General features: G+C 37.0%; 3 protein-coding genes, 2 long non-coding RNA genes and 1 other non-coding gene across 8 annotated transcripts; 3 read left to right on the forward strand and 3 right to left on the reverse strand.

Annotated features, from left to right (window-relative positions):
- Positions 1–10,976: 10,976 nt before the first annotated feature.
- On the forward strand, positions 10,977–18,115 carry LOC130737719 (microtubule-associated protein 70-2-like). The gene is made up of 11 exons (XM_057589551.1): positions 10,977–11,518; positions 11,619–11,704; positions 14,352–14,417; positions 14,504–14,674; positions 14,793–14,963; positions 15,058–15,213; positions 15,325–15,471; positions 15,923–15,994; positions 16,077–16,604; positions 16,707–16,900; positions 17,609–18,115. The coding sequence occupies exons 1-11, from the start codon at positions 11,311–11,313 to the stop codon at positions 17,646–17,648; spliced, it is 1,839 nt and encodes a 612-aa protein (XP_057445534.1). The 5' UTR covers positions 10,977–11,310; the 3' UTR covers positions 17,649–18,115.
- Positions 18,116–20,032: 1,917 nt separating this feature from the next.
- LOC130741662 (small nucleolar RNA U30) lies at positions 20,033–20,132 on the reverse strand. Its single transcript, XR_009020548.1, has one exon. It is a non-coding gene; the product is annotated as a small nucleolar RNA U30 (small nucleolar RNA).
- A 946-nt stretch (positions 20,133–21,078) lies between these two features.
- Positions 21,079–26,720, reverse strand: LOC130736164 (uncharacterized). Its single transcript, XM_057588009.1, has 3 exons — positions 25,994–26,720; positions 25,751–25,887; positions 21,079–21,234 (listed from the first exon to the last, which is right to left on the reverse strand). Exons 1-3 carry the CDS (start codon positions 26,718–26,720, stop codon positions 21,079–21,081), a joined length of 1,020 nt encoding a protein of 339 aa, XP_057443992.1.
- Positions 26,721–38,014: 11,294 nt separating this feature from the next.
- LOC130737721 (uncharacterized) lies at positions 38,015–41,373 on the forward strand. 2 transcript variants are annotated; one of them, XR_009018891.1, is made up of 3 exons: positions 38,015–38,140; positions 38,409–38,459; positions 39,825–40,780. It is a non-coding gene; the product is annotated as an uncharacterized LOC130737721 (long non-coding RNA). The 2 variants fall into 2 exon arrangements; XR_009018890.1 differs by lacking the exon at positions 39,825–40,780 and adding an exon at positions 41,052–41,373 and having other exon boundaries at positions 38,017–38,140.
- Positions 41,374–43,182: 1,809 nt separating this feature from the next.
- On the reverse strand, positions 43,183–45,161 carry LOC130737722 (uncharacterized). 2 transcript variants are annotated; one of them, XR_009018892.1, is made up of 3 exons: positions 44,760–45,161; positions 43,871–44,436; positions 43,183–43,740 (listed from the first exon to the last, which is right to left on the reverse strand). XR_009018892.1 is itself a non-coding variant. In XM_057589552.1 (2 exons), exons 1-2 carry the CDS (start codon positions 45,078–45,080, stop codon positions 44,245–44,247), a joined length of 513 nt encoding a protein of 170 aa, XP_057445535.1. In that variant the 5' UTR covers positions 45,081–45,161; the 3' UTR covers positions 43,183–44,244. The 2 variants fall into 2 exon arrangements, 1 of the variants encoding a protein (XP_057445535.1); XM_057589552.1 differs by having other exon boundaries at positions 43,183–44,436.
- A 21,302-nt stretch (positions 45,162–66,463) lies between these two features.
- On the forward strand, positions 66,464–68,867 carry LOC130735280 (uncharacterized). The gene is made up of 2 exons (XR_009018369.1): positions 66,464–67,099; positions 68,618–68,867. It is a non-coding gene; the product is annotated as an uncharacterized LOC130735280 (long non-coding RNA).
- The last annotated feature ends 3,029 nt before the right edge of the window (positions 68,868–71,896 follow it).

Raw genomic sequence — 71,896 nt, forward strand, 5'->3', positions numbered from 1 at the left:
ACTCCACTGCTGCTGCAAAGCCTTTTACGGAATACATACCATTCGAATCACCAAGCCATAACAAACCATCTTCGCGCGCACTAGGTACAACAGCGCAAATACATCGAATAAAATCTGCGTATACTCCAAGCTCCCAATCCAACAAAGGATGGCGAAAACGAACCCTCCACTCCCAACGCAAATCCTTGTGCAAACCCCCCTCTACCACCACCAACTCACGGAAAGGCTTAGTCGATACCCACGGATCAAGCCAGAACTAAATACGCATACCCCTTCCAATCGCACAAAGAAAATTATCACGAAACAACCTTCCCAACACAGTGTCCTCTAAAAGAACTTGCAAAATATCGAAAACGTAACGGGAAGGTTCACGGACCATTTACTGATACGGTGCAGCAACAAACATGACTCATGCAATGAATATTTAGTACACAACGTCCTACGCCACAAAGAATGCAACTCTGAGCCAAACCTCCAAGACCATTTCAGCAACATTCCTCTGTTCCTAATATTGAAAAACCCCAAACCTAAACCACAAAGAATGCAACTCTAAGCCTAACCTCCAAGACCATTTCAGCAACAAAGCTTAGACCCTACATGAAACCCACACAAAGAATGGAACAAAGCCAAACCTCGAATTGCTAAATTATTCCACAGCAGCGACAACCTATGAACACACAAATTGAACAACAAAGGCGAAAGAGGATCACCTTATCTCAACCCCTTCTCAATTGCAAAAAACTCTGTCGGCGAACCATTAACCAGAACTGCTAAAGAAGTTGTCGGCACACAACAGCGAATCCATTTCCTCCACCACTCCCCAAACCCTAATTCCTCCAGCATGATTGGTAAAAAACCCCACTCAATATTATCATATGCCTTCGCAAAATCCAGTTTTAGCATAAACCCCCTCTTCCCCTCCTCAACATGGCATCAACAATTTCATTGCCAATAAAAATGCAATCCGCAATTTGTCGACCTTTTGTGAATGAAAATTGATTGTCTGTTAGAAGATATGGCATGACCCTTTGCAATCTTGCTGCTAGAACTTTTGCAATTAATTTGTAAAGACTTGCCTATCAAAAAAAATTTGTAAAGACTCCCAGTGAGACTAATGGGTATGAAATCCGACACCTCCACCGGCATATTCCGCTTAGGGATCAAAGCAATAAATCCGGCATTCAAACTTTTGACCAGCTTCCCATGCACATAAAACTCTTGAAACATTCTCATGATATCACTCCGACTCACTGACCAAAATTCACCAAAAAACTGGAAATTAAAGCCATACGGACCAGGCGCTTTGTTACCATCACAAGCTAAGATCGCATCCCAAATTTCCTCGTAGGAAAAATTTGCCTCAAGCATCAGCACATCATTCTGAGAAACCTTCGGCGCAGAGCCCATGTCTAACCACACCCTCCTCCTTGGTTGCGATTTGAAAAAGCCTTGAAATTGATCAAAGAGAGCTTGTTTAATAAGACTAGGTTCTGAGATCACCTCCTCGTTTACCTGCACTCGATCCATATTGCTTCGAGCACGTCTTGCTTTGCACACACGGTGAAAGAATTTGGTATTCCAATCCCCATCCTTAACCCATTTCATTAGTGATTTCTGAAGCCACATGCTCTCCTCCTTCCGATACTCCTTCCAAAGATCATTTAACGACATCACCCTCTCCTTCCGCAACTCATCCGTGACACCCTCACGCTCCATTCTCTCCATCAAATCATGCACTTTCCCCTCCAACTCCATTGTACGAACAGATCCCAAGCTCCTCGCGCCCTACACCATTCACGAATTCTCCCCCTTAATCCCCTCATCTTATGCATTAAGACAAACCCCGACCAACAAGTAACTACATTCGAATCCCACCACTCAGCCACCATGTCCTTAAAGCCATCCTCCATGAACCAATAATTAAAAAAAGTAAAAGGTTTTGGCCGAAATCCTTAGTTCCCCACGTCAACACCACTGCCCTGTGATCAGAAACACCCCAGTCTTAAGCTACCTGTTCCACCCCATCAAAGCCTAAAAGAGCCTCCTCATTTATAAGCAACCTGTCCAACCTACTCCATAAACCACTTCCACGAGTACTGCCCCACGTGAAATCACCATTCTGCATAGGCAAATCGATCTAGAAGGTTGAGGACACAAACTCCTTGAAAGCATACTCACCCACAACATCAACATTGGTTCCTTGTCGTTCACCGTCGTTTAATATTGCATTGAAATCCCCCCCAATCACCACCCTACCCTCCACGATCTCCAATTCAACACCTAGAGCTCGAAAAAAAGCCACCCTTGTTGCAACCTCATGTGGCCCATAAACATTCCCCAGCCATATCTCCTCCTGACTAGAGAGCACAGTTAATGACACCAGTACAAAATATTCACCTCGAATCACTTCATTACACTCGAACGTATCCTTACGCCAAAAAGTTGCTATCCCACCAGTTGCATGCACCCCAGGTATACAACAAACATCCATGCCCACATGCAGCCACCCCCGAAACACGTCTCCTTGTGCATCACTTAACTTCGTTTCTTGCATCAAAATCACCTCCGGCCGCACCCTTTCCAATGCTAGCCTTACAGACCTTCGCTTCTCTACTCTCCCTAATCCCCTCACATTCCAAGTCACCCACGCCCCCGACATGCTCTAATGGCGAATATTTGCTGAGAGTTCCTGCACCAGACCTTGTATCACTTCCTCCTCTGGACAATCAAAAAGCAAACCAGCACTTTGGATACGGATAAAGGCACGTCGAGCTCGTGTGATTATCCCATCTTTACTTCCCCCTCCAGGTTGTGAAAATTGCAAGTCTTTACAACCTTGATGAAAACGAGCAGACCCAACACCAGCTGATTGTTTCCTTGGTCGACCACGAGTTCTTTTTGGTGTTACAAACCCTGGAGCATCAGTTACAATTTTCCTTGGTTTGCCACGAGGCTTCTTGGCCATAATTGTCTCTTCAATGCGAGCTATTTGATCAAGTTGCTGATGATCAAACTCATTCTCTATTGTTTCATCCAGGGGTTGAATAACAGGAGACTTAATACAAAACTTTTTAATTGAATCAGTATTCAATTCAACAATTATTTTTTCGACCTGGTTTTCATGATACTGGCCCCACACCAAATTAACTATGCCATTTCTTTTACTTGTCTCACCGACCCACATAAGCCCCAAATTTCGTGTAACATTGTGAGATGTAGCAACTCCCTCCACAAATTTCGCCCACCCCATCAAAACAGGAAACAAATCTTCATGATCATCACAAGTCAAATTAACACAATTTAAACCTTTGAAACCACCATAATTAACCGCCAGTCCAATCCCATCCTTCTGCTCATAATTTGAATTTTGAAACTCCTTGATTTCAGCAAGAGTGTAGCCAGATTCAAGTAAATCATCTTTTTGTACTTCCTAATCCACATCACTCACATTCTCTGCCGTTGACATAGTTTCTCTCTTCCAGCATAATCCTCTGTAACCGCCAACAACACTTAATGCTCCCACACTAGACATTTGATTTTTGAACTTTTGCCCACGTGTTGCATGTGTTTGAGGTTGTCTAATCCACACATTTGAACGGTAGGGACCACCCATATGTAACAGCCAATTTCTGTGACACACCACCGTCCCCGTGCTTACCGGCGTCGCCAAGTTCTCTGGCAAGTCCCCGTTCTCCTCCACAAATTGTCCTTGTTGGCTACTCATATCGTCGGTACTCATCTCCACTGTGGATGTTGGGGATTGCATTACATTATCCATGGACATATCAAATTCAGCATCATTCTCATACAGTGCACCACCATCTTCCTATTCTTCAAAATCACTTTCCCATGACGATGACCTGTAAGATCGCACCGACGTAGAGGGCATTACCGCAACACACCCATAATCATATAGTGGCCTATCATTCTCAACCAGTAGCACTCTCCTTTGCCCATCAAAGTGTACCTCAATTGTATTCGTCTGCCAAACCGGATGACTGGTTTCAATTAACATTCTCGCCACATCTACCCTTCCTTTCTTGGACGTAACATCATCCAGACAAATAAACTTCCCCAGCCTGTTTCCCTACGCAACGAAGAATTCCTGACTCCACCACCCCATAGGCACATGCCAAACAAGAAGCCACATATAATGTGACACCCCATGTTGCCAGACATCGCAGGGCCTGATGTCTTGCAAACGATGTTCAAGGAAAACAAGACATTCATCAATGGTCTCTTCCATCTCAGACTTACTTTCAGATTCCAATAATACCTCTCTGGCACCAAGAGGGATAAACCTGAAATTGAAAAGACCAATTGAGTTGTAATACTCTTGTAGTGCCTCTACATTAATCTTCTCTCGGATAGTAGCAACTGCACATCGTTCTACCCAAGAACTCTCCGGTGGCTGCATATTCAACACAAGGCTAGTCCTCGCAAATTCCTCTTAAGCAGCGTCATCCATTACCATGGCTCCAATAAGCACCTCATCCTGTGTTTTTTTGCTGCCACACCTTGCGAGTCACCTTGTAACGCATCGTCGACACTTTGTCGGAACCGTTCCTCGACAACGGTCTCTAGCACAACGCTTTCTTGACCTGTAAATACCTCCCCTCTAGTCGTAAGCCATTCAATCTGCGAATCGCTACCCAAGCCTCTTCATCAGAAGAATAATGCACGAATGCCACTCTGTACCGTTGACCACCCTGATGTCGTTCCTGAATCTGCACCCCCCCGCAGACTCCAAACTCCTGCAAAAACGCCGGTGAGCTTCGCCTTACTCACTCGATCACCAATGCCCATCACGAAAATCGTGAACGAGAGCTACAATCGTGGGCGTTGTCCTCCCTGATCTCGATTGCTATTCCATCGTGGCCCTCCCTGATGCTTCCTGAAAGTTCCATCTCTAGGCCTGACAGGGGAGTCAACCTTCCCCGGCCACGACTAGCGACCTCCAAATCTCATGTTACGCCCTCCATTTCGTCCCGCACGATCCTCCTGCCACGGCCACCGCCGCATCAGAGCTCTCATTCCAGAGATCCACTCTCTATTGTTTCTCTCTCTAAACATCTCTCTTTGCAAGTTACCAAATATGTTTAATAATATATATCTTAGAGGTTAAAAATTTAACATGAAAGTATGAGATTTTTTTTAGTGAAAATATAGCTTACATTTATTTATGTTACAAGTTTCAGGATAAAAAAACCTTTTACCAGGAGGATCATTTTACATGAAAACTCAACTAATAAAAAACCTAAAATATATTTTTAGTATTATTTTTTAAAAAAAAAACTATAAATTTATTAGTAAAGTATTTATTTAGATATATATGGATGCTCTAAATGTTTAAATCACATGATAAATAGTTTTTGTATCGCTAATTATCCTTTCCCCTTTGTATTCATTTGAGCTTTGCTCTCAATCTTTTGATATATATATTAACCTTTTGCTTTCAAAAAAAAATAGTTTTCATGTGAGGTATTATTTGATATGAGAATTTAATTTTAATACTAATAGAAAATTAAATTCAAATAGTTTTCACTACTTTTAGTACTGAGATGCAAATAAGTAACACAAGAAAGGGGGTTTGAATTGTGTACTTGAAATTTACGTTTTAAAACTTTGGTTTATGAAAACAATATAAGTTATGTTAAGAAAACTTTAAGTATGACTTTTCATAAACTGTTTAGTGCAGCGGAAATAGTTAGTAGAGCAGAACGATCAGCACACAAAGATTTATATTGGTTCACCCTAAACGATTGGGCTACGTCCAGTACTTGGCCACCACCAAGATTTTCACTAGCAAGTATCAAGGACTTCTCCAATACAAGTATTCAACAGGACTTCTCACACAAGTATTATCACGGACTCCTCCAAGTATTCTACATGACTCCTCCTACAAGTATTGGTCAGGACTTCTCCAATAATCTTACAAAGATTAAATCACTCTACAGAATTTATCTTCGTTCAAGAGTAGTGGTAGAGAATTTATGGTACTGGAACTCTAAGTGTTTGGGTTCAGATCTGACTTTGGATCACTTAAGAGTTGTGAAACTAAGTGAGAAGAGAATAAAGAGATTTGACTCTTTTAAGGTACGAAGTTCTCTCTTTCACTTGCAGAAGTAAAAGCTTGTGTTTGACTCTTAGGAATTTCTGCTTGAGCTTTGAATGCTTTTGAGAAGTTTGGAATGAATGCTTGAGTTCTTGTTTTTCTCATAATTAATTCTCTTGTTCTTCAATTCTTCAAGAGTGCCTTAAATACTCGCTTGCTAGTGTTGTAGCCGTTGTGAGACATAATCCAACCGTTGCTCTAGCCGTTGTGAAGTGAAATCAGACCGTTGATTCAAATGGTTTTGGTTGGTGGCTTCATTTAATGCGGACTCAGAAGCAAGTCTATCCTTTAGCCATAAAGATGATGTTTGTCAGCTAGTAGGTGGTGATAGACTTGGGCTACTTTTCAGACATGAGACAATTTGGAAATATGATGTTGATGACTTGTACTTTTCCCTTGTTGGTCAGCGTGCCTTTAGCTGAAGTAAACTTGTCTTCACGTGATCTGATTTGAATATAAGTCAGCTGGTTGCCTTTTGATTTGAATGGTGGGCAAATCGTTACAATTGAACTTTAACTTTAGCGCTCAAAATTTGTCTTCAATAAATCTGATTGATGATGTGGCATTGGACGGTCAGAGACTTGAATCTTGAGTGAGACTCAGTTTGCTTGCCAAACTGTTCTGTGACTACTGAAGCTTTACTTTTTGAGATGATAAAACGTTGAAGCATATAATGTTGCTTGAGTTTCTCCTGAAATTCAAATGCTACAGTGAGTTCTTGTTTTCAGTGGGACTTTTATAAAATTGTTATAATCAAAATAAGATTTTGAAAACGTTATGATGCATTTGAACTTAACAAGTACTCTTTATAATGTTATGAATAACTTTTTAGAGTTCATATGCATAATCTGATAGTTTAAATTGATAGACAAAATATGACATTCCAGAGTAAACATCTTCCATGACAAGACAAATTTTATATGAAAATAAATCAATGTTAAGATTTATAGAAAAATAAATTTAATATAATTAATGCTAGTATTTTTTCATAATTTTAAGTGTCTATATTTATATATTTACTAGCTTATCAAATTTTTTATATATATATATTTACTATAAATTTATTTATGCTAACATATTAAGGTTATGAGCTCCCATAGGCAGGAACATTTTACATAAAAATTTGTTCAGGTTAAAAAAATTCATTTTATATCCCTTACATGTATAAAAAATTCATTTTATCGTTACATATCTAGACCACTAGAATGACACCCTCCATGCAACGCACGACTTTACATCTTAGCAAAAAAAAATTCAATTATACCTCACATGTGCAAAATTGAAGATTTTGCCCAATTAATTCATGTGTTTTTTAGAATCTTTATATTGGTTAATTCAGTGTACATTACAAAACACTAGAATATTTTTTTTTGAAAATGAAAGTCATGTTATTAATAGATCAACCAAGAGTAAAGATACTCAAGGCTGATAGAAAGTACAAATTACTACAACCCGCAAGCTAGCAAACATGTCAGAATTTATGTTTTTTAATTATCTACATTTTTATTATGATTCTTCTTTTAATTTTAGTATCTTAAATTTTTTATAATTAAAATGTTGATTAATGTATCAAATACAATACTAAATTTCCATGTGCAAACGCATGGGTAAAAACACTAGTAGTACTACAAAATTAAATAAATAAAAAATGATGAATAGAACCTAGAATACAAGAAATTAAACAATGAGAAATTTTACAACACTTTGATATCAAGGTAAGGTAGAAACAACGAAAACTTTCTTTTTTGAAAGAAGAAACAATGAGTGAAGAGAAAACTCATACTATAGATATATTAGTTAAAAGGCTTAAATGCACTTTTGGACCCTCATGTTTTAACTATTTGCGATTGTCAACCCTTATCTTTTTTTTTACGAATGGGAACCCTATTCTTTCAAAACGCGACACCGTTTACCCTTCCATCCAAATCCGTCAAAAACTTGACGGAACACGCTGATATGGCCTTCCACGTGGATAAAAGGGGGATTTAAAAAAATGGCTTAAATGCACTTTTTGACCCTCAAGTTTACATTTTTTTGCGATTGTTGACCCTGATCTTATTTTTAGTTTGAATAGAGACCCTAATCTTTCAAAATGTTGCAGCGTTTACCCTTCCGTCGGAAGGCCAGGTAAGTGGGTTTCGTCAAGTTTTTGACGGATTTGGACGGAAAGGTAAATAGTGCAACATTTTGAAAGATTAGGGTCTCCATTCGTAGAAAAATAAGATCAGGGTCAACAATCGCAAAAAATATAAACTTGAGGGTCCAAAAGTACATTTAAGCCTAGTTAAAAAAAACAAAAATTACGAGTAAACACAAATTATTTTTCAATTTTAAGAGTGTAAAAATAAGAGATATTTTATTTATTGGTGTTTTAAAAAATGTAAATTTGTTAATATACAAACAAAACACTACAACTACTAATTTTTTGGGAGCCTCAGGTAATTAGGTAATTGAGGGCCTAAGGCTATATACGGCCCTGTATAAAAGATATATAATATGAAAATCACATACAATACAATAATTTTCATAAAAAGCAAACCACAACTTGAAATATCAAATAAAATGAGAGGGAAATACTAAGAATAAAGTTATCTTAATACCTATTATTTTACTTTTACTTACAAAACTCAATCAAATTTTTCAGAAGAAGCATCCATTATTGACATTGCACATAATGCAAGCACTACAACCACTAATAAAGACAAGTGTCATTACAAGTATTTTATGGAGCATTACAAAATTCAAACTTAAACATTTTTTTGACTAAACAAACTTAAAGCTTTACTTGAAAGAAACTAGGCTTAATCCTCAAATTAGTCCTTGTTTTTGTCTCGCCATCTGATCTAAGTCCCTCACCGGAAAAATTTGTGGAAAACATCCTCACCTTTGCAAAACGTCTGGAGCAGGTCCTCGTCGGAGCCCGGAGCTCCGACGAGTGATGATTTGGCATGCTGATTATGTTAATGAAGCCTACGTGGAATTTAAAAATATAAACAAAAATTACACATAAGATACTTAAATTAAATTAAGAAAATTAAATTAAATTAAAAATCCAAACTACATTAAATTAAATTGCACATCATAAAATTTTTTCTATTTCCAGAAAATCAAAACATCTTCATCTCCTTCTTCATCATCTTTATCATCTCACAAACATCTTCATCTTCTCCATCCAATCATCTTCATCCTCTTTTCTCAATACTCAAATTAAAAAACCAGTATTACTTAATCTTTTTTCATATATGATGGGATCTATACATTGTCATTTGTCCAGAGAATCTCGACCTATTTACAAATTAAAATCAAAGGATATGGCAACATAAACTTTCACAAATCAACTAAACCCATTGTTACCAAAAAATCAACTAAACCCATTCATCATCAGTCACTGCAATTAACCACAATCAATTCCTTTCCTCTGCAACCCATCTTCAATTTCTTTCATGGTGTCACATACCACCATTGTTGGCCAAAAATCTAAATCATCATCAACAGAACCCATGGAGCCCTCAACCTCAACCCCACCATCATCATCATCACTTTTCTACCCTCTTCATTATCATTATCTTCTACCATCTTCATAGATTCTTTTCTGAGAAACAAATTTTTTCCGTCTTCTCATCTTCCTTCCTCTCCCACCATACCCACCCACTCCCCACCGCCACCCTTAACCACAAACCCCTAAATCTCAGTTTATGAGAGAAGGAGAAGGAAAAAAGGGTGAGAGAGTGGATCTGTGATTGGATCTGCGAACACCGTTTTCGCACCACAGAACCCCAACCCCACCACCACCTGCAACCGATCGCAAGAAAGGCACCGCCGTTTGCAAAGGATATGGGTTCTTTTCGCGATTTGGGTTCTCCAGCGATCTGGGTTCTTGTGTAAGATCTGGGTTATGATTATCTTTCTCTCAAATCTCTATTTCTTTCTCTAGATTTTCGTTCTTTTGCTTGGGTTCCTCCGTGGTTTTTTTGTTTAGAAAGATAAAGAAGAAGATGGTGGGAGGGTGAGGTTGGGGTTGCTGGGTTTATTGAAGATGGATGTTGGTCCTATGTTGGAAGCTATTTGGTTGCAGTGTTGAATTTTTCAAATCATGTACTCATAAGTTTGGATGTTACAAAGTATTAGTTCTTTGTTTCTGGGCTGGGATACAGAAGATGAAGATGATTGTGGAAAGAGAAGAAATCTTTTGGGATTTCAATTAATTTTATTTTATTATATTTTTTAATTAAATTAAAATATCTGATGTGTAATTTATTTATAATTTTTTATTTATTTTTAAAATCCACGTAAGCATCATTAACACAGTTAGCCATCCAAATCATCACTCGCCAGAGTTCGGGGCTCCGGCGAGGACCTGCTCCAGACATTTTACAAAGGTGAGGACGTTTTCCACAAATTTTTCCGGTGAAGGACTTAGATCAGACGGCGAGACAAAGACAAGGACTAATTTGAGGATTAAGCCAAGAAACTATACGCTGTTTATAAGTTGAACAAATAAGTCCAACAAAGTTAACATGGAAGTTTACGCTATTAAACCATTACTCATACACGTTTGTAGCAGCTGGTCCAATCACGTTAAAACCAGCAAAGTCCACTAACCTACGCTGTCACGTGCACTACGCACCCGCAAAACACTAGGCGCATTTTCATCCCACGGGGTGCGCACTGCGCTACTCGCTCATGTTAAACCCAAGCCCTTAAACACGAGATTAGTCAATTCCTAATAACGGATTAGTTTACTGATTAGTCTTGCTTACAGTCTCACTCTCACTGTTAACTCAAAACAGCAACACAAAACCCTCTTCACAAAGCGCTAAAAACTTCACTAATTATTTTTAACTCTTTCGTTTAAATCACAAAATCTAGAGAGAGAAAGCAACAAGACAGAAAAGAGAAGAAGAGAGAAAGGAACCAAACAAAAACGAAGAAGAAAGAAAGAGCCAAAAGCATCTTATTCTCTTCTCTTTCATCTTTCTTTCTTTTTCCCACACACACACACACTCTCTCTCTCTCTCTAAATCCACCATTTTCTAGGTCGCATTTTCTCGCTCTATAATATGATGATGATGATGCAATCTTTGTTTTTTGTGTGCGCGTGCGTGATTTGAAATCTGGTGGTGTGCGAGTGTGAGTGAGTGAGTGAGAGAGAGAGGAGGAGCGGAGGTTTCGGTTCGGCTCCGGCTAGATCGGCGATGGCGGAGGTTTCCGGCGACGGCGGAGGAGTGCCGACGCCGGCGCCGCTTTCGGTGTCGGGATCGTTCAGGGAAGGGAGAAGCGGCTCGTCGCGTAGGCGCGGCGGAGCGAGGCCGCCCAGTATGGATGCCGACGAGTTCATGAACCTGCTGCACGGTTCGGATCCGGTGAAGGTGGAGCTCAATCGCCTCGAGAATGAAGTTCGAGGTGCGAAAATGCTGCTCGATCCGCAGAGTTTTTGAGCTGATTTTATTTTATTATATTTGGCTGTGTTTGTTGATTGTGCTTGTGTTTTTGTTTTGTGTAGATAAGGACAGGGAATTATCAGAAGCACAGGCTGAGATCAAAGCCCTGAGACACTCTGAACGACTCAGAGAAAAGGCCGTTGAAGAGGTAACCTCTAATTTCTCTATTATTTTTGTTATTTTTCTCTGTCATTGAAGTTGTTATTAGTTATGATATTTTTGGGATTATGTATGTTATTACATTGATTACTAATTTACTTGTTGGTCGCATACTTGAAGAGGTCAACTTAATTTCTCAATTGTTGTTATTGCTTTGCTGTCATTGTTTGTGTTATTCGGTTAGAGATTGATGTAAATTACCGACTTTTCGCGGTCATGTTATTACATTATATACTATTTTACATGTTGGTCTTGGTGCTGGGATTAAATAAGGTCTGGTTTTATTTCCTTGTGAGATCATGTTGTTGGCATATTTGAAAGTATCCGTGTATGGTTACTATGTTTGAAGTTGCAGCGGGAAACCGAATAGAAACTTTTTCATTTATTTGCCTAATTGCATTGGGGAGTGCATAGAAGAAGAAGCCCCTTTTAGCATTTGCATTGAACTCATTGATGCTACCTTTTTTTTTTTTGCCATGCGTGTTTAGTAATTTTGTCCAGCAGTTTCTTTTTCTGATTTTCTAAAGAAACATCTCTGTTAAATTTGGCACTCACTCTGAAGTCACTGTCATAAACTCTTTCTTGTGTTGAATTGACCATATGTTTAACCGGTAAGTTTTTAGTTAAAGCCATTATCCAATAGGGGATGAGTATATGACTAAAGCTTGGTATGTTGTAATCCATTCAATTTTGGCCCTTGGAATTTTCTGCTTCTTCATAACTTCAATCAGTGTTGTAGTGCTTACTTTGGAGTTTGGGCAGAGAATGCTTCAGATTTATTTTATTGGTTTTGATCTGCCACTCATGCCCTAGCACTTATTTAGGAATCCAAATAGAAAGTATTTTATGAAAAGTTATGCGTACAATCTATTAGGAACCTAAATAAATTTAATTTTCATTCAATACTTTCCATTTCTTAAGTAGTGCTCTTAGGGCATCCACAGTGGTGGTTCTTATTTGAGTTGATTAACACTATTCCGGTGGATCCAAAATGCCACTTAGGATTTAAGCAATTCATAAGCAACTCATGCAGATTTTGCTCCAATGGTGGGTTTTTATCTTTTTCCATAAGCAACCCATATACTTATATTTTTTTTTATTTCCAGGAGAGAGAATGAATTGTTAATGCAGGAGGGAGAATAAATTTTTTTTTAATCATAAACCACCTAAGCAACTGTTGCTCCAGTAAACTTCTCTTATTTCTACGCAACCAAAATTTCCACCTAAACATGCTCCATATTGAAGATATCGGCGGGATTTACGTTGGCTGTGGATGCTCCAATGGTAAAAAACAAATTAAACAACATATAGCTAAGAGATGGTGTAAGCCACCTGCATTGTGGATGCTCTTAAAAAACTCTTCGATGAACACCTTTATTTTTGCTACTCCCTTCTTTAATATATTGCTTTAGTTTTTTTATTAATTTTTTTGCCTTTTTCAAATAACCAATGAAGCATTCACAGGTTTTTTTAACATCCTTGGTATTAATAAGTGAGAGAGAATAAATAGAGCCCTAACAACATTTTGATTATTTCCATAGAAAATTATGCGATCAGATGTAGTATTTTAATTTTTTTTGGCTGAATATCAAAACTACTTTAACGACTTTTTTCTTTTGGAAGGTATATATATCTTTATCATACAAGAAAACATAAGCATGAGAACACCCTTCTCAAGTAGGTCCCTTATACAAGATTCATGACTTCATGTAGGTCGCTTGTACTTTAACGACTTTTAAAATTCTTGGGCATTCTGTCTCAAATGACAGATAAACAGAAACAGTGGTCTACGTATTAAAGGGAACTTGTCTCTCCTTTTTTCCTCCCTTGTTTTCATCATATTCTTTACATTCTCTTTATTCTTGGTCTGTGTTGACTTCTTGATAATATTGGTTTCTCTTAAGTGTTTTTATTGTCTAGTGTCTACATAAATGAAGCCATGGAATTAAGAAGTTTTGTTGTCTAATATCATTACTTTACATTTAAGTTATTATGTACTTCATTATTCCTCTCATACTTTTAAGCTGCAGTTTTATTTCTCTATACTGAATTGCTAGATTCCTCAGGTAGCATTTGGTGATTAGATCTACAAGATCAATAGGCTCTGTGTGATGTTTGGTGGTACATTTTATTTTAAATGTAAAACAAAATTGGACATAAGTTAAAAAAAGTGATAAACTTCGGTTCCTCTTAATACTTGGAATCAAAGAGAACAAATCAAAATAGGCTATTCTGTTCTGGTTGTGTGCCAAATGTTATCTTAGTTTTGTTTCATTTTTATCAGTTCTTGAGGATCCCCTTATCCTTATCCTATTTTACTTCTTTTCTTTTCTCAATAATAAATCCTATAGTAAAAAAGTAATTATATTTTTGGCTGTTGTGTTGGTAGTGATTTTTAGTGGGTTTTGTATTTAACCTGATATATTTGATGATTTACTTTTCATTTATTCAGTTTAATCATTCGTTACATTGTTTTATATCAGGATACTTTACATTGAAGCCTTTTGGCTTTACCATGCTTTGACTAATTCATGTTTCTTTGTGGTGGTTCTACAGTTTCTTCATGTTCTTTTGTTGCATGCTATATATCAACTTCACATGGTACTTAACTTTCTGCTTTTTTGCATGTATTTCAGTTAACTGAAGAATTGTCAAAGGTTGAAGGGAAGCTAAAGTTAACGGAATCTCATCTAGAAAGCAAAGTATTGCTTGGAGCCTCTTCAACTTTAGTACTGAGTTATTTTTCCTAGGTTCATGATGTGTTTACTAAATTGAACATTTCTGGCAGAATCTTGAAATAAAGAAAATCAACGATGAAAAGAAAGCATCAATGGCAGCTCAGTTTGCAGCTGAAGCTACTCTTCGAAGGGTCCATGCTGCTCAGAAGGATGATGACATGCCTCCTATAGAAGCAATTCTTGCTCCTTTGGAGGCTGAACTCAAGCTTGCTCGGCAAGAGGTATTACCTTGTTCTTGGAGTTAATATTTTTATACCCTGGAGAGAATTGATGGAAGAAAAGAACCGGGCTCATGATAAATTATTTTTGCCTTCATTTCCTTCTCTATGTTCATTCTAGATTGCTAAACTACAAGATGATAACAAAGCTTTAGATCGTCTTACCAAATCTAAAGAAGCTGCACTACTTGAAGCTGAGAAGACTGTTCAGGTTGCCTTGGCTAAGGCCTCCATGGTAGATGACCTCCAAAACAAAAATCAAGAGCTAATGAAACAGATTGAGATTTGCCAGGTATCACAGTCTTGTAAGATCTCCCCACTTCTCCCCCAAGCAGTACATTAGAACCATAAATTCTAACTTCTGGTTTCATCTTTACTTCTCTCAGGAAGAAAATAAAATTTTGGACAAAATGCATAGACTAAAGGTGGCAGAGGTTGAAAAGCTCACCCAAACTGTAAGAGAGCTGGAAGAGACTGTCCTTGCAGGTGGGGCAGCTGCTAATGCAGTGAGAGATTATCAGCGGAAAGTTCAAGAAATGAATGTAATTGTTAAAGTCTTCAGCAATTTCAATTTCCCAGTTGCTTTATTATTGATTATATTGCCCCAGTTAAGATTCTATTTATTTTTACATGGTGTATACCATATTGTTTAGGAAGAAAGAAAAACTCTTGACAGGGAGTTGGCCCGTGCCAAGGTAACCGCAAACAGAGTAGCTGTTGTGGTTGCAAATGAATGGAAAGATGCTAATGATAAAGTGATGCCTGTCAAACAATGGCTTGAAGAACGTCGATTCTTGCAGGTAATATTACTTTGTTCTACTCTGTTAATTCAGTTGGATTTAGTGGTTGAGCGTTTGTTACTCCCTACTTTCTTCTTTTCTTTTCTTTTCTTTTTTGTTATAAATTTTACTGCATTTGTCTTCACTTAAGGCCCAGTTTGGAAGAGCTTATTTGAGCTTATCTGACAGCATAAGCTCTTATGTCAGTGTTTGGGAGAGCTTATGCAAACAGCTTATGGTCTGCCATAAGCTATTTTCAGCTTATTTTCATAAGCTACTCAGGATAGCTTATGAAAAACAGCTTATGCTTATATACAACTTATTTTTAATTTATTTCAATAAATTTTTAAAAATAGCTTATGAATAAGCGCTTATGATATAAGCGCTTATGACCATAAGCGCTTAATTAAGCTGTTTTTCCAAACGGGGCCTAAATACGGTTTCTGCTTATTATTGAACTGCATTCTTGTAGGGGGAAATGCAGCAACTTCGTGACAAGCTTGCTATAGTTGAGCGCACTGCAAAGTCTGAAGCGCAGTTGAAAGTAATGATCTAGTTCCTCTCTATTTACTTCAGAGATCAGCTCTACTCTTATTTAAAGTAAACTTCTTTCCAAAAAATTTCAGGAAAAATATCAATTACGACTTAAAGTACTGGAGGACGGTTTGAGGGGAAATTCGAACGGCAGTAATCGTAGCACCTCAGAGGGAAGAAGTGCGAGCAATGGCCCTTCTCGTCGGCAATCTTTTGGTGGAGCTGATAACTTCTCAAAACCAACCTCTAATGGGTTCTTGTCTAAGAGAACACCATCATTTCAACTGAGGTCATCCCTATCCTCTAGCACAGTTTTAAAGCATGCTAAAGGAACATCTAAGTCTTTTGATGGTGGTTCAAGGACACTGGAAAGGAGTAAAATTCTGCTGAATGGAACGCCTCCAAGTTACTCATTTAATCAATCTCTTGAGGAAAACAAAGAGAGAGAGGCAGATGATAATTGGAAAGGAAGTTCGAATGATAAACCAAATGACTTACCAACGGTGGAGGATAGTGTTCCGGGTGTTTTGTATGACCTGCTTCAGAAGGAGGTCATAGCCTTGAGGAAAGCTGGTCACGAGAAAGATCAAAGCCTAAAAGATAAAGACGATGCTATTGAGGTTAGTGTTTAGTTTCTTAATTGATTTTGGATATTAATTCTTGGCTTTTTATTGATGCATGATAATCCTAGCTGATTGTTTCAAATGGTCATTATCTGTCAGATGTTAGCTAAGAAGGTAGATACATTGACCAAAGCCATGGAAGTTGAGGCAAAGAAGATGAGAAGGGAAGTAGCCTCCATGGAAAAGGAGGTAGCTGCTATGCGTGTGGATAAAGAACAAGAGAACAGAGCAAAGCGATTCAGCAGTGTAAAGGGGCCTGTAAACAGTGCTCAGCATCAGCTAATTTCTGGAAGGTAATTGTTGTTGTTTTGGGCTCTTCTTCCATATTTAATATGTAGTTGTTGGCATATTACTCATTTTATTTGCTTTTTTCTGCAACTGGTTTGAGGCTGGGGATTTTGACCTTAAGGATTTTCTGTATGTCAATGGATATAAACTACAGTGTCACAACTGCTTTACTATCGATAGACAATTTTTTTATTTTGCAACCTGGGTCTCTTTATTTTGCATGGTTGCTTGGTCAGTCCCCACTCCTCATAATCACATATGACCAAGAAAGAAAGATGGATTGATTTTATTGTTGCAAAATTGAAGCCTCTTTGTTCAAGCTTCTTTCTTGATTTCTTTTTATATCAAGTCTCAACTGTGCATTTTGGCATTCACTAACAGTTTTGGGCAAGATATTGGCCAATCTACTATTCTACTTGAATCTGAATATTGATATTAGTATAACTGTATTCTGTGTCATTGTGTAATCTTTAATTATTACGTAAGAACTCTTTAAGCTCATAGTTGAACCTAGTATTTGCCTGAAGACGTGTTTCTGTTGCTTCCTTTGTTTTATTGACTAGTTAAATTAGAGCCCATTTCAACAAAGACAACAACAAAGACATACTTCTAGAATTCTAAATTGCATTTTGTTTTCTTTTGAATTCCCATTTTTTTTTCCTTCTATTCCCCCCACAATTTGGGATTACTAACGGAGGTTTTCCCTTGCACAGGAATGTGACGCGGGGAGGATTAACACGCAGCACCCAATAACAGTGACACTTGGGAGTATTCCATAAACTCATAGGCATCATTCTTCTGCTCTCTCTGCTTTTATCTTTGTTTTTGTATCCAATTGACTATAAGATTGTAACTGGCATGCTGAGGATGAGTTTCTGATGTCGGCCATGGATTGGGGGATAAGAAAAGAATTTTCAGGAATCGGTATGCATCTGACCTAGATTGTTGTTGTATCCTCTGCTTAGAGTGAGCTGCTAAGAAGGCAGGCAACGGAAGACAATTAACTTGGGCTAACCTTCATATTTTCTTGAGTTGTGTGGTTGTATAGGTAGCTTTCTCCCTTATTTACTCCTTTTTGCAGTTTATATTTTCCATATAAAGATAGTGTGATTGCGTTGGTTCAGGTTTTTTAATATCTCTGTAAACAGATCAAGATCTAAGCTTATTCAGTTGTGTAAGTTTATAGTTTCAAGTTGATTACAAATCTATATTTGAGTGAAGCGCAACAAAGTTGAAGCAAAAATAGTTTTTTTCCTTTTTGGCCCGTGTTTCATTAATCAATCTTCTACGGTAAATATCGCATACATTATTTTGAAATTTAAAAAATAAAAATTGATGCAAATATTTACGAAAAGTACTATTTGCACTACTCTTGCAGATAAACATTTATAAATGATATTATTTCTTTTCTTTTTAACTTTCAGAATTTCAATTTTTGGAAGTGTAAATTATTTCCGTAACTTTCGGAAATATATAATTGTACTTTTAGCTCTAGAAGAAAAAATAATTGACACTTTCAGGCCTATAATTGATACTTTATGTCCAGGATTGAACAACCTGGAACATGAGATCAATCTCTGATACCAAATTAGAAATTGAAAGGCCTATACTCAACCATAAAAACTAGCTCAAGAGTTGAGGTTTGCACAACCCTTATAAAAGCTAGTATAATTCGTAAGAAAATTTATTTTTTAAAAGTTGAAGTTCTAGAAAAGAATTTACAATTCTAGAACTTAAAGTTCAGTGACACTTGCTTCTGGAATTTCGATTTTCAAAAGTGTTGAAAAAAAAGGATTGGGATCCTCTCCATCCCAAAATCCTCTCCAGCCTCTACGACTCATTTATAGCCATAGATTAAAGTAATTAATGATTGAGGTGAAAAAAATAATTTAAACACTAAATTTTTTTAAGTGTGGTATACACTGCTGGACCGTCCAGCAGCTGGAGAGGATTCACATAGAAAAAAAAATATGTGGAAGAAACTTGTTATAGTTTTGGAAGTTAAGGTTCTTTCAGTATTTTTTTTTTTCCACTTCTAGAATCTAATTTAGATTGAAGCTCTTCTAGAAGTTGAACTTTTGCTAGAACTTTTCTTAAGGAAGTTGAAACACTCTTAAGTGTTCATCGGATCAGATCCGATCCGATCAAACCGGCGAACTGAACCTAGCCAAAACAATTGGATCGGTTTTTTGTGTCAACCCGGGGTCTTAACGAGCCAGGAAAATATGAACCAAACCCGGCTCGCTACGAGCTCGCGGGTTGACAGGCTGACTCGCGGGTTGAGTGAAATAAATATAAAAAATAGCGAAATTTGACTAGAAATTGTTTAAAATGTTATAAAAAATAATTTCAAAAAAATACTTATAGAAATTGGTATCAACTCATAAAAAAAGGTTTATCAACGCAATTATTTTTATCTCACATTTGAAATATAGAAAAAGAATTTAGTTTACAGGATTTAAGAACACAATTATTTTACTGTCACATTTAAAATGAGATAAATAATATAATAACAATAAATAAAACATAAAAAATTGATTCAAATTAAAAGAAATTAAAATTTCCATTTTTCTATCTAAAATTAATCCATAAAACTAACCTGGAATTAAAGAGAAATAAAATAATTTTTTTAATGAAAATAACTATGACCCGACAGGTTGGCTCGCTTGACCCGTCTAACCGGCGGGTTAAACGAGCCGGGTTGCACTAACCCAAGTTCTTTTCGAGCTGGAATTTAACCAACCCAACCCGGCTCATTTAGCCAACCCGTCGAGCTGGCCCGCGGGTTGAAACCCATATTGACAGCTCTAACTATATCTGTGAATAAAAGCTTTTTTTTAATCACAAAGCTCATGTATTGGAAATAAAGAGGGCCTCAATCTGAACAACAAAACAAACTGCAAACTGCAAATAGGATAAAAATAAATCTAAACAGTTTTCATGTTTTTTCAGTAGCAGATTCAACACAGTGCCAAATTCCCTTTGGTATAATACTTAAAATTCATTGAGTAGCAAGTAGTTTTGAATATTGAAATTAAAAGAACAAAATTGATCACAAAAATTAAATGCAAATGATTTTCCCCAAAACTTTTCATCATCTCCAAGGTGTAAAACAAATGTACAGAGAGGAAGAAGGTGCTCAGAAAGATCAATGAATGGTTGAGAAAAGTAATCATCATGGGTAAATATAGATTTATCCATCAAATTAACGAGATTATTTATCTAATCATCATAGCACCTTCTCCCCAGTTCACAATTTCAACTCAACAACAACAACAAACAGCGCAAATACCTGCATACGAAGGGAAGGCAAGGCGAGGCGAGGCGAGGTCTAAAGGAGTAGGAATCTATCTATAACTTTATTAAAACAGTACAGGTTATAAGCCTTGGTTGCTTATGTGTCGGCTCCTGAATAATCAGATTTTTTGATTGGTTGAAATTTTTAGTGGAAATTCTAGGTGTCTTTCTCAGAGTTCTTTCCTCCATTCCCTGGAAACGTGTCATTTCCTCTTTTTTTTCTGACCTTTAATTCCAAATTAATTCTTTTTATGGGTTTCCTAAAAAAATGGTTCATATTCCGTTTTCTCCCTACATTAATCCTTCATTCTCACTGTTTTCTCACTCCCATTTTATTTTTTATTAAATCCTTTTCTAATTAACCCCAAATTCTTTCCTCTCTCTTATCTTTCATCTGATCTTTTTATTTTTCAATTTCCCTGTATATCCTCACTTCAATTTAATGGAATTTCAAATAAACAAATCTGTTTTCAATCAACTAGTTTTTAACCCGTGCCTTGCACGGGGGAATTTAATTTTGGATTTATTTTTTTTAATTTTTATTAATCAATTAATATCTTTTTTTATTTATTATATATAGGTATTTGGTTTATTTTTCTTTTTTGCACATTTGTGGTGTAGGTTATTTTTTTTTGCAAAGTAATGTGTTTAAGGGTCGAAAACACATTTAAATTGACGTATGCACAAAGATTTGGAAACATAAAATGATTTATTGAATATTTTAGTAACATGGTCAATATACGAAAAAAAAGTCAAAATGTTTGAAAGTGAGCACCGAGGTCAATTTACCAAAAAAAAAAAAAAAATTCTCAACGTAGGTAAAGACATAAAAGTGAAAGTTTAACACCAAAGCTATTTATTTGCAAACAATCTTAAGGAAATGCAACTAAGTCTTTGAAACCTTAATCTTTTTCAACATTTCTGCATCTTTACTTTGAACAACTTCTGTTATGGAACCATCGTCTGAACGACGTTTAATAGGTGTGTTGGAGTCTTCAACTATAGCTGGAGGTGTGTTTTGTTTACCACTTTTAGTGATTACCTGCAAAACAAACCTATTTTATAATAGTGATGACCAATGTCTAAACCAAACCTATTTTACAATAGTGATGACCAATACCTCAGTCGGAGATTTTACATTGGCTTAATTGTAGTTTTTGTCCCTGATGTATACCCCTTGTGCAATTTTGGTCCCTTTTGTTTAAAACGAGCAATTTTGGTCCACCAAAGATCTGGACGTGACAATTGGGTCCTTCCGTTAGTTGCTGTTCAATTCCTAACGGAATATTCTTTTCTAGATTCCTTTATACTAATTTCACCACCAAAAATGACACATCAGTAAATAAATAAAACAAAAAAACAAACTAAATAAAGCAAATTAATTAAAAACTAAAATTAAATCACATTGAACCCTAATCCTAAATATCTAACATCTCAGTTCAGAACCTCCAGCCCACAACCACCGTTGCTCCTAACTCCCCTAAATTCTTCTCAATCCAACAACCAACGCATCAAGCCGATCCGGACATGGCCTCTTTTCCTCCGCCTTTGAGCATGTCCATCTTCCTCCTCTTCATCTTCACACACGAAGAGAGAGAAAGCTAGATCAAGAGTGGATGAAGGTGAGTCTCCAGATCGAGGTTGTCTTTGGAGCGGTGGTGCGCCTCCCGAAAGAGAAAAAGCCAAATCCATGTTGTCTCTTGAACGGTGGTGCGTCTCCAGATCGAAGAGGGAGAAGGGGAAATGGTCGTGGAAGGGGAAGAGGCTTCGCCGCAGCCACCGCATGTCTTCCTCCACCGTCTCCATATCTCTTCTTCTTTTTCCCTCTCTCTTTGTGTCGATCTTGTTTCACTTAGCTTTGTCGATTGGGCATGGGGAGAAACTTGGTGATCTGGGTAAGGCAGATGTTTGTGGGGTGGGTTTCTGAGTAATATGTAGAGGTTTTGGGTGTTTTGGGGCAAGTGACGTTAAATTCTGGGTTAGATTTGTTGAAACTAACATGAAGATGAAGATGATGTTGTTATTTCTTGACTTTTTATTATTTTTTGGATTTGGGTGAAGGAAGGGGAAAAATTGATTTTTGTTTATGGAATTTCTATAGCCTTCTTGTTGATTCTGGATTTTTTGTTGCTTCTCAATTTTTTCCAGATTTTTGTTGTTGTTGCTTGCAATTACTGCATTGTCCACACTTGAATTACAGTGTTTGTGAGAGGGGTTATCACTTATTGGAGGAAGCTCTTGCTGATCATCAGAACATATCAGATTTTGTTGTTGTTGTTGTTGATTCATCTGAGATGAAGGTGGAGGGTGATTAGGGATTAATGATTTAATTAGAATTAAAGTTAAATAAATTGTTTTTTTAAAGAATTTTTATTAATTTTTAGTTTTATTATGTGGAGTCTAAGTGTTAAAATGTGTGAGCGCCACATCATTAATGAGCGCCACGTATGCAAATTCTGTTTGAAATTGAACGGAAACTAACGGAAGGACCCAATTGTCACGTCCTAATCTTTGAGGTACTAAAATTGCTCCTTTTAAACAAAGGGGACCAAAATTGCACAAGAGGTATAGATCAGGGACGAAAACTGCAATTAAGCCTTTTACATTTGAATTGGAAATATCAGAAATCATGATGTAGATATAAATAACCATTATGAATTTAAAACGTGTATCAAAATCTTTTTTTTCCTATTATAACGTTATGAATTTAAAGCAATTAAATTCAATGAAAGAGTATAAGAGTTTATGGTCTAATTAAAATGATATTTTATCTCACTATTCATGTGTTGTTAATTTTCCATAATAGGTGATTATTAAATTAGTTTAATAAGTATTTAAGTTTGTAGTTAGTGTTTAAAAATCTCTAACTCCATGAATTTTTTATTTAAAACGCATTTTTGTTTAGTGTAATCCTAACATTATATGTTTATTTACTAATTTAATAGTTTATTCATGAATACTAAGTTAATAATATAATAAGTAATTGTTTTATTTAATTAAAACGTTGTATGAAAATCAATGTCTGTTTTTTTTAATAAAAAAAAAGTCTAATAAATTAAATTAAAAGTGATGAGAACATACTGATCTGCAAGTAACCAAATTTTTAATACTTGTGCTTGGGAAAAGCGTCAGGAACTCATCTTTTTCAGTAACGTTTAATCTTTCAATCATAACGTTCATTACTTGAGTATGAACTGCGTCACACTCAAATAATGTTCGAAGAAACAAAAATTATGTTGTTATTTGTCATCTAAATTTGTTCAAAGTAATATGAAATCCATAGTACATATATACCTTTCTCTGTAGAACACTGCTTGTGGAATGTCAGGATTGAACATTACTTTAGTGCAGTTTAACCCAGCAATTAGTTTATATACCCTTGGAAAAAATATTAGCAATCGATCATAAGTTTAAGTTTAAACATGTTGATTTATTATATAGAAGTTTATGTTTGTTTGTTGCTCAAAATAATTAAATGTATCTTGATGAATTGTTACAACTCTGAGCAATATGATAATCACAACATGTTTGTTGTCCTTTTGAATTTAGAGGTGCATCCAATTCGTCGACAAATTGGCCGTATAAAAAACATTTAATTTTTTTGCTGGAAAAAAATTAAATAAAAGTTGTTAACTTTCTTCTGTAGGAATTTATATAAATTAATAATACTAATTTTTTTATTGATAAAAGAAAATTTACCCTTGAGATTCAAGTTCAATGTCTCTGCTCTACGTATGGACTCTATTCCGCTCAAATCCATTGTAATTTCCAATGTGCGTTACTTCGCCCATAACATCTGTTTTAATGGTAATATCAATACATGAAAGTGTTGATGTATTTGAAGTTATTTAAATGAAGGTCAATATTTACATACCAACTAAGAACCGTTCGTCAAAGTCAGGATTTAGAATTTCTTGCACGTTGTCAAATATCATATCACGCACAGGAAACACATATTTATTATATGGAATCATCCTTGTTCTACTTTGCAAGTGTATCTTGTAGATATGCCTAGATGCACTAAGACCTCGGAAATTATGTCATACCCAGAATATTCAAAACGGTATACCAAACCTTCCGTGATTCTGTTGGCAAAACGTTCATGAAGGTTACGCGTACACTCTGCATGGATTGTTTGACCTTAGAAATGAAGGAGTTTCATATGAATTTATGTATGTGAATTAAATTAAAATACAATTACATATTTAATAATAGCAAAATTGTTTCTGGTTTACATACTTTTCGATCCATCAACAACAAATTATAGAACGAACCATCGTGTCCTTCCTCCTCTTCTTCATCAAACCACGCCTTATTACTCGAACGACAATAGTCCAATCATGTACTAAAGGAGTCAGTTGGTCAAGTAGGTTATAATTCAGATTCATGATGCAATAAAGTTTTGAAGATGAAAACTAACGTCTGTTGATTTTGGCCTGAACTTCTGTATCAAAGGAGATGTATACGAAGGTATATATATATATAGACTTATTGCTCTTCTGTGATTCCTAATTGATTTTGTTTTGATTTATTATTATTTTTTGTTGAAGCTTGAATTTTTATTAGTATAAGTTGAGTTTTTTTAAAAATTTAATGCGTTTTTCAATTTTTTACTTGATCCGAATTTTTAATTTATGTATGTAGGTTTTATTTACTTAATTAACGCACATAATTTTGTATAATTAATGTATATAATCAAGTAATTGTAATTAAGGAATTATTACTAAGTTGTTGCTTGACTTTTTAAAAATAAATCGATGTCATTAATGTACTTAATTGTGATGGATGAATTTTGAAATTAAATCAATGTTATTAATTTTGTTTTTTTAATTATAATTTAAAAATATTTTAATTCGATTTTCCTAAATAGCAGTCAACGGTTTTAAGGAAAGATATTTTTAAGGAATATTTGTTAAAAATAATTGAATGTAATTAAGGCAGTTAGACTATTTTGTTATTTTGAATTTAATGTACTTTATCACGTTATTAATGCAATAAATTTGGTATTTTTTAATAAATATGATTTTTTTTACGCATTAAAGGTTGAAAAATACCTTTATTTAAAATTTAATTTTTTAAATGCTAAATATCATAAATGCGCTTGATTATTTATTGACTTGAAGTTAATGCAGAAAAAAATCATTAAATGCGTGACTAAAACACATAAATGTGTGTGATTATTTAAGGAATAAAAGTGAATGTAGGAAAAAGTCATCAAAATGCGTTTATTAATTTGTAATGTGAGAATTTATGATTTTTAATCACTCCTTTAATTTATTTATTTATTATTAAATTCGTAGTGTAATATGTTTCAATACGATTGTTCAACAATATTTTTGGACAATTAGTAAAGAAGCAAAACGTATAAAGAAAACCAATAAATTTGTGATGCCTCATAAATTTTACCGTCATACAAATTACATAAAATTCAGAATTATTTAGGATAGACTTATCGGAAATTGACGTCTTTCAAACTTAAACGGGTAACCTGAGACAGATGGAACCATGTCCATTCTTGGAATGAAAATGTCTTCTCCAATGTTGGTTCATGTTATTACAGTGACCTTTATAACATTTGTTCCAAGATCAGCCACTATTAGCCGCGTTCCATTGCATAAACCGACTGCTTGATGTGTATTTCTCAATAGCATTATCAGAGCACCTTCCTTCAATATAATTTTGTGATTTGGTATTCCTGCCTCATAAATTTAAGAATTATGTAGTAAACCACTCTGATTGTAGTTCAGTGTCCTCGTCAGATTTTCAAGTGCTATATGAGGTTAAGTACTCTATTGTATTACCTGGTAGTAAATCAAGCATAAAATAATTAACCTTCTCAACACATTCCAGTGTAGGACACAATATGCATCGTTCTTCAAAAAACTTTTCAGTCTTCATGTTATGCACCAAATTGGGATATGCAAAATCAACCAGGTCAAGAAGTGGATTTTCACTATCCTGTATCAAAAGATCTTCAGGAATTTCAATATCTGATTCACCACGCTCATTTGATTCGAAATCACCATCTCCGATTTTGAGAATCCAGTCAGCAAATTCATTAATTTCTGTTGCAAGCTCTGGTGAACCTGTTGTGCGTAATCTCATGTTTTTAGTGAGCTTTAAAAATTTACAGTATTTCCAAAGATCAGAAGAATTTACTGTAGCAGATACAATGCCTTGTCTTCCACCTTTTGGAATGACTAGAAGAATTTGTCTGAAGTCACCACCAAGAACTACAACTTTACCGCCAAATGGTTTGTCCATGTTGCTTTCATCTTCTTGTCTCATGATATCGCGCAAAGTCCTATCAAGTGCCTGAAAAAAATTCTTATTTAACATAGGAGCTTCATCCCAAAAGATCTTGGCACGGATCAGTAAATTTTCCCTTAAACTACCTTGTTTGATGTTGCAAGTAGTTGTTTCATCGGTTTGCAATGGAATGCAAACTCTGGAATGTGCTGTTCTACGACCCGGCAACAACATAGAAGCTATACCACTTGAAGCAACATTCAGAACAATCATACCCATTGAACGGATGGCTGCAGATAATATATTCCAGACAAAATTTTTGCCAGTTCCTCCTAATCCATACTAAAAGAAAAATCTGCCACTATCAGACAACACTGATTGCATTATATTGTCATATACACCCTTCTGTTCTGCTGTCATCATTGTTAGATAGGATGCATGTTGTAAGACCCAAGATTTTAAGCTTAGAATAAGTGGAAGAGATTTCCATTTACGATTAGGCTTGATGTATCGTGAAAGGAAACCTGAACAAGAGTTTACCAAATGAAATAAATTTATGAAGGAGAAAGTTCAGGAAAAGTCAAAGGATCGTATCGAAGTCGATAAAAGTTATAGCACGATCGTTATACGCTTAAACCTAGGTTAGAAACCCTAATATATAGCTAATTTTCATTTATAGGCACGATGGAAGTTAATTCCAAAAAATCTTCAGAGAAATGTTAGAACTTCTCTTTTTCCATATATCACAATCGTTTCGAGGCGAAACTCTAGGATCTACGAACGTCCGATTCCAATCATCGGAAGTTTGCCGAAACCGGGTCCCTGGTATTTCAAAACCCTAGAATCACCCGACTATGGGGACTTTATCTATTCAGAGCTTCAAATGAATATTCTACACGCGTACACCCATTTCTCTTGATGATTTCAATCTTTCTTCCGAAGGAAGTTTTCTATTCCGACATTCGATGCAAAAAGCAACTTATCGGGTAAAATAGTTTTATACCGACTATGCATTAGTTGCCAAAAATACAAGGAGACCTCTTTATAGTTTTGGAATTCTTTTGCCAAAACATATCTATTAATTCACGGAGAATGACGCCGGAAAAATCAGATTCGCGAAACTTTCATTTTCCCGCGAATTTCCAACCTTTATATATAGCAAAGAAAGGAAGAAAAACTCAAATTTTCCTCCATTTTCTCTCTCAAAGCCGCGAGTTCACCAAGGAAGAAGGAGAAGAAGATTTTGTTCAATCCTTGCTTGATCGTTGATTAATCAGTTGCTGCTTCAAGGTTTCGAGGTATAGTCGCTAATCCTTACCTCTGATCGCTTTTTCCATAGCTTTTCTGTAGAGTTTTCTGAGCGGATAGTTTATGGGTTTTTGCAAAACTATCCTGAATCTTTCATTTCTGATTCTAAACCTCTTCTATATGTGCCCAAGATCACTTCTGCCGGATTAGATTTTCCGTTATGTCGCCGGAATTCCGCCGGAATCAATTTTAGCCTTAAATACCCATTTTTGGAGTTTTTGAGGTAAAGCTTCAACCTTTAGGCTAAAAACTATCGCCTTAGCTTAGTGTTAGTAGGATTAGTTGTCATAAACGTCGTTAGTAACGTCCCTGCAAAATTTGGTTTTTGGGATTTCAGTTTTGAAATTTCTAAGTTAAAAATCATGACCAAAATACCCCTGCGACAGTTTTTGATCCGATAATTTTTCCGAGTTCAGAATACCCTTAGTTACGGCTTATGAAAGCATAGGAACCAAGTTTGATCGAAGAAAAATCGAGCCCCACAATTGTGAAAAGTGGCCGAGCCCTATAGAGGAGGAGGGGGAAAATTCCTTTTCCGAAAACTTGTCCTTTCGCGCTAGATTATCGTACCTCGGAGTATGAACTACTTCGTGTAACCTTAGTGAGCATTGATAGCTTAGTTTCCGATAGATTTTGATAGAATTCTGTGGTTTTACTTTAAAGGTTCTTTTGAAGAATTTCCTGAAGATCAAGGAGCTCATTGTGAAGGAACGTTTGAGGAGAACGCTGGAATAACTAGAGGTAAGAGAAACTTACCTTACTAGCTAATGCTTTAGGTGTCGACGCATTCGACTTGATTTACTGTTTATGCACTTGTTTGTGTATGATTGGGAAAATGTTTTCTGAGGCTTCGGCTGACAATGTAGATGATTCATCTACTGAATGTTTTTGGAGATTGACTTACATGCTATGTGCTATGTGGGTAATCTAGGATGTGTGGTGCATGCCTTATATGCTAAGTGCTATGTGGTTATTGCTTATTATGTTGATATATGACATGTTGATTGGTGGTGCTGAGTTATTTATGCTTTAGCAATGAAATCTGAGTTTCTGAATAGTGAGAATAGCGGGCAGGTCATGCCGATTTTATTTTGAGAGTTTTGGGGAAAGTTTGATAGGACGAATGAGATTCGGGCCTTGTTATGGTGTTTTATGGATCGAGACATTCTCTGGAGTCTTTTGGGGATTTGGAGATCCCGAGAACTTATAAGAATTGCGATAAGGCTAAAAGGATATTATTTTGTGAAGAAAACTCATAAGACCTTAAACAACCTCTAAATCTTTAAGTAATGATAATAATCTCGAAGGAAGCTTAGGAGTCGAATCTTAGTTTTGGAAAAACGAGAAGTGTCGTCGGATCCAAGTGTTGAGATATTGAGAGGTTTTGAGTATGTTGATACTCTTGTGCTCTGGGAGCAGTTGGGTTGTTGGGCTATCTGAGAGATAAGCCGGGAAACGGGTAGTTTCCGAGCATGTTGATGCTCTTTGCTCGTTGAGCAGTGTTGACCATCGGATAGAGATGAGTCGGATGATTTGGAGATCATCATGAGACACAGTTTATGCCTTCGGGTACAGTTTATGCCTTCGGGTACAGTTTATGCCTTCGGGTACAGTTTATGCCTTCGGGTACAGTTTATACCTTCGGGTAATTCGGACATCGACGGGGGATATGATCGACCGTGAGATTAGGATCGACCTGTTGATTGTCGGGCATAGCGGAGGGAAAAGTCGACCCGCAGGGTTAGGACTGATCCGGCTATGTCAAGGTTGTAAGTGACACTCGGGGGTTATGGTCGACACAATGCCAGTGTTAGGACCGACTCAAACGTGCCCAGCCTACTCTTTCTGGAACCGTCGAGAGTGACGTTGCATTGACATATCATGCACTCTAATTGTATCGTTATGTGTTTTGATGAGTTGATGTTGATAAACATCGTTATGTGTTTTGATGAGTAGATGTTGATAGATATCGTTATGTGCTTTGATGATGGAATTGTACTAGAGTGTTGATAACATGCTATGTTTAAACCTTAGGGTAGACAATGCAGAACTTATATGTATATAGACAACATATATATATATACCCCTTATACTTTATCTGGTGTCTTGTATTCTCTATCCTATATTCCGTAAGTTGACCCTTGCACGTGCTACCTGTGTTTGGGGGGCTATGTATGCCCTTTTTGTCAGATGTCGTTGGTGGATTCTTCCGTGATTCCTCGTCGTTCGGGGAAGACCCAGAGCGAAATGACTACTATTGAGCCTTCGACGTGGACCCGGACTTCATGCATGACCAGATGGGAGTCGATGATGGAAGTATGGGGGATGGGTGATTAGAGTCTATTAAGGTTGGGTGTTAGTGTCCTAGCTCTGACTTATTCTTATTTTTGAGGGCTTGTGTTGCTGACACTTGACCTAACATTTTGGGATTGTACATTTTGCCTACGGGCGTTACACTTTTCTACTTTCCGTCATTGGAGGTTACTCGTGACGAGGTCGCTACTTACAGCGGGGGATGTTATATATATTGTATATTAGATCTGTTACCTTTCGCATTTGGGTTTTATCTATTTCAGTCTTGTCTTAGTTATTATCAAAAAAAAATATTTACGTTTTTCCGCATTAAGTTTATTTTGGTTACTAAAGTGACGCCACCGAAATCGGGGTGTTACACATGTTTATTTGTCATTTCTTCTTTGTTGTAGTTAAGCTCACCTACTATGAACTTGTTTTGAAACTGTTCCACATCATAAAAAATTGGATAGGGCAGACAACTATGTTCCTTTAGAGATTTGCCATTTCTTTGAAGTATTTTCTCTATCTCAGCCAAACACAAATTTTGTAACTGATCATCTTCAATATTTAGTCATGAAAAAATCATCAAAGTCGATTTTTAATACCCCATAAAATTTGAAATTTATCATTTATTCATTTTAAAATTAGTAGCTGCGTGTAAATATTAGTACAGTAAGAAGTAATGTAGTAAAAAATTAATAGTATAATTAAAATTGTTATTTTGTAATGAATAGGATATAGTTTTTACTGTTTTTTGCACATTCTAAAAATAATCAATGAATAAAAATTAAAGTTTTTAAAAGACCGTCCCTAAGGTTTTAAATATGGTAATATTTATAAAAAAGAACATGAACGCGAGTATTAAATAGGGTAATATTTATAAAAAAGGAAATAACGCGGTTTTTTAAAACGAAAAGAATATAACAGTATATATGTATTTATAATTTTGAATTAAAATCATTAAAATTTGAGTGTTAAAACCTTTTTTTAAAGCGTTATAGAATATTCGAAATTAAAGTTCTGATCATTGACTAACATTAATGTATTTTAAACACAATAAATAGGTGTGGAAAATACGTTTCTTTTTAATGAACGAAAATTTGTTGTCAATGTTTGTACTCCCTCTGTTCCTAAATCACTGAAACTATTTTTAGCTGAATTTTGTTCCTAATTATCTGCCACTTTACAAAGTTCTAGAGAGCATTAATTATAGTTTACCAATTGTACCCTTCATTTATTGGTGGTAGGAAAATTGAAATGTTAGAATTAATAAGAGAGATAAAGGGTATAATAGAAAGTTAAATAGTACTTTTAATAAAACAAGAACATTAATTATTATTTCTTAATACTTGTGCAACAACCTTAAAATGTCAGTTATATAGCAACGGAGAGAGTATTATGTATTGACTAATAATTAATGATTTTTAAAACCATTAAATAAGTGTATTAATGTTTTTTTATCATTGACTAAAATTAGAATCTTGTAAATCAAATTAATGTAACGTATATGTAATTTCATTGACTAACAGTAATGTATTTAATAACATTAAATGACAATAAACATTATTTTAAATTAATTACACATGAATAAAGGAGTTATATTGTATTTATAATTTTGAATTTAAATCATTAAAAGTGATATTTAAAATCGTTTTTTTTTCTTAAAACGTAACAGGATAATCGAAATTAAATTTTTGACCACTGTCTAACATTAATGGTTTTTTAAAAAGTCAAATAGGTGTGTAAAATACATTTATACTAGGTATTATACCCGTGCGTTGCACGGGTTTATTTCCAACATTTTTTAACATTATACAATAATGATTATAGTTTAAATTATTACATAAATATTAAAATAGTTTTTATTTTAAAATAAAAAATAATAACTGTGTTCAACATTTCCATAATTTTGTAAATAATTAATATTACTTGTATTTAATAATTAATATTTAATAATCAACATTAGATCATTTTATAAATTTAATTATTTATTTATTTAATAATGCGGAAAGTAATACAATCCATTTGAAAAAACGATTAAGCAATAAGTTTTTTATGCCATAAAAAAAGTTGGTTTGCCATTTTTTGTACTTTTTACGTAGAAAGTTATTTTTTGGAAGGACAATCACAATTTCCCAAACAGATTGACACATGTTAAATTCGAGAAAAATAAAATAATTTCATCTTTTTTAACTATAATAAGATAAAAATTAAATAAATTAAGTATTATGTCATAAATTTATATTTATTTAACTTTGATCATGACTTTTTTTTCTCTATTAAGCTTGCTCAAAATTTTTTTTATTAATATATTATAAGATCATAAAAATATCTTGAGATTGTTTCTTCAAATAGAACACACATACGTTATAGTTTTTTTTGAACGTTACGTTATAGTTAATAGTAAATACCTTATAACGTCATTTTAAAATTTAAAATATTTAATCTAAATTATTTATTGATAGTATTATTTTTTCATTAATCAAGTTTAATTTTTGTTATTTTTCCCTAATGCAAAATTCAAGTCGATTTTTAAGTTTAGGAATATTATTATTCAATTTAGGTAGTTAAATTACTTTTGACAATACAATTTTTTTCAGTTTTACTATTTAATATATTAATTACAAAGAAATTTGCTATTGAAGGTGTGAAAAACGACTAGAAGGGGGGGGGGGTTGAATAGCGTTTTCAATATAAAAACTTTCCCTTTAAGATTTAAAGAAAATCTTTTCGGTTTCTCTACGATAGATGGTGCAGCGGATAAAGATAGAGAGAAGAGAGAAGCACACAAGTATTTTATCCTGGTTCACTTGATAAATCCCTCAAGCTAATCCAGTCCACCCGTTAAGGTGATTTCTTCCTTCTTAGAATGAAGGCAATCCACTAATCAGGTAAGAGTTACAACTGCACTTGAAACCTACAAGTGACTAACAATACACTGACTTAGCTCACACTAAGATTCACTCTCTTAGTCTTCTCTAGGATCCGATCAACCTTGATCTCCTAAAGGAATCACCACTAAGATTCACTCTCTTAGTCTTCTCTAGGATCCGATCAACCTTGATCTCCTAAAGGAATCACCACTAAGATTCACTCTCTTAGTCTTCTTAAGGATACTGACCTACCCGGTCCCTTAAGGAAAAATCAAACAACTGTTTGAGGTTGGTGTTTACAAAGGTTTGCTTCTAAATAAGCTGAGTGTAAACTAAATAAGAACAGATGAAGAAAGTAGAGGCTTGAATCTTTTCTTGTATTGCAGCTCTTGATCTCTCTCTCTTAGCTTTCTTCTTTTCTTCAGCCTTTTATAGTCCAAGGTGCAAAGGATATTTCTGTTGAGAGAATATGACCGTTGGAGGGCATTTCTGGAACTTCCAGAACCTGCTGTGGCTGAACCTTGGTAGGTAGGCTTTTCAGAATAGTACACTGCTCTTGTACTTCTTGATAGAGACATTTGCCTTTAACCAATGACTTCTGATCAGAGTTATGCTTCGTGTTGGAACTTGTGAAGCTTGGTGATCAGAGTCAGAGGGATGCTTGGATCCTCTGACTTTCGTAACTTCTACTTCTGGACCTTCAGAGCTTCTGGACCTTCAGAGCTTCTGATCCTCTGATCCTCAGATCCTCTGATCTTCAGATCTTCTGATCTTCAGATCCTCTGATCCTCAGATCCTCTGATCTTCAGATCTTCTGATCTTCAGAACTTCTGACGAATATATCTTCTGGTGTCAGAATCAGAACCTGTTTGTCAAAACACTCAAGACAAACATTAGAGTATCATAGTTGTTCATCCACAAATAAATACTTGTTATCATCAAAACATAGAGTTGTACCACATGACCAAATCTTGATCTTACAGCTATTGCTTCCTTTATTTCAATACAAAGGTATGAAGATTTTATTTCTTAATGTATTTAATTGATTTGTTATGCTAATTAAATTAAAAAATAAATGACTATGACTAATATATATATTTTTAATTTTTTTTATCTAATTGAATATTTTATTAAATCATTACACTAACTCGTATTAACCTCCCTACCTGAAAGAAAAGTGTAGTTTTTGTTTATTAGAGTGTCTTGTTTCGTTTTTTATTCACACTCTTTTAGAGAACTAAAGAGTCATGTTTCATGAGTCTTTTGCCATGTTCTATTTTACCTTACAACAAACATAAAAATTAGTTGGTAGTTGAATAACTAATTTATTTGAAAATTTAAATGACCAGTTTTTAGTTTAGTTTAATGTATATAATACAAATGAATTTTTTTCCGTATTTTGGTGTATTTATAACAAAGTTTCAATTGAGTTATACATTATGATTTAGGAAATTTTTTCATTTTTAATATTTTATTTTAATTAATTTAATATTAAGGAAAATGTTAATACAAAGGTTCAAAGTAACTTTTACATTTTAGTAGGTGGTGTAAAAAATAGTAATAATTTTTATTTGTTATTTTTTAAAAATTCCTCAATGATGAATAATTATTACTTATATTAAATTAATTTTAATTTAATATATAAAAAATTAGAAATATTTACAATTAGAAAGAAGTATTAAATTTACTATCAGCTATCATTAATATTTAATTTAAAATATTAGAAATTGAAAAGTTTAACAATTACTAATTAATAATTGATAATAAGTTGACGTAAATTGAAAGTTGAATAAAAATTTCTTTAACTTCATTGTTTAATGGATTTAATACCCATAGCTCAAGTGAGCTTTACATATATATATAGATTTAAGGAACAAATTTTTTTTAGCTATTGTTTTTATTATTAATTGACTAATAATTAAGGAATGTTAAAAGCATTAAATAGTGGTATTAATGTTTTCTATCATTGATTAAAATTTGAATGTTGTAAATCAAATTAATTTAATGTATACGTAATTTCGTTGACTAACATTAATGTTTTTACTAACATTAAATAATGATCAATTATAAACACCATTTTAAATTAATTACACATGAATAAAGTTCCTTTTTTTTTTGAAAAGCATGAATAAAGTTCTTTAATGTCTTTTATGATTTTAAATAAGAAAACTAATATAATTATGTGATTTATATAAGGAAATTGAAGGAAATTAATAGTTAATTTCGAAAATATTTTCCCCAAATAAATAGTTAATGCATTAAAATTTATTTTATTATTTTAAATTTATTTATTTAAAAAAAATGAAAATAACATTTATTTCATAAAGCATTTAATGTCTTTTATGTTTTTAAATAAGGAAATTAATATAAATAAGTGGTTTATATAAGGAAATTGAAGGAAATAAACAATTAATTTCGAAAATATTTTCCTTAAATAAATAGTCAATGCATTAAAATTAATTTAATTATTTTAAATTTCCTTATTTGAAAAAAAACGAAAATAACATTTATTCCATAAAACATTTAATGTCTTTTATGATTTTAAAAAAGGAAATGCATATAATTAAGTGGTTTATATAAGGAAATTAAAGGAAATACATAAATAATTTCGTAAATATTTTCCTCAAATAAATATTCTATGCATTAAAATTTAGTTAATTATTTAAATTTTCCTTATTGAAAAAACGAAAATAGCATTTATTTCATAAAATAATTTATGTCTTTTATGATTTTAAATACGGAAATTAATATAATTAAGTGGTTTATATAAGGAAATTGAAGGAAATACATAATTAATTTTGAAAATAATTTCCATAAATAAATAGTCAATGCATTAAAATTTATTTAATTATTTTAATTTTCCTTATTTAAAAAAACGAAAATAACATTTATTTTATAAAGCATTTATTGTCTTTTATGATTTTAAATAAGGAAATTAATATAATTAAGTGGTTTATATAAGGAAATTGAATGAAATAAACAATTAATTTCGAAAATATTTTCCTTAAATGAATAGTCAATGCATTGAAATTTATTTAGTTGAGAAAATAGGAGATGCACTGACAGTGTAAACTTGTTTTACACATGCACCCAATTGATTTCCGCCACATCACCAATTTATTAATTTACTAATTAAAATTAAAAAGATTTGTAACTACTTAGTCTTATGTGTCATAATGTGATTGGACGTCAGTGTAAAACTTCTTTACACTGACAGTGCATATCCATTAATCTCATTTTAAATTTCCTTATAAAAAAATGAAAATAACATTTATTTCATAAAGCATTTAATGTCTTTTATGATTTTAAATAAGGAAATTAATATAATTATGTGGTTTATATAAGGAAATTAAAGGAAATAAATAATTAATTTCGAGAATATTTTTCATAAATAAATAGTCAATGCATTAAAATTTATTAAATTATTTTAAATTTCCTATTTAAAAAAAACGAAAATAGCATTTATTTCATAAATCATTTAATGTCTTTTATGATTTTAAATAAGGAAATTAATATAATTAAGTGGTTTATATAAGTAATTTGAAGAAAATAAACAATTAATTTTAAAAATATTTTCCTTAAATTAATTGTCAATGCATTAAAATTTATTTAATTATTTTAAATTTCCTTATTTAAAAAAAAACGAAAATAACATTTATTTCATAAAGCATTTAATGTCTTTTATGATTTTAGTGATGAAGGCAAGGAAAAAATTGTATGTGTAAAACAAAGGAAAAACAAAGTAAATCATGATAACAATTCCATAATGAAAAAATAACAATTAATCTTGGTTTTTATTTGATAAATAAAGTAAATCATGAGAACAATCCTCTCATTTAGATTGAGAAAAACAAAACAACGAAAAGATACCCAAGAAAAAACAACAACTGATTAAATATTTTCATACACCACCTTAACTTCAATAATTCTATTTGCTATTCTTTCAAACCTAAAACAAACCTAAAACAAACTATGTCACTCCCTCTAATTTCCATTAATTTGCAGAATTTTCTCCAACCATATCCTATACGTGCATCAGTAGGTTTTGACGAAAGCAAGTTGCAGGGGATGTCATCTATTACACCAGTATGAAGTTGTACCGGAGATGTTCCAAAACTTAAAAAGAATGGAACGATCTGAGAAGGTAATAGCTGAAAAAAAATGCGAAAACACTTATGAAATTGTAAAAATCATAATAAAACACATTGAAGTTAAAAAAATAAAGGAATACGAAAATTAAACTAACCAATTCGTCTTGTGCACATTGACATGCAGTGAGGGTCAGTACCAACTGTGGATGTTTTCGTTAGTAAAAAACAACCACCTGAGATCCAGATCTATTTTTCCAAAAATATGGACGATCCCTAGTATCAGTGACCGGGACCAAAACCCGCAAGAAGTCAAGGCCGTGTTCATGTGTAACCATAGAGAGGCCTCGATACTTGATATGAGTAAAATCTTCTTTCCAAATTGAAAGATAAAAAACGTTAACATTTTCCATTTTTTTTGAAAAGAAACCAACAATTTAGGGTATCAAAGTTGTATAGCCATCGTAGACCTATCCAACCATTAGTCAAGCGGCATTCACCATTTTGATGGTGAAATTCAATTGTGCTATGAACACTCACGGGATCAATAATAATAATATATCCTTGAAGTATCAAGGCTAAAAACAATATTAGGGTTAATAAAACATGAATATTGAAGGATTGAGATTAGATTACACTAACACACACCAAAGACATGAAAAATTGATTTGATTTGAGAAAAAGTAGATACCTTTGTAAAGTCATGAAGAACAACGAAAGGAGATCTTGAAGCCATGTAGGAAGGCTAAAAACAAAAAACGCACGAGATGGTGAAGGAGCAGTGTAGGTTTAGGAGAAATCCAAATAATAGAGAGATGAATGAAGAATAAGAGTCTTATATAAGACTTTAAAAAGAGAGGGGTGTAGGTTAAGGAGAAGGGTGTACATTAAGAGGAAAGGAGGAATGATTGCCATGTAAGATTTTTAATGGAATTAGCCAATCATGAAATGCCATGTAGGCGATGATTGGACCTAGAAAAACCCTTGAATGTATATATTATGGATTTGCAAATATCTCTGTTTTAAACTTGACTCTCAAAATAAAAAAATCTGATTTTTTGTCTTTTCTGTATCCCTGCGATCCCCACCGCCACCGCCTCCTTCGGATTGATTCCAAGATGCCCTCTGCTCTTAAGTAATCCTCTCTCCCCTCCCCTCCCCCCTTACTTTTCTAGCGTTTTCCTCATTTGATTCCTTTTCATCTATCTATCTCTCTGTAGAACCCATGTTTTACTGATTTTGTAACAAATTTGTGTTCGAATGAATTTAATATCGAACATTTGGTTCTTCTTTATAATAATCGGTTATTTCTTGGTGTTTTTTAAGGCTGGAGAAACAAGAGGTCCTTTCCCCAATTTCTTCTTATTTATTTAAGTAATTGTTTTATCTTTTCTATGAAGCAGGTTCACACGGAAGTTGGAAATACATCATCAACAAGTAAACAACTGTTATAGGTAATAAAAATTGAAAATTTCCTCAATCTATACTCTTCAGTGATTCATAACGGGAAAATGTACTTGATTTTGACTGTTATATGTCTTCTTTAAATTGTACAACTTATTTTTAATGTTTTTGTGGCTCAATTTTTACTATAATGTCTTTTTTTTTTTGAATGGGTTGCTTTTGGCCACTTTCATATCAGTAAAACATGAGATGTATAATCTGATTTGAAAAGGTAGATGATAGGTGCTGACCAAAACAACCATTAATATTTAATATCTCCTCCAATTTGAAGAGTTTATAAGAATTTTTGCATTTGTAGGCCATTAAGTGTAAGTTAGATGGTTATTAATATTAAATTGTAGGCCATTACATAGAAGGATTGCCAACTGTCTTAATTTTTCAGTCTATTGTAAATCTCCTTTTATGTTAGCTTTGTTTCTAAGCACTTAAGTCCAGAAAAATAATACATCTGATTTCCATTGTTGCGGGTGGTGATTCCACTAAGCTTGGATTAGAATCTTTGATATGTTGAGTCATTTTAGATCTGAATATCCCATTCATTTTATATTTTAGATCTGAGTATTTCGCTTATTAAGTTGTGTTTAGAAGTCAGTTTTTCACTGCTTAATATTTGGGTTCTGGAATATTTTTGGTAAATATGGAAGATTATGTTTCTTTGTCGTGTCAAACAGAATGGAATACTATGAGGTATGTATCCTTATGTGATAAGGCTTGCAGCTAAAAATTACCTGTTAGGATGTTAGAAGTAGAAATAAATTAGGATTTGATAGGCTTTTATGATAAGTGACATTTATCTTATGTTGGTTTCATCTACTCCCTCTGGTCCTATTTATAAGCAACAATTTTTTTTTACAGAGTTTAAGAAATGTAGTAAAACTAGATAAAATGCATTAAATTTGTCTTGAATCAAAATAAACTTCCAAAATTACCCTGTTATTAGTAGTGGAAAGTGGGAAAGAGAGAGAATAATTAATGAAACACATTTTACAAGTTAGAATTAATAAGGGCATCATTGGAAAAAAATAATTAATATAACTCAAACTTTCATTTGGTTCTTATAAAAAGGACCAAGATTTTTCTTCTCTTTCATGCTTATAAATAGTACCGGAGGGAGTACTTTTGAAACTTTGACTGTCCAGGTTTTTATGAAGTACCATTTTCAATCTCTTTATCAGGTCAAGTTCAATATTGTATCATGCTTGTGTTTTTCACTGATAACAAAGCAGTTTTGCTCTACAAATTTTCTAAGAAAATACACTTCAATCACCCAAACTTTTGGTTTTTGCCAAGCTCATATTACCAATTGAAGTAGCTTTGTTCTAAAGGTTCTTAACTGTCTAAATTAGCTTTAACAGGTTGTCAATTGTAGAAAACCAAAGCTGTGTCCCCAAAGTCCTTCAAGTTTTGGAACTACATAGAAGGTGCTCTTTGTCCTGCTTGATTGATTGACAAACAGGACTACCATCTCAATCTGGGCCTCAATATGATGCTTTTTCGTTGTTTCATTATGATCATTTAGTCTTTGGAAAATCATGCTTTAGTGTGTGGTTGTTATATCGGTCTTGGTAGTGTTATCGAGTACATTGAAAAAATATATTTTTGTTATATGTCAGTGATGTTGTGTTGATCTAGATTCAGGGGATATTAATTTTATCTGTACTATTGAATTACCTATTCAATAAGGAGGTTTTTAAATGTGTAAGACAAATTCAGCTCTCTTCAACAAAGCTTCAATCCAGAACATTCAAGTCTAAAAACTAGACATGCAATTTAGATTCAGGGATATTAATTTTATTCAAGTTATGAGGTTGTTGTGTTTCATTCAAGTTGAACATCTTCTTTCAGCAATTTTTAGGTTTTTTGCAAGCATGTTTACATATGTGAGATCAGAAATAGGTGAAGAGCTCTCATCTGCACACATTGAAGAATTTTGGTAATGCTTACTTGATAAACCATTTCCATGACATAACTGTTTTGTAACTGAGGAGAGAGACACACTAACAAGAAAAAATCAAATTTTGGGGGCTTCCATTATGTGTGATGGTCTTCAAGGAAATGGTATGACGGTTTCCCCTAGGCTTCTCACACTAGAGTTTAGCTTTGGATCAAATTTTTAGTTTAGTTTTCTTCTGCAAAAAGACTGGGCAATTTACTTATTTTTAGTTGATTTGCTAATGGTGCAAAGTACTAGCTAGGAATCCACAGGATAGGTTTTTGGCTTTAGTGAATTGGTTTTGTTTGGATCTCAATGTATTGATTGTGACATGTACTTCAAATAAAGTTGCAAATAAGAGTCTTGGGATTCCTGATCCATGATAGAATGATCCTACTGATCATGTTTGATTTTCTTTCTCATGGTCTCTTTTTCATGTAACTTCTACCGTTATATCATTGAGCTTTGTAGAACTGCTTTCATCTCTAATTGAATCAACTGGGTTTGGTGCAGAATTATGTAGAATAGATATTTTTTTTTTCACTATCCAACTATGCTATAAAATGTCTTCTGTAATTTATTATAATTTGCATCATTAAGGAAGTAAAGTTTTAAATTTTTGTCTTATCATTCTTATAATGATTTGCAGGCTTATCATCCAATGAGCAATGCATTGGATTATTTGGCATGGCATAATGAAAAGTTGGGAGAAAAGAATCCATTCTTTGTTTTTTCATTCTCCAATCTCTTCTGTGTTGCATGTAAAATGATTACACTTTTAACATATTCAATGAAATTTGGGATGCTCCAAATAATTGGGAACCCGATAACGCATATCAGAAAAAGCAGCAATGGACTGGGTTTGAGGAAAATATTGGATTGGCAATGGATTTTATTTTTACATTTTGATGTATGTGTTTTTTTCATGGATTGAAAAGGTGCAATATAATAATATAGTTTGGTTCAGTATTATTGAGGGGTAAAATACTTTCGCGTCGTGGAACCATCACAAAACTTTTTAAGTTTAAATTTTTGTTGTTTTTTAAAATATAAAAGAGTAAATTTTAGTAAATCTAAAAGTATAATATTTTGAAAGTGAAAACTTATCTTACGGAGATTAAAAACTACTAATTTAATATATATATATATATATATATATATATATATATATCCTCTGTTCTATATATTTTTCCTAATTCTCTTAGACTAAGGAAAGTAGTTAAAAGCAATAAATTAGTAAAAGAATTTATTCACTTTCCTGATTTAATTTCTTATAAAGTGAGATTTATAACAACTTGGAAAGTGAGATTTATAAGAATTTTTTATGTTAATTTTTTCTAAATTAATATACTTATACATGTATCAGTTACAAGAACAATATCCAAATGCAAGATAGGGGTTAGCAAACTAGAATTGAATGTTTTTGCTAATTAATTCCTTCTCCTGAAATTTTTATATGGGTTAATTTGGTTATGAAACATTAAAATTTAGTGTTTAGGAATTGTCTAAATAACTCATGTGGGTTTCTAACCCACAACTCAATTGATTAATATAATTTTTTATAAATAAATTAATAAATAAACTATAAAAATCCCAACTCACTTATCTTTGATGTGATTGGACGATGAGTTATTTAACCCAAAATTTCTCATGTGTCATTTAGACAACCTCCTAATTATTATTATTATTATTATTATTATTATTATTATTATTATTTTTATCAAATTATTGATTTATAAATTAAATTGAATAGTAAACTTCACCGTGCAGCGCACGGGGTAAAAGTACTAGTATGATTTAGAATTACAAGCCAAGGTGGAGACTCTATGACTGAGTGAGTATGGCAATTTTAGGATTTAGGATTAGGGATTTCAGTTTTAGGGAAAATCAGATTCATGTTTGCTTGGGAAAATCAAGCTTTAGAAGAGAAAGGAGAACTGGACTGGTGGTGGCGTTGTGGTGGCCGGTGGTGGTGCCGCCGTGCCGTGATGAGGGTGTAAGAGGGTGAGGGTTTTGTGAGAGGGTGAGAGCGTGAGTATCAGAGTGTGTGAGAGAGAGGAGTAAGTTGGGGGTCTGGGTGCAAATATAAAATCTCAGGGGGTTCAAAACAATATTATTACAAGGGGGTAAGTAGATTTTTTTTTTCAGGGGGTTCATCTGAACCCGCTTGAGCTTTGCTGTGGGTCCGCCCCTGAGTTCAACATGTAGGTAATAAAATTAAAATACTGTGTAGGATTTTAAACATTCCATGTGGAATAAGTGAGATGATGTGGAGGTGATAATAGGAAAAAATCAGGCCACATTAGACTAAAACACGCTTTGGACCTAATTTGATTTTAAAAAGATTCAGAGACAACATTTGATGCTAAAATTTTTCAAGAACCTAATTTGATTTTCTTTTACAATTTGAGGGATTAAAAGCGCCTTATTTTTATTTTTTTTCTTTTAAAAATATTATTTATAAATCATCATGCCTCGTCATGCGCATCTACCTTGGGCCAATCATGAATCTAAACAGTTGTGAGACTAACTCACCTCACAATCAGCGCACTATGCGGTTGGGGACTGATCAATGATATTTTTTCATTCATGAGAGTTGGAAATCCAAAAATTACATTAAATTAATCCTTCATAATGAAAAAGCTGATTAATTTTAATTCTTGAAATGACTATATCAAATATCTTTTCACCTTCCAACCGATGTTTAGATTAATCGAATATATTTTCATGTGGCACTCCAGTTTTAAGTAGCGATTCAACAATGCACCGAGATAATAGACTAAAGCACAAGAATGCACATTAAAATATACAATTAAGTTGATGCATAATACATGATGTAAAAATCCAAAAGCCATACATAAAATCGTAAACCCCCTAAAGTAAAAAACTAACGAACTGATATAATATGAGTGGAAATGAGCTTATTTTTCTTTCCTTTCTATTCAGCGCTCCAAATAAAACAACTCAATCGGCTCTGCTGGGGTTGCTAGTAATGCAACAATGGAGGAAGCCAATAGGGCGGCTTCAGCTGCACCAAGGTGAGGTAAGAACGACATCATTGGAATTATGAGAGAAAGGGCAGTCTTATATAGAACCCAAAATCAGTAGAAGAAAATTTAGATATATATGGGATGAAGGCAGTAGGGGTGGAGGTGAACACAATGAAGTAGTGAACTTGGCCACAATAATATTGGAGCAAAGGAGGAGGCAACTGATGGAATGAGTGGGCACAACAACATTGTCGACGAGGTGCTAATGAAGCGGCAACGAGGAACTGGCGGAACAACGACGAAGCGACGAAAAATAGGATCGTTGGAATGCGACGACGGAGGCAGTGCCTAGTAGATGGCCAAGACATGGAAGGAATGAGAAGAAACTACACTAAAATGAAGGGAAAACCCACTTACTTGGATAACAAATTCACCTAATATAGAAGGGAACCCACATATTGCAGGAGGAAACACATACCTACGAGAAGAAGAAGCCTTTCATAGAGGAGGAAGAACCCCAAAAGGGTGGTGCACTGGTGGCTGATCTACTCTTCAAACACTAGGAAAGGAAATTTGGGGGTGGTGGTTATCCTTGTTCCCAATGTAGTTCATTTGGCTGATCCTACTTATTTCTATAATTGAGGGATTAAACTAAGACACTCCAATTTTTTTTTTGGGGCCAGTCAATATCTAGCCCTAATTCTTTCTAATAAGGCCGTGATTTGTTATTAAAAATAAGGAGAGGAAACAAATCCATTTATCTCGCCTCTGGAAGCTACCAAAATGAAATAGAGCCATAAAGGTCTAGAAGAAAAATCATTTTTTTAAATAAAAAATATTAGAAGAAGTAAATCACATGCTATCTAATTTAGAGAGAAGATTTGTCTTGAATTCTTCCCACGGCACGTCCTTCTGCAGATACACTATATTGGCAGGGTCAAAAGGCCCTTTGATTCTATCGATGGACATTATCACTGCCCTGGCTGGAAGAATGCTTCTTGTTGGGTCAGGGGATGTACTATAGCTCAAGCATGAAGAGAACCCCTGAAATATATTGTGTCTAATTAAATTTCTCTGAAGAAACATCTTCTTAAAGTAATTCAGCAAACAACTTGTGAAACAAAAATTTGGAAAAACTATAAGACCAAGAATGGAAGGTTCACAAATGTTTTGCGCTCGGTTGTTTCAAATAATTTGTTTGTTTTGGTTTTCTACACTCATTATCCAAATCTATTGGACACCGTGGTTTCTAGTGCAAATAGATGTTAACACATATTTCAGAATAAAAAATGAATAATTTTTTTTTTATTTGGGATAAAAATCGGTTCAGGATTCTGAAAACAATTATTAGCAGATGACAAACTGACCTTGAAGATAAGCACATCTACTTCCTCCTGGTCCACAAGTGCATGAACAAGGATTGCTTCCCCTCTTGCTGATTGAGAATAGAACTCCAACTGAGCAATCTCCTCATTGTGCCCATACTCATCATCATCCTGGAATCTAACTTGCCTCCTTGCTGCACACCAAAGGCTTGTACCTTTTTGGTTGCTCAAGTTCATGTCTTTTGAGGCACAACACAAGCTCAGAATATTGTGAGTGGGATTAATGTTGTTCATCGAAGATGGTGGATGAAGAAATATAGGTGACGGCATCATTGTCCATCTGGACAAACTTCTAGGATGCATATTGCTTAGTATAGAAACTCTTCAATGTTGCCAAATTACATTGTTTGCCTTAACAACCGAAAGAAAAGACATGGAAATATCCTGAAGATAAGGTTGGAGAATGACCCTTTTGGGCAAATTATTTTGTTGAATACCCTTTTGGGCTAAATAAAAAAGTAAAAAAAAAAGAGCAAGTTTGACTACAATCCTGTATGAAACCAAACAAGACTCGGCAGGTGGGAACTTTGAGATGGAAAATAATCTCAATACACTGTCCTAAATTAATTGTTTATTATGAAAGATTTTTTTACTGCTCTACGCTCGAATTTCTCAAGAATCAATTGTAGTATAGTAAAGGGTTTTGTTGTATTCACAAGGAGGTGTAATACATATACTATTCAATAGTTAACAAACTTAAATGATAGTTTCACAAAGAAATTGATTATTTGTTTGAACCTGAAAATAAATGAAAAGCAAGTAAACTAATAGAGAAACACCAAGTATGAGAATTTGTTGGGATTAGATTTCATTGTTTGACCTTTTTCCGTTCAAGTGATTCAAATATAAACCAAGCCTACGAATATGATTCATCTACACCAGTTCAACTCTACTTCATTGATGTCTCTCATGAGTGGATAATAATAACTCTCTAATCCTAAATATTGATGTATCACATGATTAAGAAAAATAGTTACAATTAAGTTTAGGTGTTTAAGTGACTAACAAACCTAACTCATCTATGTCAAACAATTAGGATTATTAGGTGATTAAATCTAGTTCGGACTCAAAACATTGTAGCTTTTGCTCACAAGTCGAATCAAGCAAAATACCCTAGGTGATCAATCTAAGATATAGGAAGAAGAACAAAGAGAAAACCACTAAATCAACTTTTCTCTCTAAAAGTGTTGAGACCCAAGTTTTTAAGCTTAGAATAAATTAATGAAATTCCTATTCACCATTAGGTTTCGATGTAACGTGAAGGAAACCTGAACAAGTGTGTACCGAATGGAATAAATTTATGTAGGAGAAAGTTCAGGAAAAGACTAAGAATAATATTAAAGTCGACATAAGTTATAGCGCGAGTCTTATTCGCTTATGCCTAGGGCAAGGGCGTTAGTATATGACTAATCTGCTCTTAAAGCACTGTAGAAACGAAATTCAAAAATCTTCAGAGGAATATAAGAGTTTCTTTTATTCCTTTCCATGAAAAGTGTTTCGACACGAAACCCTGTAATGTACAAACGACCGATTCCAATTCTCGGAAGTTTACATAAACTAAGTTCTTGATAGCTCAAGAACCTTAAAATAAACTGTCAATGAAGAATTTTTCTATCCGGAGCTTCAAACGAAGATTTCACCCATGAGTATCGATTTCTTTCGATGTTTCTAATCTTTCTTCAGAAGGAAGTTTTCTCATCCGACACCAACTGCAAAAAGTAGTTTTTCGGGTTAAATCGATTCATACTGACATTCGATCGTTTGCTTTAATTCCAAGAAACCTGTTTCGAGTTCTGAAATTCTATCGCCAGAATCTATCTTAGCATTCACAGAGGAACGCGCAGGAAAAATCGGAATTGCGAAATAATCATTTTCCCGCATTTTCCCTCACCTATAAATAGGTGAGAAATCAAAATTCAAACCCCAACACCCCCATAGAACCCCCGAGCTTGGAGAGGAGAAAGGGAGGAGAGACTTTCGCCGTTTCTTGCCTGATCGTCGCTCTGTTCGTTGCTACGCGTAGACCTTGAGGTATTGATGCTATTCCTTACCTCTGATCGTAAATTTTGTCGCTTTTCTCTATGTCTTTCTGTGCTCAAAGTTATGAGCTTTTTGTAAAACTGTCCAAATAACTTGATTTCTCTGTCAAAACCTCTTCTCTACTAACCCAAGAGCATGATTATCAGATTGTATTTCGTTGAATCTCGCCAAATCGTCGAAGAGCTTCAATTCAGTGTCAATACCCATTTTCCGACTAAAGTTTCGCTCTTTGTACTAAAAACTCTCCACTGAGCTTAGCGCCAGTAGGATTAGTTGTCATGAACGTCGTTAGGGACGACCCCATCAATTTTTTTTTTCTTTTCGAAATTCCAACTTTGGATTTCTGAGCTAAAAACACTGACCAAAATACCCCTGTTTCAGTTTTCGATCCGATAATTCTTATGAGCTTTAATCTACTCTAGTTACGACTAATGATAACCAAGGAATCAAGTTTGATAGAAGAAAAAGTGCCGGTACACTAAAAATAGTGCATGGCCGAGAGCACCCCTTTAGGGGAGGAGAATTTTCTCTTTTGCGAAAACTCGTTGTATCGCGTTAGTTTGTCGTACTCTGGAGCTTATATTACTTTGTCTATCGTTAGTAAATCTTATTCAGTTAGTTCTGACTTGTTGTGATTGAATGAATTCTGTGATTTTTGCTCAAATGTTCGTTTGGAGAATTACTTGGAGCGAAAGGAGAGGAGTGTGAAGGAACTTTACGGGAACACACTAGACGAATTAGAGGTGAGGGCAACTCACTGATTACTATCTAATGCTTTAGGTGTCGACGAATTCGACTTGATTTATTGTTTATGCTCATGATTGTTGATTGTGCTGGAAAATGTTTTCTGGAGGCTTCGGCCGAGTGAACTAAATGAGACGTGTGTCTCCATTTTTTGGGGCTTCGGCTGACATTGGTGATTGAGATTTATTTATGGCTTGATTGTTGTTGATTGATTTATATGCTATGTGCTAAATGGTTAATCTTAGGATGTGTTGATATATGTGCCATGATTGTTGGATTGTACTAACTTGGTTGTACAACTATACATATATCTGTTAAACGTGAGAGTGATAAAAATGGGCAGTTATGCCATACTCATGATGAGATTTTGGGAAAGTTTGACAGGACGAACCGAGTTTCGGGCCCCTATTATTGTTTTAGTGGATCGAGACCTTCTCTGAGAGTTACTTGGGATGATGAGATCTTTTAAACTCTTAAGATTAGACACAAACCTAAATTGAAACTATTTTACAAGAAAAATTCATAATACACTAAACAACCTCTGAACCCTTTAAATAACGATAACAATCTCAGATGAAAGCTTAGGGCTTGGATATTAGTTTTGGAAAATGAGAAGTGTCGCCGAATCCAATTTTTGGGGAAACTAATAAGTTTCTAAGTATGTTGATACTCTTTTGCTTGATGAGCAGTTTTATTGTTTGGCTATCTAAAAGATAAGCCGGGGAACTATAAGTTTCCAAGTACATTGGTACTCTTCGCTCGATGAGCAGTTTATTGTTTGACTATCTAAAAGATAAGCCGGGGAACTATAAGTTCCAAGTACATTGGTACTCTTTGCTCGCTGAGCAGTTTTTGACCATCAGAATTAGATGAGTCGGGTGATTCGAGAAGTCATCACGAGTGAATACACTCTTTTTATAATTAATTGTCTTTTGTCGCAGAATCGACATTTACCTTAGGGTATTCTTTTTAGAGACAATAAGTTAGCTAGAACACGTGACGACGTGACGTGTGAGGTCGGAGACGTTGTTTGGCTAATCATATTGCATCATTCATACATTTTGAGGTTTATACACGGTGGGATGCCGGACCTCAGTGGATTCCAAAATTGCATAAGACCCGGATTTTCACATAAAAACACTGCGTGTACTTCTTAGTAGCAAACATACATGGAAGACCTGCGGGTTACGACTAATCTGACTACATTTATTTGGTATAAGAGACGCCCGAGCGAAAAATGGTTAAACACTAGGCCAGTGTTAGGACTGACTGGTTGGTGCCCATCTATCCGGAGCATTCTTTTGAAGCATGTCATTGCATCTCATCATACATGCTGACCTAATTGTTGAATGTGATTGATATTTGTTATCTTACTAGATAATTGATAAATTGTCATTCATGATTCATTGGAGGATATGCTACCTACATGCTATAATAAGCTTACTGAACCCTAGGAGCTATCCCCGTGCACTATATTTGTTATGTGTATTATTTATGTATCTCTTTGAGTTGACCTTTGTGGCTGCTGTTTCTGTTTGGGCGACACGCCTGTTGTCAAATGTCCATGGCAGACAGCTTTACGATGATCCACCCCTTGGGGGGGACTCGATATGAGATGATCGACCAGGACATCCCCGACTCGTGGGTGATTGACCCCCTAGTCACCGAGCTATATATTAGGGGAGAATAATGGAGGACAGGGTTAGCGAGTTTGGGCACTTGACGAAGGGAGTCTTGAGACAGTATTCTGTTAGCTTTAACCTACCGCCTGGCGTGCATTGCGGACCCGGTACAGTAGAGCTACCACCGCCGTCGTCTGACGACGAGGACCCCTCAGAGGGGGAGTCTGTTGGAGGAGCATCTTCGGGATCGAGTCTCTCCCACCATTGCTGACCGTGCTGACACCGGACCGAGTTCCAGACTTGCTGTGCCGGTGGAGAAGCTTATCATTGCTACCACCCTTCGCTTGAGGACTTCGGCTTCCTCTCGTGGTTATCGTGTTGTGCCGTTGGTGCACATGATGGAGGAGGACGTTTTCGTCTGTGTGGTGGACGCGGAGATGGATGTCTCTAGGATTGAGACTCGGTCGGTAGAGAGGGAGATCATCGACGTGGACAGGGAGCTGATCGTTCTGGATTCTAATTTAAACACCGACTATGCTAGCGCTTTGGATGAGGAGTGTTGAGATACGCTTCTCAAGGGAGGTTAGAGTAGGAGTAGTGTCATAGCTCTGATTGTCATGTTCTCATTTTGGGGCAGGGTAGGTTCCCGACCTTAAGCTTTTTGTGTGGTTCTCTCTATGGGGATTGTTAAGTTCAAACGCATCATAACGTTTTAAAATCTTATTTTGATCATAACAATTTTATACAAGAAGTTTCGCTGGAAATTAAACTCGTTAAGATTTCTGATTTCTGGAGAAACTCAAAAGAATGCTATACGCTTCAACGTTCTATCACTTCAAAAAGGAAAGAGATATCAGATAGAAGAAGAGTCTTGTTTTTACAAAACAGTTATGCATAGGAGAACCAACTTTTATCCAGCCTCAAGTCTTTGACCGTTCAATGTCACGTCGTCATTCAGATTTATCAAAGACAATTTTTGAGCGCCAAAGTCTTAGTTTGATTACAACCGGTTGTCCAATATTCAGATCAAAAGACAACTAATCAACTTGTATTCAAACCAGATCGCGTGAAGACAATTTACTTCAGCAAAAAGCACGCTGACCAACAAGGAAAAGTACAAGCCGTCAACATCAAATTGCCAAATTGTCTCATGTCTGAAAAGTAGCCCAAAGTCTATCACCACCTACTAGCTGACAAATCATCTTTATAGCTAAAGGATAGACTTTCTTCTGAATCAACATTTAATGAAGCTACCAACCAAGCCTTTTGAATCAACGGTTCGATCTTACTTCACAACGGCTAATACAACGGTTGGATCTCATCTCTCAACGGCTACAACACTAGCAAGCAAGTATTTAAGACACTCTTGAAGATCTGAAGAAAGAGAGAATCAACTCCGAGAATACAGGCATTCAAGCATTCATTCCAAACTTCTCAAAAGCATTCAAAGCTCAAGCAGAAATTCTTAAGTGTCAAACACAAGCCATTACTTCTGCAAGTGAAAGAGAAAACCTCGTACCTTAAAAGAGTCATATCTCTTTATTCTCTTTACACTTTTGTTAGAACTCATAAGTGATCCAAAGTCAAATCTTAACCCAAACACTTAGAGTTCCAGTGCCATGAATTCTCTACCACTACTCTTGAAAGAGGAGAAACCCTGTAGAGTGATTCAAATCATTGTAAGATTTTGGAGAAGTCCTGAACAATACTTGTAGGAGGAGTCCTGTAGAATACTTGGAGAAGTCCGTGATAATACTTGGAGAAGTCGTGTCGAATACTTGTATTGGAGAAGTCCTTGACACTTGCTAGTGAAAATCTTGGTGGTGGCCAAGTACTGGACGTAGCCCAATCGTTTAGGGTGAACCATTTTAAATCTCTATGTGCTGATCGTTCTGTCTTATTTACTGTTTTACTTCCGCTGCACTGAACAGTTTACGAAAAGTAATACTTAAACGTTTTCACAAAAGAACTTATATTCTTTTCATAAAACAAAGTTTTAAAACGTAAATTTCAAGTACACAATTCAAACCCCCCTTTCTTGTGTTACTTATTTTCATCTCAACTGGCATCAGAGCTTAGTCTCTAGAAAACTAACATCTTAAACAGGTGTAGAGTAGGAAACGATGGTATACTGCGTTGCAAGGGGCGAGTTTGCGTACCGAACGATGCAGAAATGAGGAAGCTAATCTTGGATGAAGGACATAAGAGCTGACTGAGCATTCATCCGAGAATTATGAAGATGTATCAAGACTTGAAACTTCATTTCTGGTGGCTTGGGATGAAGCAGCAAGTAGCTGAATATGTATCGACGTGCTTGACAGGTCAAAAGGCGAAGGTGGAACCCCAAAAGCCTGCGGGGAAATTGAAATCTTTGGATGTTCTATAGTGGAAGTGGGATAGCATATCCATGGACTTCGTGACGGCATTACCGCTAACCCGGAAGAGGTTCGATGCGATATGGGTGGTAGTTGATCGGTTGACGAAGACTGCTCACTTTGTACCAATCAATTTAAGTTACAAGGTGGAGAAGCTGGCGGAGATTTACATAGCTGAGATAGTGCGTCTACACGGAGAACTGTCCAACATTGTGTCAGACAGATACCCGTGATTTACTTAACGTTTCTGGGAGCTTGACAACAAGCATTGGGAACCAAGCTGAGGTTGAGCTCCGCTTATCGTCCACAGACATGAGGTTTTTGGCACCCTACGAAGCTCTATATGGTCGGAGGTATCGTACACCCTTAATAAAACTTCCACCTTAAAGATTTTAACAAATCTTTAGAGAACAAAGTGCTTAAGATAAGAGATAGAAAAGCACACAAGGATTTTATCCTGGTTCACTTGATAAATCCCTCAAGCTAATCCAGTCCACCCGTTAAGGTTATTTCTTCCTTCTTAGAATGAAGGCAATCCACTAATGAGGTAAATGTTACAACTGCACTTGAAACCTACAAGTGACTAACAATTACACTGACTTAGCTCACACTAAGATTCACTCTCTTAGTCTTCTCTAGGATCCGATCAAACTTGATCTCCTAAAGGTAACTAAACAACTGTTTAAGAAAGAATGTTTACAAAGAATTTGCTTCTGAAAAGCTAATAGTAAACACAATGATTTCAGATGAAAGAATGCTTAGAAGGTTTTGAATATAGCTTGCGCGTGTGTAATTCTTCCAACCGCATCTTTCAATCTTCAGCCTCTATTTATACTCCAAGGATTAGGGGTTGAACGCTGCATGGGAATGCTACCGTTGGAGGGCAGTTCTGGAAATTCCAGCTTCTGTTGTGGCTGAGAGTGTTAGGTAGGTCGTCAGGATAATACATTTGCTTTTGTACTTGGATAATGACTTGACCTTTAAACCTAGCAGACTTCTGATCAGGGGAATGCTTCATGTTGGAACTTGTGAAGCCAGTGGATCAGAGTCAGAGGGAAGCACAGATCCTCTGACCGTTGTATCTTCTGATTCTGAACTCAGAGGGAAGTACATGGTCTTCAGAGTCATCTTGCTTCTGGACATCAGGGTTTCCACTTTTCAGCTTCTGGATCTTCAGAGTCTTCTACACCATCAGAACATCTGAACCTTCAGAGTTTCTTGGTTGTCAGAACGTCTGGATCTTCAGAACTTCAAGTGACTGAGTCCATATCAGAGCTTGTGTGACTTCAGATCTTCTGAAGCGTTTTCTACTGTTCAGAGTGAACATAGATGTTGCGAAAGCGTTACTTGGGTCGCTCTTTATGCACAGTGCTTCTGATTTGTGTGAGATTGAATTGAGGTCAGAGCCTGTAAATAGCACACTCAGAAAAACACGTTAGAGTACCATAATTGTTCATACTAAAATGTTAACTTGTAATCATCAAAACATAGAGTTGTACTACTCGATCAAAACTTGATCTTACAATCTCCCCCTTTTTGATGATGACAAAACCGAGTATTTTGATGAACAATTCTTAAACAATAAACTGAATTCACTCAGAGTTTAGAGAGATAGAATAAGACTTATCCTGATGTGAATAGTTTATTTTACTCATTCTGAATCCAAGTCACAGCTTGATTCTGAGCATAGCTCCCCCTGAATCTAAGACTTAATGAAAACGTTAGAAATGTCTAGATTCTGAGCTAAATAATGTAAGAGTTCAGAGTGAAGGCGCATAACATAGATGAAATAGAATAATCAGAGCGCATAAGTATTCAGAGTCAACGATAAGTGGTATCAGAGTCAAATGAAATCACTTCAGAAGAAGTGAAATGTATTCCTTGTATTTGCCCAGTGACACATCTATGGTCATAAAGGTGGAACTCTTAAATTCTCCAAAATAAATCACACTTACACATCAAAAACTAGGTGTACTCCCCCTTTTTGTCATAAGCAAAAAGTATGGGGTGTGAAAAACTCAGCTTGAAGTACAAGGTACTCCCCCTTGGAGAAGGTCTGAGTGAAAAGATGGAGAAATAAACGATGTAGGAATGAGAGTTACGCGAATTAAAGAAGGGAGTTAATGCAAAAGAAGAACGTTTACCACCGGCCATAGGAGTAAAGAGAAGCTTTAGTTACCAAGGACTTAACCTCGAGAAACTGTAGGAGCAATAACTTCCAAGGAGAGAATGAAGCTTATATAAAGAGATTTAGAAGAGAGTAAGTTTCACAACTCGATCAATTCCATAAAACGAAATGGCTTCATACATGGTTGCACTGGAAGAGCTCAGAAGGAAGGCTTTTGAGGAAGATATGTTCCTCAATATAAGGCATCCTGATGGTACAAAGACCATCCAAGAGTTGACGAAGACACTGCTTAAAGAAGACCTTTGTCCAGAGCTGGAGAAGGATCTGAAAGAATTTCTTGGCTTCGTGGAGGAAATTCAGGAACTCAGCGAGCTGGAACTGAATTTCTTGGAAGAGAAGGAAGCTATGGAAAAGAGACTCAAGACGACAGAAGATAGTCTGGAGAGGGATGAGCTGAACATCAAACTCAACAATATCCAGTATTCATTGGATCGTCTGGAGAAAGAGAGGGTAGAGCAGCGCCAAGAGTGCAGAAGAATGAGGAAGGATCCTCCATTCTAGATTTAGGGACAAAATGTATGATGTAATAAACATAAATTATCATGAATAAAGAAAAATATTTTGCAAACACAAGGTCATTTATATATATATGCAATGATAAACTACTAGTAAGCAAAACATAGCAAGTAATGCAGATAAATTAGAAATAAAAATAAAGTAAGTTAAGAAAAACGAAAGAAATCCTAAAATTAAGGCTTGTCAGAGCGACGCAGAAGTTCTTGAAGGACTTGCTTCATTTCCACCAGCAGAGTCTCATGAGAATTGAAACGTTCCATGATGTCAAGTCTGGAGGAACTTGGCTGTGTAGAGGCAGAGGGAACATTCTGAGCAGATTGATGAGCTGGAGTGGAATCAGAAGCAGCAGGAGTGAAGACCACTGGTGCAAGAGCTTGACATCTAAGACCTTCATCTTCAGCTTCAAGTCTCGCAGCTTCTAATCTTGCATTTTCAGCTTGTACAGCCGCTTGGCGTGCAGCTTCTTCTGCTTGCTCTTTCTTTCTTCTGGCTTCTTCAACAGCTTCATGTAACTTAGTTCTTTGCTGTTGTTCATGCAGAGCCACTCTTCTGTTAAACCGCTGCTTAGCAGCCTCAATCCTCTGATCCCTTTCTGCAGTGAGATGACTCATCATAACAGGAACCTGAGCAACTAACCAAGTACTCAGACGATTCCATTCTTCAGCAACAGAGTCAGCGTTTTCACTCAGGTCAGTGTGACCTTGCACATTGCGTAACATCAGTGAAGCTTCATGATTAAAAACACTGATGCACTCAGAGAGAGAGGTTGGCCTGAGGTATGTGTAGGGAACAATGGAGAGGTTGGTTTCAGGAGAGGTTGGGTGGTTGCTGTTGTTTGCCTCAGAGGCACCTTGAGGAGAACCAATATCAAAGGTTTGGACATGTGGTTCAGAGGTTCCAAGGTTTGGCTCAGAGGTTTCAACCTGAGGATGTGGTGATCTAACCGAAGAGTGGTTAGACACAGAGTTTTCTGGTTCTGGTTGAAAAGGCTCTTGGTGAACTTGGTCTAGTTGGACTTGTTGGGCTAAAGGGTATGCTTCATGCAAGGGGTCAGCCTGGATAGGATCATCTGGGTCAACTAGACATTCTGGTCTAGGTCCAGGGTATCTTCTAGGGCTTGGTACTGTGAGGTAGTATTCTGGAATTACAAACACTTTTTCTTTCCTAACTTCCATAAATTTACGAAGTGACTCAGAGTTGTTGGAAGGTGAGGAGTCAGCAACGTTGGTAGGAAAGGATACAGAAGTATAGGGAGTGGAAGAATCTGTATCAGCAGTTCTACGATCAGGACGTTATGATGCTCTGGGAACAGAGTGATCAGACGTTCTGGGTTCAGGTTCTGGTTGTTCAAGTTCTGGTTGTTCAAGAATGATGGGTTCAGAGGTTAGTGGGTTGTATTGAATGGTAATGGGAGAGGTTGGTTTAGAGGGACGTCGAGTCTGAAGCATATTCCACAGAGGTGCTTCTTCTTGGGAAGGTTGGAAAAATGAAGACCTTGGTGAATTTGGTGGAGATGTGGTTTGGGCAGCTGGTTGAGACTCTAGGATAGGAGTGAGTTGGGTGGCTGTGCGGTTAAAAAGTGTAGAGATGGGGAGTGCATCAATAGAATTTAAATCATCATCAGATTCAGTGACAACAAACTTACTTGATGAACGCACGGCAGACCGAGTCACTCTGGCAGAAGTCTCCATTCTGATGACTGCAGCAGCAGGTTCCACACGGGTAGGCTTCTCCACAATTCTGACTTGCTTCTTCTTTTTCTTTGGAGGAGAAGGACCATCATCATTATCACCATCATTACCATTGTAAGACCTGGATTTACAGAACAAGTTAATTTCCGACTCACGCGTAGAATCAGTGTAAGCATGACAGGAGTTTGCTGTTTGAGAAAGATTAATGAAGAAGAAAGTTCAGGAATTGCTTGAGGAATGTTGCGTAGTCGTTTTAGGAATTAGTGCGAGTCATCTGCACACCTGCCTTATGGCGAGCGTGTCCAGGATAGGCTAATTTCGCTTTTAGAGCAACGTATTAAGTGAGATTTCGAATCCTTGGAAAATTTAAAGATTCTCTTTATTTTTCCTTCGACCAGCGTTTCATTTCTGAACCCTGGACTGTACGCACGATAGTATTCACTTTTCGGAAGTCCGACGACGCTAATTCCTTTGCTTCGAAACCCTAGATTCGATCGCTGGATGAAGACTTTTTCTATTCGGGACTTCTAACGAAGTTTCCGTCCACGTTGCCAGATTTTTTTCGACGTTTACAATATTTCTTCAGAAGGAAGTTTTGTCGTCTGACCATCACAGCAAAAAGTAGTTTTTCGGGACAGATTAACTTACACCGCTTTTGGGATTTTAGATATCGTTTTCCCCAAAAGTTAGAGATTTGTTTTGAGTTCTGGAATTCTGACGCCAGAATCTCTCTTAGAATTCATCGGTGAACGTACAGCAAAAACGGAATCGCGAAATTTTCATTTTCCCGCGATTTCACCTGCCTATAAATAGCTCAAAAATTCAAAATATCTCACATTTCCACCAAAGGGAGCCGCGGATTGAGGAGAGAAAAGGGAGAGGAGATTTTCGCCGAAACTCGACCGATCTTCGCGCAGTTCGTCCCTACTTCAAGGTACTGAGGTAACTAGCTTGATTCTTACCTCTGATTACTGTTTCTACTGCGTTTCTGAAGTCGTTTTTGTGCTCAAAGTTTTGAGCTTTTTGTAAAACTGTCCGTTTTTCTTGATTTCTCGCTTGGGTTTTGTTCTCTACGTGCCCAAGAGTTTAAAACCTCCGTCAGTATTCGCCGATTGTGATCGAGTTGTCCAGGATCTGAAAAACTGTTTCAAAACCCTTTTTGTCGCACATTTCGAAACTTTACTGTCGAAAAGTCATAATCTGACTTCGTGCCTTTAGGATTTGTTGTCACGGATGTCGTTAGGATCATTGCTGTCAAATTTGTTGTCCGAACTGATAACTTTGAGGTTTTGAGCTTTTATTTTGGACCAAAATGCCCCTGAACAGCCGTATTTTGATCCGATCGTCCGAAAATTGTTCCGACAGTTTCTTTGCCTTAGTTTTACCCTGAAACTACCTTGTAAACAGATTTGATCGAAGAAAAAGAGCCGGAGCCCTTTTTCCTTTTTGGCCGAGAGCTTATAGTGATGGGGGGGAGTTTTCGTTTTCGAAAACTTGTCTTTTCGTACTCGATTGTTATATTCTGAAGCTTTAATGCTTTGTCTATTGTTTATGAGTTGTATGGCGATCGAACTAATCGATTTTGTTTGGATTATGCTTTGTTTTCTCCGAGGTTCAGTTGAAGGAACTTTGGGTTTTGCAGAGCAATTGTGTGAAGGGAACTTTAACCACGAGACTGGAGCAGCTCGAGGTTAGGGAACCTTACTATTTAGCTATGACTGCATGATAGGCGTCGATGAATTCGACTTATGCTTTGCTTTGATGTTGATTATGTTGATGAACTGTGGTTATGATGTTTCCTATAACTTGTGATGTTGAGATGTTGATGAATTGTGCGCTTTGACGCGACTTCGGAGTGGGGTTTCATCGATCTTGTGATCTTTGATATTTCGGGTTGGATGTACAACCCTAGGCAAGTTCAAACTTGAGTTTTGAGACTTAGCCCTTTGTTCGTATTCTTAGACTTTCCCCGGGAACTTTCTTTTGGGTGGTTGGTCTTTGGAAACTTAGAATGATTAGACTTTCGAAAACTAGAGACTTTGGGAGACTTAGACTTTGAGAAATAAACTCATAATTGGACTAATCCAATTCGAAACGTTTTTACTAAACGAATAATCATAGGAGAACTAAAGGGGAAAATAATTGCGAAAGACGGGGAAAAGTCGACTTTTGTTGTGGGTTTTGGAATTGGGGAAAGCCACTGAGGTGAGCTACGGTGATGATTGAAAGTCACCGAGTACTCTAGTACTCTTGTTATTTGAGTTGTGTTGTATTGACCGACACTGACTCTGGGCTTTGATCTTGGGTTTTATTGTTGGAGTTGTGTTGTATTGACCGACACTAAACTCCCGAGTACTTTAGTACTCTTATTGTTGGGGATGTGTTGTATTGACCGACACTACCTCTGGGTTCTTGTTGTTGGAGTTGTGTTGTATTGACCGACACTAACTCCGAGTTGTGTTGTATTGACCGGCACTAACTCTTGGGTTTGTTTTGAGTTTGGGTTTGAGCTAAACACTTATGTGGTGAGGACGATTCGATGTTTGGCTAACCATATTGCATCAATCGGGTGAATAACGAGAATGGTTCACCTGTGCATCTCATGGTGAATAACGAGAATGGTTCACCAATGCATTAATGATGAATAACGGGAATGGTTCATCATACGGTGAATAACGGGAATGGTTCACCAAGGATGAATAACGGGAATGGTTCATCCATAGTGAAGAACGGGAATGCTTCACTTGTGGCGAACGGGAACGCGTCACATATATCCGGATCATATTGATTGCATTTCACGCATACATTCACTCTGACTGGAATTGTGTGCTATTTGATTTATTGAAGCATTGTTAGAGCCAATAACATGCTAGGATTGCTATATATATTTATATCAACATATATCTATACCCCATATCACATGTTGAGTGTATATCTACTTATTTCCGTGAGTTGACCCTAGCGCCTTGGCTTTGATTTCATGTTTGTGTTTGGGCGGTCGGTGTAAGGCCCTAAGTTCAATTTGGAACAATTTTATGGAAGTTTGAATAAAATTGAAGTTTTTGGCTATGTTTGATAATTGGCAGATTAGAACTGTCAACTTGTGTGAATTTTTAGAGGGTCTTAACGACTTCATTTGGGAAAACTTCCTTCATGAGAGTTGTAGCCCTTCAAGTCTAAAAAATTCTCCAAGTGGTTTCGTGTCGATCCGATATCTGTAGCTCCAGATATCCCCGTTTTAGTGAACGTAGTTCCGGCTGTACAGTGCCAGCGGGATTATTACATTGTTTTTCTTCTAAGTCCGAATTTAATTATGAATTTACCTTTGAGGGCTTAGGTTTTAGTAAGTTTCAGGTCTGATTAGGTAATTAGACTGGTGGGTTAAGGTTGGACTTGGGTCGGGCTTGTGGAAAACAAAACCCTAGCCCACTTGTGGGTTGCATGGGATTTTAGCCAAGGGGGGAAACCCTATTCTTCCACAATCAGAAAACAGAGATACACTACAGCACCTTCACGTGAAAAACAAAGAGAGAACGTGTGAGAGAAGAGAAGGGAGCCGCCGCCCAAGCCACCACCATTGTCGCCGGTCACGCGCGCGAGCAAGGGAGAGAGCGCGAATAGAGAAGGGTTTCGCGAAGGAGAAGGAAGGTGAAGGAGACCTGGACAGCAAGAGATTGTTCTTCCAAACTTCACTCTCTTCTTCTTTTCAGACCAAGAACCCAAGGTAAGGGCTGGTCCTAGGATTGGGTAGATTGCCTAGGGTATTTGCCATGTTTTACTATGAGAAAAGTCATGAACATGATTGCTTTTGCAAGAGTTTTGTGTTCATGATGCTTGCTGTTTTTTTTTTCTGCCTTGAGATCTTGATGTTTTGCTTCTGATTTGAGATGAAATGTTGATGCCATGATTCTCCATTATTCATCACTACAACTACCGTTTTCTTCTATGACTTTGCTTGATTAAAATGATTGAAGATTTATATGCTTAGATCTGCCTTTTGTGCTAGAATTGATGGTTATCTTGGTTCTGGAAATTTAAGCATGATATATGATATATGATATGTGGTTCTTGCTGCTGGAATATGGTTTAAAACTCTGGGACTTGAATGGTTGAAAAATTAATTTGAAGGCAAAAGTATCTCTGCCAGTTTCCTGTACTGGACAGCGAGTTTTGGAGCTTAATTACACCTAATTCGGGGTCTCAAATGAAAAAGGGATAAACTGGAAAATTGTAGATTTTCGAATTGGCTTTCTATGCATATAAAGAACATAATTTTTGGTCTAGTAATGAGGTCTGGAGGTCGATCTTAGTGACTGTTGCACCTGCTGTTCTTCCTGTACCGGACAGCAAGCTTTAAGGCCTAATATCACCTAATTCTGGATCTCAAATGGAAAAGTGATAAACTATAAAAGTGTAGAGTTTCGAATTATCTTTCCAGTCATGTATCATGTGAATTTTGTGGCTAAGTATTGCGGTCTGTAGACCAGTTTTAGTACACGCTGCACCTGTTGTCCAAAAACACTAAATTTGAGAAATTGTTGGAAATGTTAGTAACATGTGATTAGGGACCTTTGTGAGATTTTTATATGATGATATCTGTAAACTGAGCCTCTGGAATTTGTAAATAATTTGTGAATTTGGGAGGCCCTGATTATTTCTATGCTTTGCATGAAGTTTAGTTGTGACTTGTTTAGGAGGTCGCTCACCCAGCTGTAATTCCTCCTAGTGTGACTGTTATTTCTTGACGTTGTAATCTGATACGATATTAACTCATAAGACTCTAGGATTGACATTAGAGCCTTAAACACCAAGAGAATGAATTTATAACTCGCTTGCAAGTAAATGTGAATAATTTGGACATAGGTTTGGTTAGGACTATGGACCATGAGAACAATGGTTCCGTTAGAGACAAAACGGATAACTTGCACGCGAGGGTGAATGCGGTTTGAACCGTGATGTTATGACTTGTGGGTGTCTGACCCATGGTGTGCTGTGGTCGTTCCAAGGAACGCCATGATGTTGTGAGCTTTGCTCATGGTGTTGTTCGTCTGCTGGACGAATGGTGTTGGATCCAAGGTGAAAGGTGGTTGTGTGAAGTGAGATTCCGTTAGTAACTGAATCTTTCCCATAAAAGACATATAATGTACTTATATTATATATGTTGTTGTTGATTTTGTCATTATCATTCTTTTTGTTGGACCTGACCCTGCTTGTTTGCTATGTGTTTATTTGGGGGGGGTAGATGGTCGTGAAGATAATGGCGATGACTCATTCTTGGGAGTTGATGCTACGTGACGTGCCAATACCGGAGGACGACTACACTTCAGAGGAAGAGGAAGAGGCTAAGGAATAGGGTTTTGGTTGAGAGTCTTTTGTTTTCTGTTGGGGTTGAGAGTTTCCGAAGTGTTGGTATCGAACAATATTATTGCTTAAATTCGAATGAACAAGTTTTGATGTAATCTTTATTTTCATTCAGGCCTTTGATTCATACTCTTTACAGTTGGTTATTTAAAAGGTTTTACGATGTTGGTTACTTCCGCGTGTTTTTGGAAAGGTTATGTTTCAAGAGTTTTCGTAAAATGAGAGGTTTGTCATTAATTGAAGATTAATAAGTGAATCGACGAAAACTCTTTATGAAAATGGGTTAATTAGTTACTGAGTAACACTCGAGAAATCGGGGCGTTACATTGTGGTATCAGAGCTCCGGTTGAGAAACCAGAGCACTAAGGGTTTTGGGCTTACGAGTTTCCGAACTCGTTGTGTTTTGTTTTTGAGAAAGGTGTTTTTGAAATTCCGCGGTGAGGATTGGGTAGACTTGTTTGCTAAGATGTTTGAAGTGTGATCTTATTTGGAGTGGAGTATCAATGCCATGATGCTTTGGTTGAAAGTTTTTACTGTTAGATGATCTCTCTGACTGAGGAACTGACGTTTGGTTGTGGTTTTTATCAACAAGCAGGTTTGACATCATGCCTCCTAGACAGGACCCAACTAACGCTCAGCTCGCTCAGGCCATGGCTCAATTGGCCCAAGTGGTGGCTCAGCAGGCCAATGCTAGTGTTACGATGGCCGCTGCCCAAGCTCAGAGAGAGGCTGAAGAACATGCCAGAAGGGCGCAGAGGTTGGAACGGGAGCTGAACCAGGATCAGGTCAGGATGAGAACTGATTTCAATCGGCAGAACCCGCCAAAGTTTGAAGGGGAAGTTGAACCCGAGAAAGCGGATCTTTGGATCCAAGAGCTGGAAAAGATTTTTGAAGCTTTGCACACAACTGATGGAGAGAAGGTGAATCTCGCTACCTTCATGCTGAAAGGGGATGCAGAGTACTGGTGGAGGAGCACCAGGCTGTTGATGACGACTAACCAGGTGGCTATTACCTGGGATTCATTCAAAACAGCTTTTCTGAACAAGTACTTTCCAGAGACTGCAAGAGATGATATGGAGAACCGTTTCCTCAGACTGAAACAAGGAAGCATGACTGTTGGGGAATATGCAGCCAAGCTGGAGAGTCTGTCGAAGTACTTTCGCTTCTTCCGAGAACAAGTTGATGAAGGGTATCTCTGCAACCGTTTCATGATTGGTTTGAGGGATGAAATTGAGGAGTCCGTCAGACCTTTGGGAGTCAGAGTCTTTCAACAACTGGTTGAGAAGTCTCGCGAGGTTGAGGTCATGAAGAATCGTCGAGGGAACCGACAGGAAAGTGGAGGGCCAATCAGGTCTGGTCAGAAACAAGCTGGGAAGACTGAAAAGGGTAGGGCTGGTCAGAAGAAGCCTTATCAGAATGCAACTGGTAGGACATCATCTACCAAAGTCGGAGCAAAAACTCCGAGAGAAGATGTTACTTGTTTCAAGTGTAATGAGAAAGGGCACTATGCCAATGAATGTGGGAAAGAGATTACTTGCTGGAAGTGCCAGAAGACGGGGCACATCTCGACAAACTGTCCTGATGCGCCAAAAGCTGAACCTGTGTTGAATACGGCAAGGGGGAGACGTCCAGTTGCTAAGGGACGTGTCTTTGCTGTTACTGGCAAGCAAGCTGAGGGTGTTGAAGATCTTATTCAGGGTACGTGTACTATTGCTGGTATCTCCTTGATGGTTTTGTTTGATTCGGGTGCTACGCACTCGTTTATATCTGATGAGTGTGCGAAGAAAATAGGGTTGCTAACCTCAGAGTTACTTTTCGATATGGTGGTGACAACCCCTGCTGCCGATCGCTTAGTTACTCGCACGGCATGCTTGAAATGTCCGTTGGTTTACGAGGATCGGAAGTTCCTTGCAAACCTTATATGTTTAGGGCTTAAAGAGCTCGATGTGATTCTGGGGATGGACTGGTTGGCGCAATATCATGTTCTTTTGGATTGTGCTAACAAGGCCGTGGTATTTCCGGATTCAGGCGTTACGGATTATTTGAATTCGTACCATTTGAAGAAGGGTTCACCGGCGTTCGTGAACTCTATCGTGGCGGAAGCAAGAAACGATAGTGATGTACGGAACATCTCGATAGTGCAAGACTATGTGGATGTTTTTCCGGAGGATGTGCCCGGATTGCCACCAGTAAGGGAGACGGAGTTCTCCATTGACATCATGCCCGGCACGGGACCGATATCGATGGCGCCGTATCGGATGGCACCAGCGGAATTGATGGAATTGGCAAAACAGTTGGATGATCTCTCTTCAAAGGGATTTATTCGACCGAGTGTGTCTCCTTGGGGAGCGCCAGTGTTGTTGGTAAAGAAGAAGGACGGGAGGTCCAGGTTGTGTGTAGATTACCGACAACTAAACAAGGTGACAGTGAAGAATCATTATCCGATGCCTCGGATAGACGACTTGATGGACCAACTTCGGGGAGCAGTTGTTTTCTCGAAGATTGATATGAAATCAGGGTATCACCAGATTCGGGTGAAGGAGGCTGACATTCAGAAGACGGCATTCAGAACTCGATATGGACATTATGAATATCTCGTGATGCCATTTGGAGTTACTAATGCACCCGCAGTTTTTATGGACTACATGAACCGTGTGTTCAGGCCATTCTTGGACAAGTTCGTGGTGGTGTTCATAGACGATATTCTAATTTACTCGAAGAGTAAGGAGGAACATGAGGAGCATTTACGTCAAGTGCTAGAGGTGTTGCGGAAGAAGGAACTCTATGCTAATGGAGGAAAGTGTGAGTTCTGGATGGAGGAAGTGAAGTTCCTTGGTCATGTCATATCTAGCAAAGGTGTGGCAGTGGACCCCAGCAAAATTGAATCAGTTTTGGCATGGGAACAACCGAAGACAGCAAGTGATATCAGAAGTTTTGTTGGGCTTGCTGTCTACTATCGGCGTTTCGTGAAGGATTACGCCAAGTTGACTGCACCGTTGACTCATTTGACAAAGAAGGATCAACCGTTTGCGTGGACGGAGAAGTGTGAGGCTAGCTTCCAAGAAATGAAGAAGCGGTTGACCACCGCACCTGTACTAGCTTTGCCAAAGGAGGGAGAACCATACGACGTGTACTGTGATGCGTCGCATAATGGTTTGGGTTGTGTGATGATGCAAGAGAAGAGGGTGATTGCTTATGCTTCGCGACAGTTGAAAGTCCATGAGAAGAATTACCCTACGCATGATTTGGAGTTGGCTGCTATAGTGTATGCTCTCAAGATCTGGAGACATTACTTGTATGGCAGTACGTTCACGATCTATAGTGATCACAAGAGTTTGAAGTACTTGTTTGATCAGAAGGATCTGAACATGAGGCAGAGACGGTGGATGGAGTTTCTGCAAGACTATGAGTTCTCATTACAGTATCATCCGGGGAAGACCAATGTTGTAGCTGATGCTCTGAGTCGAAAGGCTATACATGTATCCTCGTTGATGGTCAAGGAGTTAGAATTGTTGGAGGCTTTCCGTGATCTGAGTTTGAATGTTGAACTCGCACCGGGGAAGCTGAGCTTTGGAATGGTGACGGTGTCTAGTGGACTCTTGGATGAGATAAAGTCGAAACAAGAGACCGATGAAGGGTTGATTGAATGGCGCAAGCTTGTGGCACAAGGAAAAGCGTCTGAGTTCGCTATTGGGAACGACAATATTCTGCGTTGTAAGGGATGAGTTTGTGTACCCAATGATGCAGTAATGAGGAAGCTGATCTTGGATGAAGGTCACAAAAGCAGATTGAGTATTCATCCGGGGATGAATAAGATGTATCAGGACTTGAAACTTCATTTCTGGTGGCCTGGGATGAAGAAACAAGTAGCTGAGTATGTGTCGACATGTTTGACGTGTCAGAAGGCGAAGGTGGAACATCAGAAACCAGCAGGAAAGCTGCAGTCATTGGATGTCCCGGAGTGGAAATGGGATAGCATTTCCATGGACTTCGTGACGGCGTTGCCGCTTACACGAAGGAAGTTCGATGCAATTTGGGTTGTAGTTGATCGATTGACGAAGACTGCTCACTTCGTGCCAATAAATCTGAACTACAAGGTAGAGAGGTTGGCGGAGATATACATTGCTGAGATTGTACGCTTGCACGGTGTGCCATCTAGCATTGTGTCGGACAGAGACCCGAGGTTTACCTCGCGTTTCTGGGAAGCTTTGCAGCGGGCTTTGGGAACCAGGTTGAAATTGAGTTCCGCTTATCATCCACAGACGGATGGGCAAACCGAGAGGACCATCCAATCCTTGGAGGATTTGCTAAGATCTTGTGTGCTGGATCACAAAGGCAGCTGGGATGAGATGTTGCCATTGATCGAGTTCACTTACAACAACAGCTTTCATGCAAGCATAGGGATGGCCCTTTATGAAGCGTTGTATGGTCGAAGGTGCCGTACACCCTTGTGCTGGCATCAAGATGGGGAGAACTTGATTGTTGGACCTGAATTAGTTCAGAAAACCACAGAAGAGGTGAAGCGAATCCAAGAGAAGATGAGGGTTTCGCAGAGTCGTCAGAAAAGTTATGCTGACAATCGCAGGAAGGAGTTGGAGTTTCAAGCTGGAGATCATGTCTTCTTGCGGGTTACCCCGATGACAGGTGTCGGAAGGGCGATCAAGTCAAAGAAGCTTACTCCAAAGTTTATCGGACCGTACCAGATTACGGAGCGTGTTGGACCCGTGGCGTATAGGATTGCCTTACCGCCGTTCCTATCCAACATACATGATGTGCTGCATGTGTCGCAACTTCGGAGGTATATGGCTGATAATTCTCATGTGATTGAACCTGATGATATTCAGCTGAAGGATGATCTAACGATGGAAATGCCGCCCATCAAGATCGTCGACAAAAGCACCAAACGCTTGAGGAACAAGGAAGTATCCTTAGTGAAGGTAGTATGGAATCAAGCTACGGGCGATGCGACTTGGGAATTAGAGGATAAAATGCGGAAATCACAGCCCGAGCTGTTTGTAGACCCTTAAGTTTCGAGGGCGAAACTATTTTTAAGGGGGGTGGTATTGTAAGGCCCTAAGTTCAATTTGGAACAATTTTATGGAAGTTTGAATAAAATTGAAGTTTTTGGCTATGTTTGATAACTGGCAGATTAGAACTGTCAACTTGTGTGAATTTTTAGAGGGTCTTAACGACTTCATTTGGGAAAACTTCCTTCATGAGAGTTGTAGCCCTTCAAGTCTAGAAAATTCTCCAAGTGGTTTCGTGTCGATCCGATATCTGTAGCTCCAGATATCCCCGTTTTAGTGAACGTAGTTCCGGCTGTACAGTGCCAGCGGGATTATTACATTGTTTTTCTTCTAAGTCCGAATTTAATTATGAATTTACCTTTGAGGGCTTAGGTTTTAGTAAGTTTCAGGTCTGATTAGGTAATTAGACTGGTGGGTTAAGGTTGGACTTGGGTCGGGCTTGTGGAAAACAAAACCCTAGCCCACTTGTGGGTTGCATGGGATTTTAGCCAAGGGGGGAAACCCTATTCTTCCACAATCAGAAAACAGAGATACACTACAGCACCTTCACGTGAAAAACAAAGAGAGAACGTGTGAGAGAAGAGAAGGGAGCCGCCGCCCAAGCCACCACCATTGTCGCCGGTCACGCGCGCGAGCAAGGGAGAGAGCGCGAATAGAGAGGGTTTCGCGAAGGAGAAGGAAGGTGAAGGAGACCTGGACAGCAAGAGATTGTTCTTCCAAACTTCACTCTCTTCTTCTTTTCAGACCAAGAACCCAAGGTAAGGGCTGGTCCTAGGATTGGGTAGATTGCCTAGGGTATTTGCCATGTTTTACTATGAGAAAAGTCATGAACATGATTGCTTTTGCAAGAGTTTTGTGTTCATGATGCTTGCTGTTTTTTTTTTCTGCCTTGAGATCTTGATGTTTTGCTTCTGATTTGAGATGAAATGTTGATGCCATGATTCTCCATTATTCATCACTACAACTACCGTTTTCTTCTATGACTTTGCTTGATTAAAATGATTGAAGATTTATATGCTTAGATCTGCCTTTTGTGCTAGAATTGATGGTTATCTTGGTTCTGGAAATTTAAGCATGATATATGATATATGATATGTGGTTCTTGCTGCTGGAATATGGTTTAAAACTCTGGGACTTGAATGGTTGAAAAATTAATTTGAAGGCAAAAGTATCTCTGCCAGTTTCCTGTACTGGACAGCGAGTTTTGGAGCTTAATTACACCTAATTCGGGGTCTCAAATGAAAAAGGGATAAACTGGAAAATTGTAGATTTTCGAATTGGCTTTCTATGCATATAAAGAACATAATTTTTGGTCTAGTAATGAGGTCTGGAGGTCGATCTTAGTGACTGTTGCACCTGCTGTTCTTCCTGTACCGGACAGCAAGCTTTAAGGCCTAATATCACCTAATTATGGATCTCAAATGGAAAAGTGATAAACTATAAAAGTGTAGCGTTTCGAATTATCTTTCCAGTCATGTATCATGTGAATTTTGTGGCTAAGTATTGCGGTCTGTAGACCAGTTTTAGTACACGCTGTACCTGTTGTCCAAAAACACTAAATTTGAGAAATTGTTGGAAATGTTAGTAACATGTGATTAGGGACCTTTGTGAGATTTTTATATGATGATATCTGTAAACTGAGCCTCTGGAATTTGTAAATAATTTGGGAATTTGGGAGGCCCTGATTATTTCTATGCTTTGCATGAAGTTTAGTTGTGACTTGTTTAGGAGGTCGCTCACCCAGCTGTAATTCCTCCTAGTGTGACTGTTATTTCTTGACGTTGTAATCTGATACGATATTAACTCATAAGACTCTAGGATTGACATTAGAGCCTTAAACACCAAGAGAATGAATTTATAACTCGCTTGCAAGTAAATGTGAATAATTTGGACATAGGTCTGGTTAGGACTATGGACCATGAGAACAATGGTTCCGTTAGAGACAAAACGGATAACTTGCACGCGAGGGTGAATGCGGTTTGAACCGTGATGTTATGACTTGTGGGTGTCTGACCCATAGTGTGCTGTGGTCGTTCCAAGGAACGCCATGATGTTGTGAGCTTTGCTCATGGTGTTGTTCGTCTGCTGGACGAATGGTGTTGGATCCAAGGTGAAAGGTGGTTGTGTGAAGTGAGATTCCGTTAGTAACTGACTCTTTCCCATAAAAGACATATAATGTACTTATATTATATATGTTGTTGTTGATTTTGTCATTATCATTCTTTTTGTTGGACCTGACCCTGCTTGTTTGCTATGTGTTTATTTGGGGGGGGTAGATGGTCGTGAAGATAATGGCGATGACTCATTCTTGGGAGTTGATGCTACGTGACGTGCCAATACCGGAGGACGACTACACTTCAGAGGAAGAGGAAGAGGCTAAGGAATAGGGTTTTGGTTGAGAGTCTTTTGTTGTCTGTTGGGGTTGAGAGTTTCCGAAGTGTTGGTATCGAACAATATTATTGCTTAAATTCGAATGAACAAGTTTTGATGTAATCTTTATTTTCATTCAGGACTTTGATTCGTACTCTTTACAGTTGGTTATTTAAAAGGTTTTACGATGTTGGTTACTTCCGCGTGTTTTTGGAAAGGTTATGTTTCAAGAGTTTTCGTAAAATGAGAGGTTTGTCATTAATTGAAGATTAATAAGTGAATCGACGAAAACTCTTTACGAAAATGGGTTAATTAGTTACTGAGTAACACTCGAGAAATCGGGGCGTTACAGTCGGCCTGCTGCCAGACGTCGACGGTGGATTGGGTTTTGATGGTCTCTCCCTCGGGGGGGATCAAGTTTGAGCTGGTTGACTGACATGCCCCACCGCTTGGGTTGATCTATCTTGTGGGTCATCAGGCGACGTACCAGGGAAGGGTCATGGAGGACCGGACGGACGAGCGTGGTCATCTGACGAAAGGAGTGCTACGACGCATGAAGCTGAGCTTCAACTTGCCGACTTCAGTTCGCTGTGGACTTGGACTCTGACTCCGACACCGACGTTGACAGCTACTCGCCGAGTGACGAGGATGAGGAGGAGGAGCTTTGAGCGGTACTAGAAGGGTAGGTTTAGGCAGGCGTCATATTTTGTGTAGAGCTCTGATTCGTTTTGCTTTTGGGACAGGGTAGGTTCCCGACGCATGACTTTTTGTGTGGTTCTCTTACTGAGGAATCACAGTGAGTCAGTCGGACCATAGGGGTCTTTGCTTAGGCCATTTTGAGGCCGACTTTCTCCTAGCGGGTTGTAATTATAAAATTTCTTACTCACACTTCTGGGTTTGTATATATTTGCCTGCGGGCACACTACTTTGGAGTCACTGCGAATGCGCGTGACGTGGGAGTGCAGCTAAGGCTGTACATGTTTATATTTGGGTGTATATTGGTTAGTTAGTGTTGGGTTATGTCTTAATTTTCTATTGCTTATCAAACGAAAAAAATTACCTGTTTTCCGCGTAAAGTTTAATTTTGGTTACTAAAGTGACACCTGGAAATCGGGGTGTTACATTGTGGTATCAGAGCTTAGTCGAGTCTTTCGGGAGTCTTTGGGGAAAAGGTCTTCTGTGCTAGGTTGTGTGACTCTGCAAGGAGTGAAAATTGATTGTCTGCAGAGCGATTTTCGCTCTAATTGCTTGCGTTACTACTTAATCGGATTGAGTGATTTGTCTAGTGCTACCTTATGGTTAGTACTAATTGGACGTATGATGGGATATAGGATGGTGGACCTTAACCGGATGGCGGAGGCAATAGCTACACTGATCGAGGCAATGATGAACCAGGATGCGGAAGACGCTTATATGCGCGCTGAAGAGGCTGCAGGTGAGCATCATCAACGACTGATGGCGACAACAATGAATCAACAAAGAGGAAGGAACCGAACAGGAGCTGGGGGACCAATGAGGTCAGGATCCCAAGGCTACAACGGAAGAGAGAGCTACCATCAGTGGGGACGATATCAGCGTTCCGAGGGAAGAGATCTTATCTCAAGAGCGTACAAACCAACGACTGCTGCTACTGGAGAGAAGCCAGTTGGTGACAAAGGTGTGACGTGTTTTCGTTGCGGAAAGTTTGGGCATTTTGCTAACAAGTGCTCAGTGATTGGACGGAGATGCTTCAAGTGTAACCGAGAGGGGCATCTAGCTGTGAACTGCAAGACACTTCAGGAGGGAACGTCTGACAGTAAGATGAAAGGGAATGATGCTACCGGAGGGATAGGAAACAAGATTTCGGGGAAAACAGTTACGTGTTACAGGTGCAGGAAAGTGGGGCACTACAGTAACAAGTGTCCAGACGGGGGATCTCTATGCTTCAACTGTGGGGAAAGCGGGCACTATGCCAGTAGGTGCAAGATCAAGGGAAGACAATGCTTCAATTGCAACCAATCGGGACATTTCTCCAGAGGTTGTAAGGCACCCAAGGGCGAATCATCAGGGAATGCTGGGAAAGGAAAACAACTTGCTACAGAGGAAAGGATTCATACCAAGGAGGGGGCAAGAGTTGAGGAGTTGAACGAGGAAGAACGTGGGAACGATGGTAATATTTTAACTGTTCTCTTATTCTAGAATAACTTACTCCTTTATCTTCGAAATGAGTGTGACGCGCCTAACTTGTATTTACTACTTAGACTATGATCTTATGATTATTATTCCAAGTAGGACCTTATTCGAGGTTGCTCGTGATTTAACTATAGAAGTTACACAATGTCTAGGATAGCACGCGGAGCTAGGAAGTTGTTTTACCGATGCATCGATAAGGAAGCTATGATCTCAGGGAAATCCCTTATGGGTATGATACGCAGGATTGTAGGGCGTTTAGTTTTGAAGCGGAATCGTTGGAGGATCTTTCGGCAAAAGGGATTCATTCGATCAAGTGTTTCACCGTGGGGAGCGCCAGTGCTTTTAGTTAAGAAGGAAGACGGAAGGTCGAGATAGTGTGTGGATTATCGACAACTGAACAAGGCGACGATCAAGAACCGATACCCGTTGCCGAGGATAGATGATTTGATGGATCAATTACGAGGGGCTGCCGTATTTTCCAAGATAGACTTGAAGTCAGGTTACCATCAGATTAGAGTGAAGACTGAGGATATACCAAAGACTGCTTTCAGGACACGTTACGGACACTATGAGTACCTAGTGATGCCGTTTGGAGTGACAAATGTACCTGCTGTTTTCATGGATTACATGAACCGCATCTTTCATGAGTTCTTAGATCGGTTTGTGGTGGTGTTTATTGATGACATATTGATCTACTCGAAGGACGCGAAGGAACATGAAGGACATTTGCGCCAAGTTTTACAAGTATTGAGAGAGAAAAAGTTGTATGCGAACCCTTCCAAGTGTGAATTCTGGCTGGAGGAAGTCAATTTCTTAGGCCATGTTATCTCAAAGGAAGGCATAGCTGTGGACCCAGCGAAAGTGGAGACTGTTTTGGCTTGGGAGCAACCGAAGACAGTGACAGAGATCAGAAGTTTTGTGGGTTTAGCTGGATATTATAGACGCTTCATTGAGGGATTTGCCAAGATTGTTGGACCTTTGACTCAACTAACGAGGAAGGATTAACCTTTTAC

This window comes from Lotus japonicus, chromosome 2 (genome assembly GCF_012489685.1).
Source record: "Lotus japonicus ecotype B-129 chromosome 2, LjGifu_v1.2".
Classification (NCBI taxonomy): Eukaryota; Viridiplantae; Streptophyta; class Magnoliopsida; order Fabales; family Fabaceae; genus Lotus; species Lotus japonicus.

Coding starts and splice junctions, on each gene's coding strand:
- LOC130737719 (XM_057589551.1), top strand. CDS start 11,311: ATGGCGGAGGTTTCCGGCGACGGCGGAGGAGTGCCGACGCCGGCGCCG. Junction 14,675..14,792: donor TCAAGCTTGCTCGGCAAGAG/GTATTACCTTGT, acceptor TGTTCATTCTAG/ATTGCTAAACTACAAGATGA. Junction 15,472..15,922: donor AAGAACGTCGATTCTTGCAG/GTAATATTACTT, acceptor GCATTCTTGTAG/GGGGAAATGCAGCAACTTCG.
- LOC130736164 (XM_057588009.1), bottom strand. CDS start 26,720: ATGGGTATGATTGTTCTGAATGTTGCTTCAAGTGGTATAGCTTCTATG. Junction 25,888..25,993: donor TATGCTTGATTTACTACCAG/GTAATACAATAG, acceptor TTTATGAGGCAG/GAATACCAAATCACAAAATT. Junction 21,235..25,750: donor CAAATGTTATAAAGGTCACT/GTAATAACATGA, acceptor TTTGTTTTGCAG/GTAATCACTAAAAGTGGTAA.
- LOC130737722 (XM_057589552.1), bottom strand. CDS start 45,080: ATGCATCCTAGAAGTTTGTCCAGATGGACAATGATGCCGTCACCTATA. Junction 44,437..44,759: donor TAGATGTGCTTATCTTCAAG/GTCAGTTTGTCA, acceptor AATATATTTCAG/GGGTTCTCTTCATGCTTGAG.